This window comes from Juglans regia, chromosome 4 (genome assembly GCF_001411555.2).
Source record: "Juglans regia cultivar Chandler chromosome 4, Walnut 2.0, whole genome shotgun sequence".
Taxonomy (NCBI): domain Eukaryota; kingdom Viridiplantae; phylum Streptophyta; class Magnoliopsida; order Fagales; family Juglandaceae; genus Juglans; species Juglans regia.
The window spans coordinates 23,624,973-23,697,061 of NC_049904.1; the positions used below are offsets into that span (position 1 = coordinate 23,624,973).

Consider the following 72,089-nt stretch of genomic DNA (forward strand, 5'->3'; position numbering starts at 1 on the left):
GTTGTTTTAGTTACGAGTTTTATAAAAAAAAAAATTAGATAAAACAATGTCGTTTTCTCCTGAGATTAATAACCCTCGTTTCTTCTTTTTCTCCCATCTTCTTCTTCTCTCTAGTTTTCTCCTTTGCAGGTTTGCTTCTTTCCACCGATGGCACAGTCCATTGCTCCCTTTCCTCCTTCACAAAGACGTTGACGACAGACCGACAAACCGTATCGATTCATGCCAAGGTCGAAGCTATTGATTTTCTCTTTTCCAATCGGTTTGACCAGTTCTAAACCTCTCCAAAACTCTTCGATGTAATATCGGTTTTGCACCGAAATCGTACCCCATCACTAGGGGTGTAACCGATCCAGTCCAGTTTTGGATAAAATCTAGGACCGAACCGGTTTTGTATTTTTCAAAACCGATTACGTACTGGTTACCCTCCTAAACTGGTACTTCCGGTTTCTGGTTCGGTCCGGTCCGGTTTTCCGGTTTTTTTAAAATGTAAGTTTCACAATTTTTCATTAAAAACTTGTTTATAAAAAAAAAAAAAATTGATTTAAAAAAAATTGTTTTATACTTTTATTAATATATTAGACTATATAATAGTATTAATATTAGACTATTAGTATAGTTATAAGTTATATATTAGTATTAGTTATAAACTTTTAGTGATTTAGTATTAACATTTTATGTAATAATTTATAAATTATAATAAGAAATTATTTCATATATGAATATATATAATTATATATTATATATAAAAATTTCACATAAAAATTTATAATTATACATTATATATAAAACTTATATATATTAATATTTTATATATAAAAAATATTTTATATAAAACTTATATATAAAAATATTATTTTTTAATTATTTTTAATCAACTGATCCGGTTCAGTCTAAAAAATTTCAGAACTGGAACTGGACCGGAATCGATCGATTTTTACATTTTAAAAATCGATTCTGGACCGGACCGATTCAAAACTTATAAAATCAATTCGATCCGATCCGATACAATTCGAATTGATTTTTTGATTTGAATTTACATCCCTACCCATCACATCGAATTTCAGCCCTACACTCTTGACTTTTTGTTTTGAGGGTCAGTTTGTCATCTTTGATGCTGGTTCGAAGTTGCATGTTTTTTTTTTTAATTTTTAATTTTAAGAAAAGTAGCAACTAATCACTTTATGTGAGCGTGACATCTCTGTCACTGTCTTCTTCACTTTATGAACGCATCTTGTATGCCTTTTTTTTGTTTTCTTTTTCTTTTTTAATTGGTTGTTGGACAAAAACACGAAAATGGTGGTGTCATTATTTTGGTACCTTCTGTCCCATCAATGTTTTCACCATCGGCGGACCCAACTTCATGCTTGGTTGCTTCTCCCAAAATTTCAAAAAAATGATTGAAGATTTATTTTTTGGTTTTTTTGGTAAGTTACATTCTATGAAAATTAGAATTTTTTACCTTAAAAAAAGTTGTTTTATGGTTTTGCCCTTAATATTTCAAATTTTGTTGCACCTTCGTTCTTTAGTATTTCTTAGCCCAAAGGCCCTGTTGAATAAATTCGATGTTAGCTCTTATAATATATCTAATTTAGCTAATATGGAAAATTGTAGCATCGGACTAGGGATTTTCTCATTGAATTATTGGTGTACTTAACGGAAAACTTTTTGCTGATTAGTCGAGACGTTGTTTCGGGACATTATGGTTGTGTTTGGATGTTGAAATGATTTGAGTTAAGTTGAGTTGAGATGATAAAATATTGTTAGAATATTATTTTTTAATATTATTATTATTTTAAGATTTAAAAAAGTTGAATTGTTTATTATATTTTGTGTTAGAATTGAAAAAAATTGTAATGATGAGTTGAGATGAGTTGAGAGTATTTAACTAACCAAACGAAGCCATATGTGTCAATAAAAAAAATATAAAAAAATGTGAAAAAATTAGATTAAAATTAATATTTTTAAGATACGGACTAATGATTGAAATCTTATCAATTTTCAAATTCAAACTGAGGGAGAGACAGCCCATATAGGCAAAATATTAGATGATGTAAAACTTTATATGCACTTGGACAATCGTGGCTTTACTATCCTTGTCAACAAACACCAACATCCTCCATCGAATAATTTCTCAAAGATTCAATTTTGAAATCATCAAAAGGACTTTACCCGAAATGAAATCATTAAAGGGGAAGAGTTGCAGGATTATGATCCCCACCCTATTGATAAAAAAAAGTTTGATACATCTCCTTCGATGTTCTTTTCTTTTTAGTTTTGTTTTGATTTGTTTTTTCAAGGTGTTGGTGGTGGGTTTGCTGATCATAACAGTTTCAAGTTTTAACTTATAGTAATCATTTTGGCAGATAAACCATTGGTGTTAAGTCTATTTTAAACATAAAGCATGAATTAATAAGAATGGCCATACTCATTGCAACATATTGAAATGCAGTTATCATTTGTCCCTTGCCTCTGCAAATCATTATGGTTTTGAGTTTTGGGTGGAGGCGAATTGTCAGCTCTCTATTGCTGTCTTTGGATTTACTGCTTTTTTTTAGGATAAAAGATTGGCAGATTTTAAGACAAAAGATTGACAGATTTGGTAGTTGGCCAACAGCACAAGGGGTCTGAGATGGACAAAATAATGTGACAGGATGGATCAGTTTTAAAAATTGAACAATGCCAGGGATTTTTTTAGTTTTTTTTTTTTTTTTTTTTTTAACTTAGTGATTAAGAAAATATTGTTTAATAATATTGTGATTTTATTATTTTTAAAAAAAATATTTAAAAGTGATAAAAAATGATGTAAAAAAAAAACTAAACAAAAAGGGAGAGCAAGATGTCCCACAGGATCCCTATCATTTTCCATAAAAATTTTAATAACATAAAGGGTTAATAATCCTTAAAAAAAATGTCAAATGACTCATTTGTTTTCACATATGAGATAAGATAAATTAAAGTCAAAGTTAAAAATTGAATAAAATATTATTAGAATATATTTTTTTAATATTATTTTTATTTTAAGATTTGAAAAAATTAAATTATTTATTTTATTTTGTCCAGCCAACTATAAGCATCTTGAATCTCAAGCTTGGCCCATTACGCTATCCATGAGAAATATGGGCCAAGTCATCCGGTCCGGCCTACACAATGAATTATGATAACAAAAATTCTATATGCAGTGACTTTTACATACTCTTTATACATTCTACTAATATGTAATTAATGAGATGAAAGCGATTGCGAAAACAACCAGGGCATTTGAGATTCTTCTCCGGAAAAAGTTCCCGACCATAGACCTTCAATCTCCATCCTTCATTGGAAAATTTTAGATGATCATGATAAAATATTTTTAAGTGATCGTGATCCTCATTTACCTTACCATCAAATCAAACCAAAGGCGCACAAATCAACTTTGTAAAATCAAGAGCCATTTGACAAAATATAAGGGGGAAAAAAGCAGAGGCAATTGCTGCCCATAATCAGCCTTCCAAAATTTTTTACAACTGGAGAAAGAGAATCATCCCTCACTCGGCATTCTGTCACCATATACATACATGCCAAGAATGTCAAAAGCGTGGTAAACTGGCAAGCAGCCACCTTAGGATTGTCCTCCGATTGCCAATATGTAACGCCGCAGTCTATGTTAATCCCATCTCAATGCCAAACCAGTTTCCATTCATCAGAAATTCCAGCCTTCTTCCTGAAGCTGGCCGGAGAAGAGCAGTCATTATTTGCATTCAGAAAGACAACTATATAGGACTCCCTCTTGATGTCTGCACAGACCAAGTTTAAAGATAAGATGCGAAAACGTGTTTCAAGTTAATGAAAACAGCCAAGTCATCCATGGAAGAGAGCTCCTAATAGGCATCAAAGCGTACGAGATACGTACTGGACTGATGCAAAAGCATACAAAAGAAATACAAATATACTACAGAAAAAAAAGGACACGACTCTTTTCCATGAGAGAAATGTCATACTAAATTCTTCCATCAACTATCTAGTATTTTCTTGAAGAAATTATAATTGCAGTCGTGAGTGTGCAAGCGCCACGAGCGCCGCTCAATTACTTTGAAAAAAATGAATAAATACTAGATCCACATTAAAAATAATTAATTTTTTAATAGTAGACCCCACTCTTTTTCAAAGCGACTGGATGGCATTTGCGCATTCCACGATTGCATATAGCATTACTCATCTTCTTGATCTCAGAACTCTTTTCAGAGAATCTTCCACGTCATACTAAATTCTTCCATCATTAGACGTGTCAATATCAGATAATTAGTAGGTCCTAGATAGTCCGATCTCTTAATTCTCATCCCTGTTTAAATTATTAAGAAACACATAAAAGTTTCCTCCAATATTCCTATCTTACCGTCAGAAAAGCCAATCACACTTTATTTGGTTGCTTCTTTTGCCTCCACTTTATCATAAAAAGCTACATTTATCCTTTCTCCTTTCGACCTAAATTCACCTTATAATCCTGAAAAGTATGGTTGGCTTTCTTGAGTCTGTTTTGTTTTTTTTAAACTAATCCACTCCTCTGATCAAGATGCTATTTCATGTCACCATTGTTCCCTCTTCTAACTCAATAGTCAATATGTTCAATCTACAATATCTCTCCAGCAGAAAATATTATCTCTTGTTTTGAGTTCCACCATCATATACTGGTACCATTCTGCGAAATTCAAGTCATCATCAGGTAATACTAGCTAATTGGAAATCTTAAATAAATCATCATTAAACTTGTATTTGTGACTGCTGCAAATGTGATTTACTATCTCATCATTTTGAAATCCAAAATGATCCTTAACTGTTTATTTTAATAAAGTGTCCGGCAAGAGAATTATTTTGATGATGTGAAACCTCACCACCAGGGCCCTTTGGACCCACCCCTTGGAAGTAAACCCTGGATATACCATCCAACTAGTAAGTAAATTTTCTAGATCGGCAAACATTAATGCTAAAAAACCTGGTTTCTGCCATTTTAATGCTGTGTCATTTCCATCATTGAATAATAAAATTGAAAAGCACCTCCAAATCAAATAGACAAGGTTGAGAGTTCCAAATTAATAAGATAAAAACCTAGGTTCATGCATTCATGAATGAACCAGCAAAGAGGATGTCCAAACCTGATTCTGCATTGCAGCTGTCCAGCGCTGAGGATTTTGACCTACAGCTGAACTATCAGCGACGAAAGTTATCGTGCTTGCTTCTCGTGGTTTAGCTGAGACTGATGTGGGTAGTTCTCTCATGGTCCATAATATAAAGGCTGAGGGCATTGATGAACCTGCAACAACATGATCTTTGTAAGTGTTCATTATATCTTCATTAAGGTAGTACTGATTGATCCCTCATAAACAGGATCAATTTCACACTACGCCCTGCTTAAATGTTGTCGAGCATTACTTATAAAAAAAAATATTTTTGAACATAACTTCTATAAACTCTGACAATTGTAAACTAGACATGCCATAATGGTAACCTCAATAAAAGTTATCAATCATGAAGGAAAAGCAACTTTCACTCTACTTATTTAAAGGTGGGTGGTGTTGGAGCGACAACTGGCATGTAATCGGATAATATTAAAAAACACAAACACGTTTCATAACAGAATTATAGAAGGGCTGTCTTATTTTTTTTGCCTACCAAATCATAAGATGCGAGCTTTTTGAGATTACAACAATGGTGTGAGGTCCTTGAAAAAAAATTAAACTAAAATAATACAAAGATGTGATAAATTACACAAAAAAGAAAAAAGGGAAAAAAAAAAAACAATGGTGTGAGGTGCTCTTTGAATCTGCAAGTAACCCAAATTTTCTTCAACTGTCATGAAACTTCCAAGTTCCAATGTCTAGTCTTATGCAGAGTTGCCATGGTCTTCTTTTCTTACAAGTAAGAAAATTTTATTGAGGCAAGTAAATAGGCATAGCCCAAATACACGGGAAGTATACAAATGCGCAAACCTAGTTACAAGTTAGGAACTAGAAAAAGAAACAAGGAAACCAGGAACTGGAAAAGAAACAAGGAAATCATGAACAGTAGTTCCATTGAATACAATGGCCGAAGCCCAAAGAAATAAGGTGTTAAAAAAGAAACATCTGAGTTTGTCCATCGAGCGTTCTTTATATTCAAAGCACCGGCCATTCCTTTCGAAACAAATACACCACATAAGACATAAAGAGATCAAGTTCCAAACAGCAGCAATTTGAGAGTTACCCTCAAGACTTTCCAACAGGAAAAAATATCCACCACCCTCCTAGGCATCACCCATGCCACTCCAATCCTATTAAAGACCTCATACCATAACATCCTTGCCATCTCACGATGAAGTAACAAATGATCCACCGATTCGCCACATTTTTTATACATGTAGCACCAATCCATAACAATTAATCCCCGCGTCCTACGATTGTCCAAGGTCAGAATTTTCCCAAGGGAAGCAGTCAAACCAAAGAAAGCAACCTTGGATGGCACTTTACTCCTCCATGTACACTTCCAAGCAAAAGAGTGTACCACATTCTAACCAGACAACACCTTGTACATAGAGTGAAGTGTGAACTACTTATTTCCGCTATAAATCCAAACCATCTTGTCCGTCTCAGCCCTGCTAATACTTGTATCATAGAGCAAACTAAACAGATCAGAAATTGCATCCGTTTCCCAATCATTGCTGCACTTGTAAAATGTACATTCCATTGAGGGGAACCACTCAAGTTGTAACACCCCAACCCAATATGGTAAGGAATGGGTTATGGATAACTTTATTGGGCCTAAATTAGGTTTAATGGGCCATATTAGATAAGCCAACAAACGATTATAATTGAGGTTGGCTAGAGATTTTTTAATTAGGCTCATAGGCCCAAAAGTTTATTCTAAGGCCCATTAAGGTTTAGTGGATGATTTTGGGATGGTATTAAGGGGCCAACATTTTTAGAAGCCCAATTGAGTTTTATTGGATAATTTTGAATAGGCCACGGGCCCAAAATTTATTATAGTGGACTATGGAATTTTATCGGGCCTAATAATTGGATTTAAAGCCCTTTTAATAGTTATGGAGCAAGCAGGCCCATATTTATTGAGTACTAGCTAAAAAATTTATTTAAAAGCCCAAAGGTATTTATTGGACGAATTGGGCTCATTTTGGAATTTAAGATCAACTCATTAGGGTTGTTAACGACTTAGCCAATGAAATTATAGGCAAGCCCTGGAATTTAGTTGAACCCATTAAATGGGCCAACCCATTTGCTAGAGCCCAAATAGGGACCCAAGAGAAAATCCTAAAAACCTATGGGTCAGCCCAACCCAAATCCCATGAGACCTGCATATATAACCCATGTTACCGAGTACACCTTCATCTTCAACCAAGGCCTGGGGCTGCCACTCGATGTATTTCCCTCATGTCTCTTAGTTTTTCCCACCGCCGTGCACCACCAGAGAAGGTTAAGGAAGCCCCATCCTAATGATATAACAAGTTCCCTAAAAGGGCTTTATTGAAGGTCCTCAACTTCCGAACCCCCAACTCTCCACACTACAGTTGGGAACAAATCTTATCCCAACTAACCAGGTGAAACTTGGCTTCCTTCCTGATACCTCCCCACAAGAAATCACAAAACATCTTTTCAATCCAATTAGCCATGCCAACTGGTAGAGGAACTAATGAGAGAAAATATGGAGGAAGATTAGAAATAGTGCTTTTGATTAAGGTGATTCTTCCCCCTTTTGACAGGCGCAACCTCTTCCATCCCGCTAGCCTTCTCTCTATCTTCTCAATCACCCCATCCCAAACTGGTCTTGCCCTAAAATTTACAACAGCTTTGTTGATGCCCTATTCCTCTGAATTATAACATATTCACTTCAAACCTTCCTAAGTAACCACTCTCCACCTTACCTCCTAGGCAGACAAGTAAAGATTCACATTTTTTCCATAAGAAGTCCCAAATAACTGCCTCCAATCCATCTCCATCCAAATTATTTTTTTCCTCACTTGAAATGATAGAAACAATTAATCTGTTTTACAACCAAAATATGTAACTCTCCAAGGTAGGTTTTGCTCATTCACGCTCACAGTCTGCACCTTCAAAAAACTTCATCTTTCTCTTGAAGAACTCTAGTCACCCTTACGAACAGGTTTGTTCGAATCATGATTTTATTAAGGGGCATATTGTCAACTTTTATGAAGATCTCCTTAAGGAAAAATTTACTTGGAGACCCAAACTTGATAGCTTGTCCTTCGACATTATCGATCAATCAAGAGCTATTTGTTTGGAGAGACCTTTTGTGGAGAATGAAGTTTTTCAGGTGATTCTTGGGATGGCTAAGGATAAAGCTCATGATTGTTGGGATGTGGTTGGTGAGGATATTATGAAGGTCTTTTACGAATTTCATTCTTTTGGAAAATCAAGAGTCTTAATGCAACTTTTATTGCCCTTATTCCTAAGAAAGTGTTGGTAGTGGAGGTGAAGGATTTTTTACCCATCAACCTTGTTAATAGGGTGTATAAGATACTTGGCAAGGTACTTGCTAACGGAATGACTGCTATTATGGGTAGCATTATTTCAAAACCTCATAATGCTTTTGTGAAGGGAAGACAACTCTTGGATTCGGTTCTAATTGCCAATGAAGGTTTGGATAGTAGAATTAAGGCAGGAACACCAAGGATCCTTTGCAAATTAGACATGGAGAAGGCATATGATCATGTCAACTGAAACTTTTTGTGTTATTTGGGAGATGTGGCTTTGGAGAAAGATGGATTCGACATTGTATCTCTACTATTCGTTTTTCAGTTTTGGTGAATGGTGCACCGGAGGAGTTTTTTCACAGCTCTAGGGGATTAAGATAAGGGAACTCTCTTTCCCCTTTCTTGTTTGTCATTGTGATGGATGCACTTAGTCGCATGTTGAGTGCTGTTGTTGATGGAGGCCTTCTCGCTGGTTTTGCAGTGGGAGGTGTTAATATTTCTCATCTTCTTTTTGCTGATGATACTTTACTTTTTTGTGAGCCGGACCGTGGTCATATTCAATATTTGAGGGCTCTTTTGCTTTGTTTTAAAGCTGTTTCAGGCTTGAAGGCAAATCTTTCAAAGTCTGAAATGGTTAATGTGGGTACAGGTTTAATGTTCTGGGATTGGCAGACATCCTGGGCTGTAAGGTATCATCACTACCTATGAAATATCTTGGTCTTCCACTGGGGGCTGCTTTCAAGGCGAACTCTATATGGGAAGGTGTGTTAGAAAAGATTGATAGAAGGTTGTCTGTCAAGATAGAAAAGAATTTATTTGCAAAGGGGGGTAGATTAACTCTTATCAAAAGCACTTTATCCAACCTCCCTACATATTTTGTCTTTATTTCCATTACCTGCAGGTGTGGCAGCACGTATTGAGAAAACTTTTCGGAGTTTCCTTTGGGGAGGTATTGGGGAGGAAGCCAAATTTCATCTTGTTGGGTGGGGAAAAATATGCTCTTTTGTACATTGTGGTGGTTTGGGAAATGGTTGAGGACCTTCAATAAAGCACTTTTGGGGAAATGATCATAGTGTTTACTTTTCGCACAATGTTTGGTGGGGTGCAAGGGCTCTTAAGTATGTGTTTCCATCTCTCTACCAGATTTCTAGTGATAAAGAGGCTATGGTGGCTGATTTGTTGGTGTGTTCTAATCGTTCTTTCCATTGGAATATCAATTTTTTTAGAGCAGCTCATGAATGGGGGAAGTTTGCTGATTTTTTTAATTCCTTGTATGCTATGTCATTTGGTAGTGTGACGGAGGATAGGATGATTTGGATTCCTAGTGGGAGTAATAGGTTCTCGGTGCGATCCTATTACAAGGCTCTCTCAGGATTCTCTAATGATCATTGTTCCCTTGGAAGGCTATTTGGAAGTGTAAAAAATCCCTCCAAAGATTGCTTTCTTTGTATGGAGTCTATGGACTGCTTCTCTTGGGAGATTGCTCACTACTGATAATTTGAGGAAATGTGGTCTCATCATTATGGATTAATGTTTCTTGAGTAAGGAAAATGGGGGAATCTGTAGATCATCTTTTGTTACATCATGAGGTGGCTCGGTTCTTGTGGAATGATATCTTTAACCGGACTGGTGTGGCTTGGGTTATGCCTGGAAGAGTTAAGAATATTCTTAGGTGCTGGAAAGAAATTAGGGGAAATGCTCACGTTGTTGCTGTGTGGAAAATGATTCCCCTCTGCATTATGTGGTGTTTGTGGATGGAGAGAAATAAGAGGTGTTTTGAAGATCGGGAACGTTCCTTGGATGAACTGAAGAGATTCTTTTATAGTACTTTATTTTCTTGGGCTTTGGTCATTAGTTGTAATGAGGACAGTTTTCATGATCTGTTTGTATCCCTCAATAGTGCTTAATGGTACTTAGGCATTTTCTGTGTATACTTCCTATGTACTTGGGCTATGCCTATTTCTATCAATAATTTTTTTTTTAAATTTTAATTTTAAAATTTTACTTATAAAAAAAAAAAAAAAAAACTATAGTCACCCTTTCTTGGACAGAAAAACAGTCTAAAAACACCATCACATACATTATAGTTAGGTCTTTTTTATATCATATCAAGTACAATCAAATCTAAAAATTGATAAGTTGACTAATACGCCCATAATCATCCCTCAGCAGATATAAGAACACCTACGCAGATCTGCCAACAAATTAAATTTCAGAAAACACTCAATTGCCATATGGAGTAATAGTTAAGCATGGGAAAAGCGTAGTGAAAAACCATTTGATTAGCCAGAATAATTGCAGGTAGAATAATTAAGGGAGTCCCAGCAGGAAAAGAAATAAAGGAAGAAGCAGGATAAGATATGAAGAGATGGGCGGATTAGCAAAAATGTGAACAGAAGAAATAGTTGTAAAGTGAAAAATGCCCCCTCATCATTTGCAGCCAATCTGAGAAACTGACATGGAAAATAGTAACCACATACCTATAAAATAATACACAAGCAGTAAAAGGGATGCACAAATGACATTTGAGCGATGTTGAGGCCAGTGATATAACATCTGCAAGCATATTGAAATAATGAATTAAGAAAAAGCTATAATGTTGAGTTGGCAATTATTTAATACATAGATAATTTATGACCAACATTCAAGTCCATACCGGAATATCAGTCAAAAGAGCTACAAAAGAACTTGAAGTGAAACAGAGCACAGAGACAACAGCTAAACCTGCAAACTGCCAGGAGAAGAAACTAGATAAATAAAATAAAAAGGCAAATGAGCATACATATATAATACCGGGTAATTTTATAAGGGAGCCAACATATGAATTATATCCAATACGGGGTATGTCACGGCACAAAATTAGTAACAAAGAAGATAATAGATAACAATGGATTTGATACCTTCCACTTTTCAGATGAAGCTTGCTCGGATCTAACTTTGCTCATTTTTAAGCATAATAGAAGTCCTGAATGGAACTCATAGCACAAAACTTAACATTAGCAACAATGGAGGAAAAATAATAAGAATATAAAAAGAGATGACATTAAAAAGAGTTTTTCACTTTAACAGAACCTTTATCATCAAGATGTATAGCCGTATTGTCACTTATAACTAAGTCATGAACAACTAATCCACTAAATTCTTACATACTGCAAACTAGTTCTTTTATGTACACTGAAGTGAAAAATCATGGTTTATTTTATCTTGTTATAATCCAGTCAATTTATAAATTGCCATAATGATCTGAATTTATAGCGACAGACATCCTTTGGGATGATCTTTAGAGAAAGGGAAAAAATTACTATTTTGCATTTACCACTAATCCATCCACAATATATCATTTCAACCATTTGAATTGACCAAACTCCTCTGCTGAAAATATTCTCTCATAAAAAGCAATATCCTTCATGATTGATGACTGCATCATACCCCCAGGAAAAGTGGAAAATTAATGTTATAAAAGTAGTCTATAAGCATTATGCGGTCGCACTTATATTTTCATTACTAAGATCCTATTAGAAAACCAAAGAGCGTAACCCAAGTAGATGGGACTTATACAAGATAAATGAAGGGGAAAAGCGAAGAAATAAAATTACCTACTAAAAGAATTATGAAATATAAAAAGTATCCCATCATCGATCTGATGCCATTCTACTAACAGGATGGGAGCACTAAGGCATTACATCAAAGAAAGCAACAGGTAATATGTCAGATAAAGATATTGCAAGAGAAGCTGATTAATGAAATGTAATTGCTCACCATAATATGCCAATGCCCCTCCTAATAAAAGTATTGCTATGGCGAAGAAGTCTACATACACCTGCATGATGAGTAGAATCATTGCACCATGGCTTCACTAATTGTTACTTATAAGCAAAAGCCAGAATGCTTCAATACCATTTTGGAACACTTATGATATGCTTTTTACTATAACAAAATAATTCCATTGATATTTTTAAGTAATTAATAACACTAACGATATATGATTAAGATATAATATGGAACAACTATGGCTGCTCAACCATTTCCTTGAAGCACCAAAAACTAGTAAAGGGGAATCTATTGTTTTATTACCAGACAATTGTGCTTAACATTTTTTTAATCAATAAGCAAGTTTTATTGATAGAAATAGGCATAGCCCAAGAACACAGGACAATAGTGATTTACTATAGTTGAGAACATGTCTTTAATATAAAAAGTTACCTGATGTATTTTAACAGACAAGTTATTCAATATTCTAATAGCTATATCTTCAAAAAGTTAGTTATCCTTTAATAAACAAAGTGTGAGATTAGCCTTCCACTGTGCCCTACTTCAATATCTCCTCTTCACAAATTCCGATCACTCTAAAGCAATCAACAAAAGACTGTAACCCCAACTAATTTACTGCATATATACACAGGAGCTATGAGACCCAACTAGGTCACTAGAAATCTTTCCAGCAGCCTAGAAGAAACAAAATTTATATCTATGCAGAATATTGGATTTCAATTTAATATATAAAGCAATAAGATGCTTTGAAACGTGTTGCGATGGCAATGATAACAGAAATTCAATGTTCAATGGGAACTCTTTAAAAAAACATTAGAAAGCAATCTATAACGACATCATAGCGGAAAAGCAGAACTTTAATTACTGTGTCCATACCCGAGCCACAACTGCAGAGTCGATAGAATTTTTTCCCATCCCAATCCAGATTATCAGAGCACAAGCCATCATTACAACAAAAACTAGCACAATAACCTGGTAAATAAGGAGTTAATGACAGATTCAAATAAAGTCCTTCTTTCCAATGAGTACATAAGAATAAAATAGGGACAATACAGCAATAGTCTATCTTAAGAAGCATATGCAGATACTAAACAAGAGATTTTTCACTATTTGGCATACCGCTATCACAATCTTTTGGTGGCTTCCAACGTGGAGACAGCGAAGGGGAAAACACTTTCTATGACCATCCATTCGTGATGGGCTTGATTTGTTTAAGTTCTTATCCAATAAAGCCTCCTGAGAACTACTTTCTTCATATTCCTCGTCCTCATCATTTGCCTGATGGCAAAGGTCAACCCTATAAAAAAAATCCGCCGAAGAAACATAGAATATTGCTCATCGGAAGCACTAGTCTGAAAGAAAATTTTACATCTATCAAATGTAATGATAATGTTCGGATATAGCTAATTGAATAAAATACACCCACTAAAAAACAACTGCACTTCTGGATCTCTGTTTAAATTTACTCATTGAAAATACAGTCGATGGAAATTTTAAACTGACATCATTACCAAACTTGATCCAGAACAGCTTTACCCAAACGCCAGTCCATTACATATTTAAGGACAGACTTCGAGAGTTCTAAAATTAATCAAATAGCATATGATAGTGTAGAAAATAGATATCACTTGCTTATCAAAGCTATTTGGGATAGATAAACAACTACATAATTATTTAGCATTACTCTCATAGCATTTTAAGCAGAACTTTGTGCATTGTATAGAAAATGCAAATTAAGAAGTTTGAAAATAAACAGAACATTTGTGCAGAGGGCTCCAACCAGCAGAACCTCAACCACAATGTGAAGAAATTAAGAAAATGACTGCCCTGTAAAAGAGTTTTTCATTTCAGTATCCATTAAATATTAATACATCTGATAACCAACATTTAGGGATTCTGGCCACAGTATTAGACAATGTTTCCTCCCACAAACTTGCCTTTGAACGGTCCTTTTAAACTCTATGCCATTTTTTTATAGGTAGTCAAGAAGTTTTATTCATAATATAATAGGCATAGCCTAAGCACACAGGACGTATACATGAGTAATACATAACTAGGGTTTACGACCGAAACAAGAAATTCATGGACATTTAGACCATCAAAATCTATGCCAGTTTTTTTTACAAGTAAACTTGATGATAAAAAGTTTTGCCTGATTAAATAGGGTGTATACATGAGAAACACACATAAAGACAAAGAAATGGGTAAGGAAATCCTGAGAAAAAATTAGAGATAAAAAACCAAATGAGCAATCATCCAATGATACAAGGTTTTGAAAAAAAAAAATCCTTAAGGGCAGCCACCGTCTTCTCCTTATCCTCATGCTCAGTCAATTCTTCTTATAAGAGCTACCTCCCTTTCCTATGTGCCAAAAGATCCACCACACTACTAAGCATGATCCAATCTAAATTGAACAGACCAAGAATATCATTCCAAATAGCACTTGACAATGCAATAAGAAATGATCTATAGTTTCCCCACTCCTACCCATGCATCACCAAACCATCACAATAATTTCCTCTTCCTTTTTTGATAAGTATGTTCCTCTTTCTTAAATTATTCGTAATGACGTTCTTCCTAAAGCAGCTGTCCAAACCAAGAAAGCTATTCTTACATGTGCCTTATTCCACCATAAATGGATTCAAGGGGATTAGTAGCCCAGAGTTGCCACCCAAAATTTGAGCAACAAAATGCAACTGAAGTTGCCGATCCCCCTTCCTTTATGGAATCCTTTGGGACGAAAGGTTGTATTTTCTACATTCACATGATTGGCTATTGCATTCATGATTAAGAGAAATTAAACTAGGTGTTCCCCTTTGTATACCTCTAGTATACTGGGGTAGTGCCCCCAGTGCTTTTTCAATGAAGGTGGTATCCTTATAAAAAATAGTCATTTTTAACAAGAATTGCTCTTTCTGCAGGTGTGAGTAATCTTCCAACCCAAAAGAAAGACTAGGTCATATTATTCCTACATGTTAGTACTGTTCCCTTGAAAACTTTCAGGGGTGTATCTACGTATTTTGCTTGTGCTTAATGTTTATAGATTCTACAAGAAATCATATAAGAAACTACCATAATTGTGAGTTTATTGGATTGTGATTGTTTCCTCGACAATGTTGGGTTAGAATCCCCTTATACTCTTCACCAGGGATTCCACTATTATTAATGAAAAAAGATTCGAAGGAAAAGTAATGAAATCCATGCTAACATTCAAATAGAAGCACAGCAGATGAAATTGGAATAATATCACAGTGAAACAAAGAAACATACCAGAATGATAAAAGAAGAAGAAACACCGCAAAAAACAGGATTCTTGGCAAAGCTGCAAAGAAAAATTCACAAAATTCAAATACGTTAACCGATTTCTTAAAATGGATATCTAGTATGTAATTAAGACTAAAGGCCTACCCATGAGGATAAAACCACAAGAGTTAGACCAACATGGCCAATCCTTACAAGCAGCGACAAGAGCTAATACAAAATAAACAAAGTAACCTGCAACAGTAAAAATTTGAAGCTTCAGTTTGAATCAAAGATTTGTATCAAAAACTAATGCGAAGAGGCTACACACTATTACCACAAGCTATTACCAAATAATACCAGGCATATCTTTGAAGCAACAGACAAAAATAACAGAAACAATAAGAAAATAAGCATGCATGAAAGACTTTCATCTCTTAGTTATGGTAAAGTAAACCAAAAGCTATACAAAATTATACAAGGATCTAAACTGAAACTGATAAGATACACGAAGAAACAAGCTGAATTTGAAATTCAACTGAATCAAATGTGGCTACGTCCATAGACAGGAGTTTCTTGATTAACATTATCTCTTATCACCCTCAAAAATCAAATATATAGATACACATGCATAGAGGTTTTATAGCACAGAGGTGCTCAAACTCACAAGGAGTGTTCTTGGCACTGGTAGAGTACCGACGGGGTGGGCACCGAAATTGTATCTTCATCCCTAAAGACATAGATGGAATGGGATGGCGGAAAGTGGCGGAAGCGTTGAGGGAGGTTGGTCGAGAAGGTTGTTTTGTTGGGCCAGCACCATCAGCGGCAACGGTAGAGTAGCTACAGCTTTCTTCGCAGTCGTACATGGAGGTTCTCCAACAACCGAGATGTTTGGACCTATCTCGTCAACATGCCAGGCAGGATGTTAGTTCTGCTGGAGCCGCAACGCTGCAGCCTGAAAGTGTCGCCATTTCTGCAGGAACCCAGGGACGTGAGAGTGGTGACAGGGGAGTTGTTGGCCTACAAAAGGAAATAATCCTTCGGGCAATGACTGAGATGCAGAACCAGTTGGGGGACTTGCAGCTTAATTTAATTGGCTGAAACGATGCGTTGAGGAGGGTAGGGGGTGGGCGTGGGCTTGGGTCTCGAAGCTGGGCTTTTTAAAGGAGAAGTGGCCTCTTCATCTAGAGGCAAACAAAACAACTACGGGGTCCCTAAGGGGACAAGCACAGGGTCACAACCCATTGGGCTTAATGGGCGGGCTAGTAAAGGCAAAGAGCCCATGGTTTCAATGGGTACCCATTGGGTTCAAGAAAATAGACCACAACGGGGTATGTTTGGAGGAAACGTAACCCACTTGCATCTGGCACCGTCGACTGTGGTAGGTGGCAGCCACCTGCGCCGGCAAAGGCTGCGGAACCACTGATGGGTCTACGTAGTCGGAGGTTGCACTCGCACAGCCATGTGTTGCCTCTAATGTGTTGGGTCCAACACAGAACAATTCGAGGGAGGAAGTCAGTGCTTCAACTGCAACAACAACTCCGTTTCAATTGTCGGAGGTCGTTTTTCCAATAGAGGGGGTTCCGACATGTGGTCAGCCATTGGCAGGGGAGATCCCACTGGAAACAGATGTGTTTGGCCCCCAAGTTAATCCAATGATGGGAGATCTCACGGTGAACCTAACGGACCATCCAAGAAGTTTAGCGACGGCGAAGGAGGACTCGGGAGAAGGCGATAAAGAGGTTGTGGGGTCGCGAGGGTCTAAAAAGGCCGAGATACCGATGGTGGGGTTGCAAAGGTCTAAGGAACCATCGACGGTGGCCCAAAAGGAGCTCTCTGTGGTTCCGATGGTAGATCCAATGATGGGTCTCAGTGTTTTCACACCAGCAGCAGTAGTATCTCAACCACAACAAACATAGACCGGGCCGATAGGTTGTGGGAAAGGGTCTCAGGGTACTTCCTCGTTGACAGTGGTAGAATCCCATGGATCGAGGGGTTGTGGGGAAGATGTGCAGGTGTTTTCTACTCCAACAAAAGTTTCTGGGCAGCGACAGGGGGCAATGAAGCCCCTTAACTTCTCATCTAGGCCTGAGGAACTGAACCAGTTGGTAATAAGGAGGCAGAGGTGGACCTCGTACCATTGAGAATAGAGAGTGCACCATCGTGAAGGATATCTAGAAGTATGTGGGGATTTCATGTGATAGATTCGAGGAGCAATTCATGGCACTACTTATTGCTATCGAAGAGGGTTAGGCTCAATCTCCTAGATCCGCCTTTATGAAAAACAGGGAACTGAAGTGTCTCAAGTGTTCAATTAACTATGAAGGAAGGGAGAGGAGTATTAACAAGAGTAGAATCAAGGGAAATGTTGTGTCGATCCATGAGGCCTAGAATTCTCTCTTGGAACATTCGGGATCTTAATGACCCCAATAAGCAACTACAGGTGAAGAATCTTTTACGACATTAGAAATTGGACATTGTGCGTTTGCAGGAAACCAAAATGGAGTTCATGGATCATAGCATCATCACTAGTATTTGCGGCTGTCCATTTGAGAGATGGGTGTGCTTGTCATCCAAGGGAGCATCCGGGGGTATCCTTGTCATGTGGGATTCGAGGGTGATTGAATCCATTGAGTGTTGGGAATTATACGGTGGCGTGTTCGTTTAAAAATGTAGGGGATGGTTTTTGTTGGGCCTTTGCTGGTGTATACGGGCCAAATGTGGACACACTTAGGAAGACGTTATGGGAGGAATTAGTAGGATTGGGCAACTGGTGGAATTTACCGTGGTGTATTATGGATGATTTCAACATTACTCAATTCCCTAGTGAAAGATCAAGAGAAGTCTAGTATAGTCCGGCAATGGATGAGTTTGCTGATTTTATGTTCAATATGGACTTCGTGGACTTACCACTCGTAGGTGGCGTGCATACTTGGTCTAAAAACTGGGCTTGGTCTTGCTTGGACAGATTTTTGGTGTCCCCTTCTTGGGAGGCACATTATTCTACCTTGCTTCAAAAGAGATTGGATATAGAGTATGCTTGGATCACTTCCCCATTGTACTGGATTGTGGAGGCATTCACAAAGGAAAAATATATTTTAGGTTCGAAAATATGTGGTTGAAAACTGAGGGTTTTGTGGAGAAGGTGAGGTCGTGGTGGTCCTCGTATTCCTTTGAGGGATCACCAAGCTTCATATTGGCGGGTAAGCTGAAAGCATTAAAGAGGGACTTGAAAAAGTGGAATATTGAAGTCTTTGGACACATTAATAATAAAAAAGTGTCCCTTATGGAGGCACTAAGTAGTTTGGAGGAAAGGGAGATGATCATCCCTTCATTTGAGGACTCTTGTTGGAAATCAGCCATCACTTCGGACTTGGAGAAGGAGCTTCTTATGGAGGAAAACTCTTGGAGACAAAAGTCATGAGCCCTATGGTTGAAGGAATGAGACAAATGTACTAAATTTTTTCATCGGGTGGCTAATTCTCATCGTAGAAATAACGCTATCGAGGTGATTCAAGTTGAGGCCAGGTTTACTCGGATCATGATGCTGTTAAGAACCAAATTGTCAAATTTTATACAGATCTTCTTGCTGAAACAGCCTCTTGGAGACCCAAACTTGATGGTATGCCTTTTGAGACTATTGAACAGCTAAGCTCTACATGGTTGGAGAGACCATGAGTCAGAGGAGGTTTTTCAGGTGATTGGTGGGATGGCCAAGGATAAAGCCCCGGGTCCGGATGGGTTTTCGATGGCTTTTTATCATGATTGCTAGGAGGTAGTGGGTGGAGATATTATGCTGGTTTTTCAAGAACTATACACCTTTGGGAAATTTGAAAAAAGCATTAATGTGTCTTTTTCCCTAAGAAAGTTGGTGTTGTGGATGTGAAAGACTTTCGGCCTATTAGTCCTATAAATGGAGTATATAAGATCATCTCAAAGGTGCTCGCTAATCGCATGAACACAGTTATGAGTAGCATTATTTCAAAATCTCAAAATGCTTTTGTGAAGGGGCGACAAATTCTGGATTCGGTATTGATAGCCAATGAATGCATGGATTGTAGAATCAAGGAGGGCATACATGGGCTTTTGTGCAAGTTAGACATGGAAAAGGCTTACGACCATGTTAATTGAGACTTTTTGCATTATTTACTTGGGAGGTACGGATTTGGGGATAGATGGATATCATGGATTAGGCATTATATATCTACAGTTTGCTTCTCAGTTTTGGTGAATGGTGCACCAGAATGATTCTTTAACAGCTCTAGGGGCTTACGGCAAGGGGATCCACTCTCCCCTTTACTATTTGTTGTCGTTATGGAAGCACTAAGTCGAATGTTGCGAGCGGCGATGAATGGAGGTTTTCTTGCTGGATTTTCAATGGGTGGGGTTTCTATCTCACCTTTTTCTTGCTGATGACACACTTTTGTTTTGCAAGCCGCACAGTGATAATTTGCAGTATTTTAGGGCTGTACTACTTTGTTTCGAATCGGTGTCAGGCTTGAAGGTAAATCTCTCAAAGTCTGAAATGGTTCCCGTGGGTAGTGCATATAAGATCCAAGACTTGGCGAATATCTTGGGTTGCAAGGTTGCTTCGCTGCCTTTGAAATATCTTGGCCTCCCGTTGGGGGCTGCTTTCAAGACAAAAACCATTTGGTATGGTGTGTTAGAGAGAATTGAAAGACGATTGGCTGGGTGCAAACGGATATGTTTGTCCAACGGTGGTCGTTTGACTCTTATCAAGAGTACTCTTTCTAACCTCCCTACATATTTCTTATCCCTTTTCCCATTACCTACAAGTGTGGCTTCTTGTATGGAGAAAATTTTTCTCAACTTTCTTTGGGGAGGCATGGGGGAAGAAATTAAGTTCCATCTTGCAGGTTGGGATAAAGTTTGCTTACCAATTCAATGTGGTGGGTTGGGGGTGCGCAATGTGAGGATGTGAGGGTCTTCAATAAAGCACTTTTGGGGAAATGGTTGTGGAGACACCATGAGGGGAGGGTTTATGGCGAGAAGTCATAGATGCTATGTATGGGAGTATGATAGGGGGATGGTGTTCTAAGGAAGTTAGAGGGACACATGGTGTGGGCTTGTGGAAAAATATTAGAGCGGGATGGGGTAGATTCTCCAAAAAAAAAAAAAGGAATAACAAAAACAATCAGAATTGAAGTTTTTGCTCCAAAATGCAATATCAGAAGCGTAAGCATATGTCAAACCTTTTGAAAAGAAGTGGTGAGTGCCGGGGCATAAGAAAGAAGAAAAAGAGTGATAATATATGAACAGAAAACAATGTAGGGGAAAAATCGATAATCTGCATGCCTGTGTACTTGAAAAGGTAAGAGATTAATATTAAACCACCTACTAAGGAGTTGCTTCACGAAGTCAAGATGAAACATATTTTCATGTTCAAGATACCATTGATAATATGCATATCAGTTATTTGGTACAAGCAATTAGAAATACTTTCTGCAAAATCAGTATGAAGAGGCCCAAGGCATGCATAATATCAATATTTCACAGATAGAAAACGGTATCCAAAGTCCTTAGAATAGCAAAAAGAAGAACAGTATTTATGGAGTTGAAACCTATATTTAACTAATAATTTCAACTTCCAGAGCCAGAAACAAGAAGCTGGCTCTCACCTAGATCAAGCAAATTTATGTAGGTACAGAAGAAGATTGCCCTTCATGTTACATTTATACAAGACCCAGTATACAAGTGGTGCCTCTGGATTGTTTTCTAAATGATTGCCAGCAGTACCCTAGCTAAACTGAAGATTAGAAAAATCAGGTCATGGACTAGCCAAATTATTTAAAAACCATTTTATCGGTATTATTTATTAAAAACCATAAAACTAAAAGAGAATTGCTCAGTTAATAATGGTAGCCTTTTTAAGACATTTGAGTGTGAAACTGACCTTAGGTTCAGCTATTAGGAAAACTAATGTTAAGCCAACTCCAAAATTAGTTGTAAACAAGTGATCTTACTGATTACTGGAGGAATTCAACGTATCTTTACCAGCCCAAACTTGTCAAGCATTATATATATTATGCAACAGATAAAAAGAAGTTGTGAGATTATTTCATGTACAAAGCGACAATTAAAAAAACTTTAAAAACAAACAAGAAAATGGCTTAGAATAAGATTGCAAAAGACTCATCTCATGCATCAAATACAAAGGCAATCATGCATTATATAATCACCAAAATGGCCACAGTAAAACATTGCAAACATAACAAGAATATAATACACAGAGAAAAAGGGGATGGAATGATAAAAATACAATTGCTTACCCATACTAGATGACCCAATCATTAGGTGACACACCTGCAGTTTGACATTCATAAGTATCAGTATATGCCAATTTACTTAAAATTGGAATTCAATATACAACTAGTTATATTTGCAGGTATACTTTTTTTTTTATAAGTATATATTTGCAGGTATACATATTTTTACATATACACATGTAAATACACATGCGCTTTTTTGAGTCAAAGTGTGAAGTAACAACCCTACGAATGCATCATAAACCAGTGATTACACTCGAAATAAAGCAGCGTTCGTTGACAGCACCATTTGAATTTACCTTTCCATCATTTCATCTTCTGCACATCTATGCATCCATCCAATGAGAGATTTATGCACAACCGAAATGGATCGGTGATTCAATTATTAACCTATATCTTTTAATAAAAAATCATGCATTTGACAACTTTATTTAGTCCCAACCTAATCAGCACATATAAACTTCCCAAAACTCTTCCAATTCAGACAGAAAAGTAATCGAATTACTGGACCAGAAGGATCAAGGCTGCAGTCCCCTAACCACCAGTTCAACCAATTGATCCACAAGAATAAAACTTAGTTAACAGACATTACACTTGAAAATCACTTGTGCATGGGCTCATATCCTGTAGGGCTCATTGGGTGGCAGCCCACACCTTAAGTGTGCCCTTAAGAATGAATCCCTGATGTGCATTTATCACAACTCCTAGATTAATCTACCTAGCCTATTAATTATTGATTTATAGATGTACACATGTATTAATACAGAAAATTGGAGGTATGTGGTCTGATCGTACGCAGCATATCACTCACTTTTTGGCGAGTCCAGACAACTTGTGAATTCCTTGAATGAATCCTCATTAGCTGGAGCACAATGAGGCAAAAAATAATAGTCAGAAAACCACATTACATGTGGGATTAACATAACATCTTCATACTTCTCACATAATATTTCAAAATATTCAAATTTAACTACAAATATCGCTCACTTTGTAGACATCAGCAGTGTACAGACCAATGAATTATGATGCATAAATTTTTTTGATAAAAAAAAAGATATATTACTCAAAGAATAGGCCTAGCCCAGTATTTACAATAGAGGACCCTGATTAAGAGGGGGCCAAAGAGACAAGAAAATCATGAAGGGCCATGCCATTAAAATCAACTGCAATAGCCCAAATACAAAGAGTGCTATAAAATGATGCTAACAGTTCCTCTAGCGATCTCTCCCTGTCTTCAAACGTCCGCGCATTTCGTTCCTGCCATAGACACCACATGATACACATTGGGATCATCTTCCAAACCCTATTAATCTGATGTATACCACCAATGTTTGGCCAGCTAGCCAGCACTGCCACCACTTTCTCCGGCATGATCCACGCCAAGTCTACCCTACTAAGTACCTCATACCATAAAGCCCGTGCAATCACACAATGCAACAGAAGATGGTCTACCGACTCACCCCCACCCCTGCACATACAACACCAATCTACTAAAATAACCCTCCACTTCCTCAAATTATCAATCGTGAGTATTTTACCCAGCGATGCTGTCCACACGAAGAAAATAGCTTTAGGGGGCGCCTTATTCCTCCAAAGCCTTCTCCACGGAAATTGAGTACTGGGCTCTTGGGAGAGAGCTTTATAAAAAGAACGAACCGAGAATGCGCCTTTTCCATCGGGTAGCCATCATAACCCATCTTCTTGTTGATTGCTTGGCTTCACAGAATACAGAAGCCTATAAAAATCTGCCAAGTTGTCCATCTCCCAATCCTGTAATGCCCTACTAAAGCTAATATTCCATTGAAATTGCCCACCCAACATCTCCATAACCTCCGCCACTAGAGCTTCTTTAACACTAGCAATTTGAAATAAAGGAGGAAAACGATCTTGTAAAGCATTATCACCCAACATCTCCATCACCACACCATTATCACCACACTAGCAATGTGAAGAATCAAACAAGCAATCGGTGACATATGGGGGTAAACCTAAAACTAAAACTTCCAGCATTTTAAGATAGGCAACTGACATCATCATTGTACCTAAGCCTCACACCTAAGCTATAAATGATTATTTTTATAAGCAAGATAAAAAATTTATCGAGTCAAAAAAGGGACTCATCCCAGTATATAGAAGGTATACAAGAGATCTTCCTAACTAGGAAAAGGAAAAGTGTTAGCAAATCTTGAAAAGAAGAAACAGAAAAACTACACTGTATTGGACCACTGAATTTATTAAGGAAAGATGGCTTGAGCTCCATCACCTTCTTTTCACACACTTCAAAGCTCCATTCATTTCTTTCTAGCCAAATACCACACAATAAGCAAAAGGAAGATCATCCTCGACAATAAAGTACATTGATGGCTAGCAAATTGTTCTCTCCAACATGCCAGAAGATTTGACACTTGAGCAGGAAAAACCCAATCATTCCCAAATAGGCCAAAAGTCATATTTCATAAGACATCAGGGACTTCGCAATGCAATAGCAGGTGATCCCCAGAACTCCTCGTTCTTCTTGCACATACAGCACAGGTTAACCACAATGAATCAATGATACCCCCCTTACTCACATTTTCCTGAAGTCACAGTGCAAGTGAAGTTCACTCTAGGTGCCCTTATTCCTCCAAATAAGCTTTTAGGTCCCAAACACAGGCACACAACACATTGTGAAATGACATTACATTGAACACTGCTTTCCAGGATAGGCCCCAAACCATTTAATCATCACCGTTATATCCCACCCACTTCAAATACAACCAATCAAAGAACAACGAGAAGAGATCCACCTTCCAATCATTAACCTCTCTAACAAAATCAACACACCACCAAATGAGATTCAGATGATAGTTGGTAATTCTTGCCACATAAGCAATTACTGACGAAATCCCCAAAAGAGATTGGTCAAAGAGAGCTAGGTTTCTAACCCCTATTCCACCTGCTTTAACTTGGTCCAATTTACAAGATGAGGATTGGGCTCTCTCCCATTCCTCCCATGAGAAATCTCGCTGCAACTTCTCCAGTCAGTTGGCAACACCCATAAGTAGTGGGAAGAGAAACATATAATAGGTTGGTAAGTTGGATAGTGTGCACTTGATCAATATGTATCTACCAGCCTTAAAAAATACAATCACTTACATCCTGCCAATTAGCGCTCCAGCGGGAAGACCAAGGTAAGTCATGGATAAGGTAGAGATCCTACACCAAAAACTTCACCAAGCTAGCTACATTCTCAACCCTACCAATTGGAAACAATTCCGACTTAGCCATTTTAATCTTCGAACCGGAGACAACTTCAAAGCAAAGGGATAAGCAAAAAAAGTAACAGAGATGATCTCTGCTAGACTGACAGAATACCCAGGTATCGTCTACGAACAGTAAATAAGAGAGATTGAGCCTGATACCACTCCTGGCACCCATTAAGAATCCCCTCCATACCGTAATAGATATCATCCTGCTCAAGGAATCCATAATAATCACTAAAAGCAAAGGGGATATAGGGTCCCCTTGAAATAATCCTCACGTACTAGTCAAGAAACCCATGAGAGTGCCATTCACCAATACTGAAAAGCGCACAGAAGAGATGCAATCATACCATTTCCTCCCAACACTATAAACACATGATCATAGGCCTTTTCAATGTCCAATTTACGTACGAGTGAAGAAACCCCAATTCCTTTCACCACATACCATCCTTTAACACCATAAACCTTTCAAACCCACAATGCAAAACCAACACCATTAATCACAAATCCCACTCCTGAACACATTTCCAATCTACATTCTCATCTTACACAAGAAGCAAAGAACACACAAAGCAGTGAAAATCGTAAACGCAAGAACCAAACACAAAAACCCAAATAAATAAATATAAAAAAATATAACAAACCTGACAAAATGCAAGAACAGCAATAATGGCATCCACTAGAGCAAGAAACACATTCAAGCACACCAAGACCCGTGGAAAGCAAGACTCTTCTCTCAATTCAAACATCTCTCTTTCTATCTTGGTGACTTTCTCTGAATGGGAATGAAGGGAGCGTCTACTGGCAATGCTTTTCGATCTAAACGGTGAAGTGTACGGTCGGAAATCCAAGTTCTTTCCAAGGTAACTTTCATGGCAGACCAGTTCGGCTGATTTTTTTTGCTTCCGATTCTAGGATTTCCCAAAGTTCCAAAACACAAAATTAAGCAGAGAAGAAAATCTTGAAATTTGGATAAGTTTGGGGGTATAAAGGAACAGAAAATGTCAGAGGTCAGAGAAGTAATTTAGGGGGAATACGATTGGGGAAAAAAAAGATACGGTATATTGTCTAATACTGACACGCGGGTGGCCTTCCGTCGTGGAAAACTTGGGGAGATTCCTCGCTAACTCTCTTTTCGGACTTTATACTATAAAATACTTTCATTTTTATTTATTAAAAATTTTATTTATCATCCTCACAAATTACATATCACATATTTTTTTTATTTTTTTCTCTTAATAAATATATTATATATGAATAGTGAGAGCATTAGCAATGACCTAACTAAATGTCAATGCAAGTCTATAATTTGACTATATTTATCAAAAAATTTTCACATTAGATTAGCTAAAAATTTAAAATTTAACATTTGAGCTAAAATAAATCTGAGCTCTTCTCTAAACTTGGCGAATCACTGTTCACTCTTAAAATGTTTATTTTATTATTCCGTCTACCTCCCCTCTCTTTCCCTCATTCTTTCTCTTTCTTCGTTCGATTTTCCTCGTTTTCCTTTTCTTCATCCTGAAACGTCTGAAACTCAAGAGACAGAGACCTGCTACTACTTCAATCGTCCACGCCTTCTTCTCTCTGTCGATCGTCCACGCCCTCGTCTTCCAGCCCAAACGGTAATCTCTCTTTCCTGCTCCTCTCTCCCTCTTATCTGTGTAGGCTTTTCTCTCCCTCTTCTCTTTCTATTTTCTCCCATTTCCTTTTCACCGAATGATTAAATCACCATGCTTTTTACTTTGCAATGATCATTCATTTGTTGAACCCCCTTCCTTACCAGTGAATCGTCGTCCAGAAGGTTGCGCATTCCGTGCCAAATCCGTCACAAGAAAATCGTGATTTGGGTATTTTTTACAAACTGATTTGTGATTTTGAATTTGATGTGTGTTTTGCTTTACATGGATTTTGATGAACACTCTGTTTCGATGGCTTAGAACTTTTGATTTTGCCGTGTGTTTTGCGATTTGGGTATTGTTTGCATGAAGATTTTTTTATTCTAGTACTATCAGTTTCTTCTGATTTTGTTGTTTGTTTTGCTTTACATGGGTTTTGATGAACGTAATTTTCATTCTCAGGTGGCTTTCTCAGATCCCCTTCTTAAAGTTCCTAATCTCTGTGACCTGCTTTTGTTTATTCAATTATTGGGTTGAAGAATTTTTCATGTTAGAAAATCTAATTGTTTTATGTACTGTACTGTGCTTATATTGATTGGATAGAATGGCAAAAACAAATCATGTGGGTTGGCCCTCATTAGTTGGGGAGGATCTAGAGCCAATCCCAATTTAAATTAATCAAGGATATGCATAGCTTCATAATGCTTTCGTTGTAACCATCTTATGAATATTCAAACTACAAAATGCATACCTTTGCAAGTCAAATATGAGGTTTCTGGCAAGAGCCATTGAATATTAAATTTGTATTTGGGTTTCATCCATTTATTTTGTCCTCGGTTCTCTGTTATGAATTTACTTTAGAAAGAAAAATGTCGGGGGGTGGGGGGGAAAAGGCAGTGAAAATGGTAGGCTTTTCTAATCAATTCAGCCAAACTGCTCCAAAGGTTAACATGGTCATTTATTACTTTTCCCCCACTGAGAAATTATAGTCAACTTTTTGAAGTTTTTCACTTGTTTGATTTGTAGATCACCATCTTTTGCTCCTTGTTCTGATCCATTAAAGGCTTGAGGTAGAAGTGATGTTCCTTGAGAACAGGCTCATGAATCATAACAGTTTTGAAGTAACAAATTTTTTTTTTTGGTAATTCTCTAGGTTGCTGCTTTAATCATCAGTGTCCAGTTGCATATGTATGGACAAGAAGTTACAACAAAAGTTATTAGCCACAAAAGTCACTAAAGGCTGGAAGCCAAGAATTAGGTGTTTATGCTTGCACACTGTTGCACCTCTTTGATATATTGTGTATCAATGGCTGCCAAAGCAGACTTATTGAACATGGTTTCAAACAAGTTTTTGGTTCTTTCCTAGTATAGTTAAATGAATTATGGTTTTCTAATACTATTTCAAGCAGTCTACGTTTCCATTTCTGTATTTGTAATTTTTACATTCGATTTCTCTAAAATTCTATGATCAGATTTTATTGTGGAAATGACTTACTTGTATATTTAGCAATGTTGCATTTGTGGAGTTCTATAGTGTTGATATGGTGCCAATTTTGGCAAAAAAAGGAAGGCTTTTCAGAAGTTGGGTGGTTTGGCTTTTGAATGTTGAAACAACTAGGTCTTCCATTGCCACATCCTTTGTAAATCTTGCTTCATTACTTCCATGCTTCCAAAACTTATGCACGGCCTTTGAAACAATGAGCATATAAGGAACCTCAAACTGCTTCTTAGCTAGAACTTAAGGTTTGGAAGGTTTCCTTTTTTGTTCATTAATATGTTTTGCCTCTATTATATGCAGAAAGTAAAAGCTTTTCCCAGCTAAGAATACAAACAAAAAAGAAAAGGGCCCTTTAAAGCTTTAATCTTCCTTTCTCTTCAGATACATTTATATGCCAAAAGTAGTTCATAACCAAAGCCACCCCCCATTGTATCATAAGTTGCCATGAGGAAATATGTGCTACATTCTACAACTCATAATTGTTTCTTGCTTTTTGTACAGGAACATTATGAAATCTATCATCTTTACAGTTTGTGAGGTAAATTAACATTATATTCAAATGGTTAATATTATGAAATCCATGAGTTATGTTTTGCATTCTTTATTGTGCACTTATAACTATTGGAGCTGGAATTACATTTCTTTGATAATTGTTATTAAAAACCAAGGCAATTGAAGCCAGAATCTTGTGAATGTACTGGAATCTTGTGAATTTGGATTTATATTGGGTAACTTTTCTGATTCCTTGAAAATTTAAACTTTTTTAAGGATGGACACACATTTTGAGGATGACCTATTTTTCACCACTCTCTTACAAAGTGAGGGAGGAGGTTGTAATAGCATCCCAACGCAGCATTTTAATGTTGTGATCCAAGCAACCCCAGCTGACGATGAAAAGAGGCATCATTCAAAAAAGTTCAAAGATGTGCATCTTTCACAGTAGAGGATGATAATCTCCTCGTCTCAGCTTGGCTCAACATTAGCATCGATGCGATAAGGGGTACTGATCAAAAGTCTAGGAATGCTGTTCAGTTTTCTTGATTGGATTAGTGAGATATTTTTGTTGTTCTGCTATGATTTTGTTATGTTGATCAATTTTGTTGATTGGATTATTTTGATATTTTTGGTCTTCTGTTATGATTTAGGCATGTTGTTCAATTTTGTTGGTTGAATTAGTGAGGTATTTTTTGATATTCTACTGTGATTTTGGCATGATGTTCAGTTTTGTTGGTTGGATTATTTTAGTATTTTTGGTGTTATGCTTTGATTTAGGCATGCTATTCAGTTTTCTTGGTTGAATTAATTTCTTCTTTAGGTTCATTTTTCTTGTCTATAACCCTCGACTATAATGATGACAAAGTTGAGTGGGGACATAGAAAATTTGGCACATACTCCATGGCAGGATAACTTGACGGCCAATCACTACTACCAGCTGATTTTGAAACCACTGAGGATGTTGCCACTATCTATATGTTACTATTTATTTCCTAAGCCAGTTTACAAAACATTGTCTCTATTATTTTTTAGTTTCTAACATGTCTACCAATTATTGTATGTCTAGAATTTGTTAAAGATGAATTCTCAAGACCATAGACATGTGTGCTTCACAACCCTCCTCAGCAGGACCCTCACATTTACCACACTTACATTAGTCAAACTCAACAATCTCCAGTGACGGTTGAAGACTCTTTACCCCCCACCCACATAAAGATATTTTTTGTAAAAAAAAACCAGCTAGGGGTGCAAACTTCACTCAAGAAGAATACAAGTTACTTGACTCGACATGGCTGGTTACTAATGTAAATGCCATGCATGGAACAAACAAAAAATACGTCCAATTTTGGGATAAAATTAGTCAATACTTCAATGAATATAAATAAAATACAACTGAGCAGAGCTATTGGATCCTTAATACATCGGTAATCGGCCATTCAAAAGGTGACCAATCAATTTTGTGCAAAATTGACCCAAGTCGAAGGATTGAATCAAAGTGATATGACTGAGCAAGACAATGTGTAACCATCCACTACTTTAAACTTCTTGTAGATGCTATTTTTATATAATTTTGGCCAAAGTTTGGTAATTATTTTCTATTTGTCCCTATTTTGCAAGTTTGACAAAGCAATACCAATCACTGGAGAATAGTTCATTTATATTCGAACATTGTTGGCACCTGTTGAAAGACTAACTCAAATAGAATCAACGTTGCTCAAATGAAGGTCCAAAGCGAAGATCGATGATGTCTCCGACCCGTACCTTAGCTGCATTTGTAGATTTATAAATTATCTCGAGGTGGAGGATGTTCTGGATAATAATGTTGCTGAGTTTGAGAGTCAAATGGGAAGGAAGCCGAGAAAGCAAAACATAATGCCCTAGCCAGACCAACAGAGGACATTGTTTAGCTGAGAAAGATGAAATATACTCTTCTCGATAAGTCACTTCCTCAAGATAAAGAGTTTTTCCATCTAAAGGAGGAGAACATGCAATATGATTGAGAAATTGAGGGGAATAAAATATTGCAACAGGACGAGAGGCTGAGGTTGGAGGCCGAGAGAGTAGAATTTGCCCAGTTACAAGCAGAGGAGAGCGGAGAGTGAACAATTGGAGAGAGAGGAGTGGATCATGCTTATCGATGTCACCACCTTGCCTGGACTATAGCGGGCATATATCCAGCAATGTTAAAGGGAAATCGTGGCAAAACGCAATACTGAGAGTCAGTGATTTAATTTTTTTTCATATGATTTAATTGTTATTTTCACATTCTGGATTTGTATAATTTTGACAACATTCACAAATGTTTACATCATTAGTTATCTATTATTGTTTATACTTTGTTTGTTTCTTATACTTTGTAACAAATTATTATTTTAGATGGGAAGCTTAATATTTTGGACAATAATTTTGTGCATGGATAGAAGATGATAAACAAAACATTACAGATGCTTAAAATATTACAGATAAAGAAAATATTACAAATATTACACCCTTACTTGGCCAAAGTTGTTTTGCCAACATTTTTTAGGAAATGGGAATCAAATATGCAAGAATATTTAGTCACGACTGATAACAAAATAAATTATAGTGGATTGCAGCTATTCTAATTTTGGAAATATAATTTCTATTGATGCTCAATTAGGTCTGATTGGAGATGATGATGAGCCGAAGTGTCTCTAATTTCATGATGACGCTAAATGAACTCCATAAGTTCGTTTGTAGGATTACGCGATAGTTGAGGAAGATCATCATCAAGTTGACCATACTTCAACTCAGGACCCCCATTATCATCACGCTCATCTCCGATTATCATGATATGTAGAATAACACATGATTTTATTATATTTATTGGATCACTGATCATAAACATTCTAGCCGGCACATGAATGATTGCAAAGTGTTGTTGAATGACCTCAAATGCATGCTCGACATCCTTTATTGTTGATTCTTGTACTGCTGAAAAATATTTTTTCTTATTCTCTAATGGAGATAGAATAATCTTCACAAATGTTTACCATTTTGGATAAATTATAACGACAAGGTAGTACCAAATAATGTAGTAATTACCATTAATTGAGTAATTTACTGGAGGAACATACCCTTGGGCAAGTTCAGTGAAAATTAGAGATCTCTCTAGCTGATTGATATCATTATGAGAACCAAGTAATCTAAAAAATGCAAGCCATATCTAAATATCATATGAAGCAACCGCTTCTAATATAATAGTTGGTTCATGACTTTGGTTGGAGTACATACCTTTTTATGTAGACGAATAATTTTTTCACTTCCAATGCATACAATCAATGCTTTCTAGCATTCGTAGGAATTCACGTTGTTCACCAACAACAAGTAATCGAGCAATATCACTGGTATTTGGAGACCAAAAATATTATTAGAAAAAATATTTACGATTGTTGTTACAAATCTTTTTAAGCTCTCCATTGCGGTACTTTTTCCGATCCGTATGTATTCATCCATAAAATTAGCAATTACTCTATATGCAAGAATTATAAGTGCAACAGTTATCTTTTACATGGAAGGAAGATAGATCGAGTCTTCCAACATTATCTATTCTTTGGATGAAATATGGCTCGTAAGTCTCTACTTCACGTTGAATACGAAGAAACTGAGAATGACTCATACGAAATCTCATTTGAAATAGATTCGAGAGATATACTAGTGCTTCTGCAAAATAATCGTGAAATAACCGTTCGTGCCCTTGAATAAGATCACGCCGAATATACTTACAACGTTGGTAATCCCTACGATGAGTCGATGTTGATCCTCCATTGTCGTTAGGAATATTGGAGGTTTTTGAAAGATGAGTAAAATTTATGAGAAAATTTTAGAAATTGTGTTTTTTAGCCAAATTTTAGAAAAAATTATAAGGAGCCTAATGTGAATGCTCTAAGTAATTAACTTTCTTAGCTTATTGATTCTTGATTGAGGAAAGTAGAAAGATAGATTGATAACTAGTTATAGATTATTTGACTCGTAGATTGCGAATTATGCCCATTTGTGATCGATTAAACCGACACAATTTTTAATTTTTAATAAGATGGTTGCAAAGTAATAGGGAGTTCAAGGCAGATAATAATAGAGCAAGGGAGTATAGACATGGATAGGGATAAGGTCAATGAGAATGTTTCCTATTATGTTATAAGAAAGAATGATGTTATTCATCATCCCACACCAAACACTTTATAAAAACTAGACCTAACTGATGAGATTGTGCATAGTAAAATTGGCACTTCTATATATTTTTCGAGTTGACTAGGAGGAGAAATCATTGAGTATAATAATGACGTATTTTATGAGCAGTCGATTCTTCACTTAGTTGTGAGGTGGCTATGTTAAATTACCGCATTGGCATCTAATGAATCTTCCTCGAGGATAATGTTGTCTAATTTCAGAGCTTTTGCTTTGTTGACAACAAGAAAAGGTAGATGCTACTCTTGCTTCTTCTATCGAAGTTGCATCTACTTATTCAAATTTTGATATCCAAGCATAAAGGAGAGATCAATTAGGCTACGAGGAAGTTACTCCTGACAGGCTAACAACAAGATTTGGGCATTTGAGACTTGTCCCTAGCATTACATCTATATATATCACATCCATTTGGTGCATGTTAATAACAAAAGCACACGTGCATGTATGCACTTGAGCTAATTACTGAGTTTGATCATGTATATTACAAAATAGTAAAACCAAATATTTATTGCATGATTTATTTTAAAAAAATGGAAGTACTATCTTCAAGAAATGACGCACCTGATCTTTGTCAAACTTGTTATAATTGTGTTTATCTTTTTTTTATCAAATTAGCTGCGGCGCTAGGGTGATATTTTAACTACCTGACCCAAAATTTATTATGGATAAAATATTGATAAATTATTGGGCCTAAAATAGGTTTAGTGGGCCATATTGGATAACCCTGCAAGTTATTATGTATTGAAATTTAGTTAGGCTCATAGGCCTAAAATTTTATTTTAAAATCGCTAAGGTGTAGTTGACGATTTTGGAGAATATCAATGGGTCAATATTTATAGAAGCCCAAATTAGATTAGTCGGGTAATTTTAGAAAGACTCCAAGACCATAAATTATAATGATAAATTATAAGAGACAACAACTCATTTAATATCTAGTGATCAAGTGGGCCGCGTTTAAATTGAAATTATGCCAAGAGTTATTTTAAAATCCCAAATTTATTTACTGGGTGAGTTGCACTTATTTTGAACTTGAGACGAGGTCCATTGGTATTTCTTGAATACTTGGCCCATGAAAATTGTAGGCAGAATATAAATAAATCCATTAAATGATCCAATTCATTTACTAGAGTACAAATAAAGATACAATATGAAAACTCTAGAACCTATATGTGAGGCTCATGAAATGGGCCTAACCCAAGACCCATGAAAAAAAAACTGAGTAACTCGTGTAATCCTTCCCCAACCCAAGACCTACATGATAGCGCACGACAAAAAAAAAACCCCCATCCCTCTCTACCCCCTATCCCGTAACCCTTCCCTTTTTCCAGTACCTTGAAGCCCCCCCTCTCCTGTTGGCCCTCCCCTTCTCCCAGAACCAAAAACGTCAGCCACCTCCATCAACCCCAAGCTATGACCCTCCCCCTTCTCTATCTCTCTCCTAGAACCAGATTCCCTCGAGCCTGAGGGTGAGACCATATTCGTTATCCTCCTTTGCCTCTTCCATCACCATCTCTCCAAACCGTCAAAGTCGTGACACTTCGACAATGAGACTGGTGTCGTTAGCCTATCAGCCGACGATATCTGAAATCTTTGGTATGCCTTTTTACATGTTGAGTCAATCTTACAAGATGTTCTAGGCCTTTGGTTACGATGTTGCTTTTCATGTTATAGTCAATGCTACAAAATGGTAGAGTTTTTTTCATGTTATAGCCAATGAGATCTGAGATCTCATTGATTGGCAATGTGATTTGTGGTAGCTTCTCATTTGATGAGTTTAAAAGATCATCCTAGGAAGGGTGAGAAGCTGACCCTATCACCCTAAGTTTTTAATTTTGTTTTATACCAGCTAGTATGGCCGAAATATACCATACTAGAGAAAGGCCGAGTTTCGTACCGGTCAGAATTTCGACCATTTGGGCCTGTATCGGCCGATACTTCGAATTTCGGCCTTTACTTCTTCTTTTTTTTTCTTTTCTTCCTCATTCTTGAACCCTCAATTTAGACTTGACTATTTATAATTTATATATATATTTATATATAATTTATTCATATACAGACTATTATTTTAGGATATAATTTATTTATATATATTTATATATAATTTATTTATATATAGACTATTCCGAAATGATATCGGTACTGAAATATCCTTTTTCAATGCCTCGACTGAAACGGTATTCAAAACATTGTTATCACCTGCTAGTGGTACATTGGCTGCAATTACAAATTCACTTGGTCCCATATTACTCTTAGACACATAAGCACTTGTGGTGGTGCGGTTATGGAAGGTTCTCATTTGGCATTCATAACTTGTAATTTTATTTTTGGTGCAATCTGTTCTCCCAAACAGTGGATTTAAATTGATTTTCAGGAATATCAAGATGCTTGCTGCCTGTTCAAGGAGATGCTAGTCAATAGAGAAACTACAACATCAAGTTCAAGTTACTATGAATTTGTGGAGATAAAAAATTGTTCACCTTGAAAAGGAATTATTGAAGTACATTCATTTTCTTCTTTCCTCTTATGGAAGTGCACTTTTATTGTATTTGAGCTATTCATTATTGCTTATTGATGGAGGCATCTTTTAACTCTAGAGTGTGTGATGTACATTTTATCTTTTCATTTTATTTCTTATTGCATCAAAGAGGTTCTTATGTGTTTATGTTTCTCTATGCAATGAAGTTTAGCATCAAGTCCTTCAGGGTGCTAGAACTTTTTATTGATATCCCAAAAACTACCACAATTAGTTCATGGAATGTATAAAAAAGTTAGGACTTTCTTTTCTTCTGGAACTAATATTCTATTTAACCAAAAAAAAATAGAGAAGTATATTGTTGGGACTACACACTACAATGGCCACAATACTACACTTACTTTTTTTAAGACTCTCCTTCAATTTGAGTTATTCATTGTTGCTTATTGACTAAGGTATCTTTGCAATTCTAATTGGAAAAACTTGCCTATTAGTTAAGATAAGTCAAAGCATTTCAAAGGGAGCATGGGAATTTAGGTTTCAGTTTTATATTCATTCAATTCCTTGAAACGAAATTATTGTTTTTTCAGTAAACGAACAAAGATAATTTTCTTAAACAAAAAATAGATCTCTATGATTTTTTTTTTTTTTAATTTTTACCACTACCAATTAAGTTGTTTTAAAATAAGAAACATTTCAAATATGCACAATATTTTGACTTAAGAATTTTTCTAAACTTTGAGTTTGGCAATCCCATGCCTTGAAATATTATAGTTGTTAAGGATATAATATGTATTCATTCATGAAAACAAAGAAGATAGCTTGATGAGTCTTTTTTCTAGCTTTTGTAGCTATTTTGGCTTATAGATTTTTTCATAATTTAATATGAACTTAAATGCTACTTTCTTGAAACTGAAGATAGGTTTATCTTGACCAACTTAAAAATATTATGCATGCCACTGTCAAAATCCTCACAAGAAACAAGGGATAGGTGCTAGCTTCATTCCTGGGATTTTGGAAGTTGTTCAAGTACCGCCCACACTTATTTGATTAGTTAATATCTTCTATAGCCTAGAAAAATAGTTAATATTATTTGTAAGATATCACATTATATTAGCATTAGGGACTTCTATGTAGCCTGTGTGCTTGTGTGCCTTTTTTGTGATTATGTGAAAAGTATAAATTTATATCGTATGAATCATTAGTCTAGCACACTAGCTGAAATAGAGTCATTAAGCTGATGTTGTAACAACTTGTTTAGACCTCATATGTTCTACTCACAGATAATGTTAATTGTATCTAATATTGTATCTATTTTCTAGCAGATGACAAGTTCAGGTTCTCATTCTAGTTCAAGTTTGTGGACTGCAAGAGGGAAAGACAATGCTAGTTTGGAGAGACTACTTTGCTACCGTGGCATTCCATCGAAATTATGAATTTCTGAAAAGACTAATAGTTTTGGCAAAAGATTTTACAACTATCCAAACTATAAGTTCAATAACAATGTGAATTTTTTGAATGGATTGATCTTGAAAATGAACAAAATATTTGATGTAAGATGACGTTGGAGTTAGCTCAATGAAGGAATGAGATGTTACTTCTTGTACGTGTAATGATCAATTAAGACAAATTTAAAGCAATGGAGAATAAGTATAAGGGAACCTTGAAAGCGTTGTTTTTGTCATGATTTATTTATTTATTATTATTGTGATTTGTGTTGAAATTTTTTATGTATCCAGAAAACATTAATGTATTTTGGCCAGTAATGGGACTCATTTAACATGTTGTAATTTTTAGGGCACTTTTTGGACAGCTTAATGTAATGAACATGTGATGTAATGAGTCGTATTTGGTAAATGTAATGGACATGTTATGGACAGGTTTTCGAATGTAATGAACATGTAATGAATGTGCATGAACATGTGATGGACATGTTTTGGACAGATTTTGAAAATGTTTTGGACAGATTTTGGAAATGTTTTTGTCAGTTTTTAGACATGTTTTGGACACAACTTGAAATAAGTACACAAAGCTAAAAATCAATCAAGAAACATTCGAGATTCATGTTGCAGTATTACATAAAGAAATAACATCCGAACTTCAGAATTACATAAGTTCATCCTATTTACAGTTACATCCATAATTCAAAACACGTGAATACAATGACATAAAAGGTTCCAAAAGCTTCAATACACTCAAAGAAAGGTTCAATGCACTCTTCACAAGCTTTAATCCACTCCTCAAAAACTTCACAATCTAATACCTAATTCTCTGTCACATTAAAAATTTTTTTGTCACGTATTAAATTAAAAAATCCTGTCAATAATATAATAAAAAAATAAAGGCAAAATCACATATAATGTATAATCAAATTTTTAGTAAGAATCCAAGTTTTGAGAGATGTTTTCAGTTGTATGTTCAATATCCCTACATAAACCACAACAAAAAAAAATTGAAGTTCTTCGATTAAAAATCAATAAAAACACAAAAATTTTATAAGGTACAATACCTAACTGAATGACAGTTTTTCCTAGCAGGTCCCACATTTTTGGAAATGTTACAACTCATTTTCTTCGTTGTTTGCATCTCTTTTGGGTTATTTGTTCTCAAAGATATTGATCATCCTCTTGTTGGCACCTGTGGAAGATCTTGTACCATTTGAGAAAAATTTAATACAACTTCACTTCTTAACATATGTGAATCATTGGTTGACTCCCCTTTACGTGGATAATTTGTTTCTTGAATGTCTTCATGATTTTTCATAAAACACAACTCTTTGTGAGCCTTGTCTAAGGTAAGAGAGAGATGGTTGAGTTTTTATGTTAAATATGACTCAAGTTCTGCAATGTCGTAAAGTTGCATCATCAACTTAATTTTTCTTATCGCAGGATCATCCTGTGGCATTATATGCATTTTAGGACATGATATGTCAATAATAGCTCAACTCTTAGCATTGACTGTCCATTTTTTTAGAGCATAGTGCTGTGACAACCTATCTAATTTCGATTTATTGCCAAGGACACATAGGATATGCCTACAAAAAATTTCCATAAACTCAAACATATGGCATGTACATATTACTTTATCTTCTCCACTCTTAAAGGTCACATAATAAAGAGGAGTTTCTTTACCATGAGGTGCCACTTTATATGTTTTGCTCTCACCCATCTTGAAAAATTTAGTTGATTTGTACTGTTGACTATTGAAAAGCTCATATTGGAAGATCATAAAATACTTTCTTATGTAGATTATGGCTACCTCTTCTTCAATTTTGTGAAATGTTTTTAATATTGCCCTATGTAGATTTTGTGCGCACGTCCTTTTCTTTCTCTTTAAAATAATGTGCATATAAGATTTTCTCATATTGATGCACAAAGTCTTTAACAATATTGCTTGAATGAACATAATTCTTTAAAAACTTATTCATACTTTCACTCATTTGAGTTATTGACATACCGTCATAAAATATTGAACGCAAGTAAGTCGAAACCTACTTCTCTTGTCCGATATAAGATTTTGCAACCAAATATTATCTACTAGCCCATACTTCATTAATATTGAACTCTATTCCTGCTCGAGCTCATCAATTGTAATTTTCTCAGGGATACAATGATAAAAATATTTTAAAAGTCTAGAATTTTGCTATATACATATGACAAATGTTTGAGTTTTTTTTTTGTTAAATGTGTCACAAACACAACCTATGAGTCGTATTTGAAAGTATCTTTACAATGACATTCGTCATAGCCTTGTCATCATCAATAATTATAGTTGCGAGGGCACACCCAAACATTGTCTCTTTCCTTTTTCTCAATAACCATGTATATGATTCGGTTGTTTCATTAACTAACAAAGCACAACCAAACATTATGGTTTAGTGATGAAGGTTAACTCAAGAAAACGGCACAAAGGGCGTATTATAAATATTTGTCAGGTACGTGGCATCAAATGTGGTAACATCTCCAAAATATTGGTATGCAACCCTTGATCTTGCATTTGTCTAAAAATAACTTCTCATACACGCATTCTCATCAACTTGTATGGAGTACACAAATCCAGGTTATTTGCATTGTTGATCAAGAAAGTAGGCATATAACCTTTGTGCATCTCTCTCTTCAAATAATTTTCTCATTTTGTTTTCCAAGTAATTTTTCACATCCTTACCAATACAATTAATGTTAAAGTCACCTCTAATTCTTTAATCAACACCGGCATTATCTTCATTGTCAGTGCATCGGACTCATTCAAAGTCATAATAAGTTTTTTTTTACACATGTGACTCTCTAATGTCCATGGAGCAAACTAGTACTTCTCAGTGTAAGTAGCACATGGTTATGTTCAAGCACAAACTTGCATACTGTCCACTTTCACCATCTTTTTTTTTTTATTCCCATAATTGCTTTACATATAATCTTTGTCTCAACAGGTTCAAGAATTGTTTCTTCTTTTTGTTTGTGATTTTCCTGCCAAAATCCTTCCCTTATGCAAATATAGTCTACTGCAATTAATTTTCTTTCATATTTTGACAATTGAGTATAGTTGGTCCGAATGAGAAAATCTTTTCTTCTTCCATACGCCTTATAAAATGTGTGGGTGTTTTCTATGTCATCAAATACCATACCAACAAATGGCTCCAAATGACTACCACTCGAAGTGAAAATCGCATTCACTCTATCAGCCACATTGACCTCATCTTCCACATTCACTCAATCTTTCACATTCACATCACATTGATCTTCTATACTTTCAGCCTGAAGCCCTACATGTTCACCTTTTGGAAATGTGTGACTCATCATTATCTCAACTTCATCACTGTCAAAACTCGAAATTTGATCATTCATTACAAAATAATCACATTACAAAATCAATCAAGATATACAAAATATGATTCTTCAACAATCTGATTCAACTGATTTAAAAAAAATTAAATCTAAGCACACAATCTAAAAATTTTGCAGTCATTTTAGCTGGAAAGTTTTTAGATTTATACAAACATACTTGAGGACAGAGCGTATGATGCTCCATGTGCAGATACATAGCATTTACTAACTAATAAAATATATATGTGAATATATTGGATATATCGGCTCCATGTGCAAATGATGCTCCAAGAAATTATTTGCCATACTAACTAGCAAATTCCAATTTGCTAAGAAAATCTAATTTTTCAAGAAAACCAATTCCATATTATGTCATTTTAGTCGAAATTTTTTTCTCGAGGAAAGAGCATATGTGTGAATCAATCGACCCCATGTGCAAATGATACTCCAAAAAAATATTTGCTCATCTACTGACTACTAAATTCTAATTTTTCAAGAAAATCCATTTCATATTTTGTCATTTTAGCTAGGAAATTTTTCAGATTTATAATAAGTGCAATTAAAATGTATATTTAGAAATACCCACAAACAATTTTCAAGTTTCTTCCTAAATGATTGACTCATATGAGTGCAAAAATTATACATCAGTGTAAAAATCAAACCATGAAGTGGCAAAGGAGATGACGACAACCTTTATCGACAACGATGGCAACTCAAACTCGAATGTTGTAGTGGGTGAAGGTTGTGATGGGCAAATGTAAGTGGTAGCTTGGTGGGTGACGGCATTGTCCGGTGGTGGCGGCGATGGACCTAGTGTCGTGCAGTGGTCTGGGTTCTTCCCAATGTTCACGATAATTTAATGAAGTTCCAAAGAGGCATCAAGAAGAATAAAGCTTCAATTTCACATCCGTTGGTTTTATTAAATGAGACCAGATTCATTAGATGTAGTGTAGAATTTACTCATGGTAAGTTTTTATTGGGATTGTTAAAGGCCTAGGAACAGACAAACCGTCTTAAAGAGGAATTGTTATATAAAAAGAAACGGACTGAGGTTGATTTTATGAAAAACATGCATACTTTGTTATGAAAAGAAACCTGGAACAACCTCAGTTATTTGATTTGTATTACTAATGAAATCTGTATAAAAAAATAAAAATATTTTTTGCCATGACTGGTGTATACATGAGCAACTTTTGACATTTTGTTCTCCGTTATATAAAAATAGTGAATATGAAATCTACAATTTTGACATATGATTATAAATTATCTGTCTTTATTCTATACTTTGATTCTGATTTTAAACGTTGTATCTAAAAACCCTCTGGCATATCATTTTGATTTTGTTTCTGTTTTCGATCTTACATCTTTGATTCCGATTCTGTTATATTGCTGGTACAAATATTTATGTTTTTTAGTGCACCAACTTTGGAAACAAATGATTTTTCTATGTGGTCTTTCTTGTATGCACACTTGTCAAAAATGGTGCCCCGGATTTCAATCAACTTGCGGTTAATTCAACTTGGAATAATTTCTCTACCTTTCATCCTAGCTATGATATTCATGGAAACTTTCAATGATTTCTGTACAATGCATTATAATATTCTCCTAGGCCAAGGATAATTTAAAGAAAAGTATTGTTTTATAATTCCATTTTTTCCCATAATAGGCTATACATATATATATATATATATATATCTACTTATATATAAAGTGCGAATCGCGTCTAAACAGTGTTTTCGTCTAACATTTTTTTCCCATTTTGCCCCTGCTTTAATTTCTAACTTTCAGTTTTGCCCTGGACTTCTTCCCATTTTGCCCCTCATTCTATTCTCAATTTTCCGTTTTGCCCCTCTTCCTCCCTCCCCCGTCCGTTTCTTCGTTTCCTGCAGTGCGCCACCGCACGCCAGCGTGGCCAACACCACCCCGGTCATTATCTTCCCCTCCGGCAGTCGTCCCTCCCCATCCAATCTCAGCCCCTTTCGTGCCGTCGTTAACCGCCACAAGGAAATCCAAGGCGCGGCCCGTCCGTTTCTTCTTCCCCTCCAGTGCGCCGCCACGCGCCGTCGTGGCCAACACTACCCCCAGTCATTAACTTCTCCTCCGGCTGGCGTCCCTCCCCATCCAATCTCAGCCCCTGTAGTGCCGCCGTTAACTGCCACGAGGAAATCGAAAGCGCGGCCGTCCTTTTCTTGGTCCCCTCCAGTGCGTAGCCGCACACCGGCGTGGCCAACACCACCTGGCCCATTCTCTTCCCCTCCGTCCGGCGTCCCTCCCCTTCCAATCTCAGCCACTCTCGTCCCACCGTTAACCGCCGCGAGCGAATCAAAGGGTCGGTTCTGCGAATGGCATAAACAGGGTTTTCGTCGAACAAAATGTTTCCTATTTTGCCCCTGATTTTATCACGAATATGGCTTATGTTTTGACTTCTTTCTTGCTTCTACCGGCTTTTGGTTTATGTCTTTTTACAGTAATTTTCATTGAGCTTATCTTTTGTATTATATTTATTTCATCTCAACTTTTTACAAATATTTTCTTTGCTTTTTTATCATTTTCTCATTTACGTCACGTTTAAATATAAAAATATTATCATCCCATCTTATCTCATTTTTATAAAAAAATAATTTTAATAATATTATAAATTTTTTTTAATATTTAAGGATATAAAAAATTGAATAAAAAAATAAAAAAATAAATTTTTTTATCCTTATCGAAACCCATCTCGGAGGGTGTAGCATTGCTCTTAAACTTTAGATGTGAAAAATGAGTAATGTTACAAATCGGTTTGAACTCTACAATTGGACTATAGTATTTTTATTTTTTTTCCAAATTGATACCAACTCTTCATAAAATTTTAATAAAAAATCAAAATGTTGAAAATTAAACTTTAATGTTGTGTAGCATTTTATTTCCTTTAATTTTGAATTATATAAATATCAAATTGAATTGTTACATTTTTGTATAAATCTAATTTTTTCCTTTTATTAATGATTTTTGTTTAATGATTTATTAAGAAATAAACTTAAATTTTTTTTTTCATTTCTGGATAAATTGAATAGTTTATTAATTAACCTGAAATTAATTACACTATTTGAGGTAGATCTACAGTTTCTAATGTACTATAGTTTGTTTACTTTTTTTTTAAATGTAAAGGATGAGACTTTATAAAATATATGATTAAATTATTTAATACTTATCACTGTAGTTTTAAATTTTAAAATTAACACATTATATATTTATGTTGGAAATAACAAATATACAACATGCGCATCCAACTATAACTATTAAGAATAATAATAGTAGGTTGGTTAGTATAATTACAAATTTTCATAAGAAAGTAAATTATAACTTCTTAATAATTTAAAAATATAATATGTCATTATTACTATTTTATTTAGCCAAGTATGAAAATGTTAAATAAATTAATGCTTTTCATTGTTATTATTTCTTATAGTGCTTCTGTTTTAGTAATATTAAAAAGAGTTATGAAAACTTTTGAAGTAAATTAAGATGATATGGTTTACATTCTTAAATTAAGAGCTAAACTGCCTTTGAACTAACGCAATGATTTAACATTATTTGTAGTGCTGAATAATATGGTTTAGAATATATTAATATATATTAGAACATTTTTAATTTTCTCCTTCTCTGAAAATTTATATAATGTTGGAGAGAATTAGATGAGATAAAATTTTATAAAAAATAATTGAAAGAGAGAAATAGTTAAATAAAAAATATTATAAAATTAAAATATTATTAGACACTTAGATTATAATTTTATAATATTATTTTTGTTTTGAAATTTTAAAAAATAAATTATTTGAAATTTAAAATTTTGAGAAAGTTGTAATGATTATTTTAAAAATTTTGTATTTTAGTTATGTTTAAAAAGGAGATGGAATATGATATGAAAATTTTGGAATAAGATCTATTTTCAAATAGACATTTATTTGAAAATAAGTAATGGATGAACAGTGTTCTCTTCAATCTCTCTCTCTCTCTTTTTTCCTATTTTTCTTATCAAATCCGGCTCTCTTATGTTTTTGCTCTTTTATCGATTATGTGAGTTTGGATACTGAGGTTTTTATTTTTATAGGTTAGATCCTAATTGAGATGAGATTATTTCATCTGTTAGTTATAATATTTTTTCTAATGTTTTTTTTTTTTATTACAGATTAGCTGCTTTTGCTCTTACTTTATTGTTCGTCAATCCGGTTGTTATCAATTTCCTCTATTTGCACTGTTCTTTTGTTTGTCATCTACTTTCTGGTATGTTCTCTTCTATCTCATCTGAAAAATATTATTCAATTTTTTTATATTTATATAAATGCGCATGTAGTCAAGATAAATTGTTGATATTATATGTTTGTTATATGAATATTTCCTTTCCTCATGATGTTGATTTCTTTTAATAGATTTATTCTATTTTAAGATCTACTATTTCATTTGGTTCACTTAATATGATTTGTATAAAATTATTTCGAATTAATTATTTTCTTTTTTTTGCTTTTACTATAAATGCTTATAATATTTGTTATACATATATATTGTCATATATACATATTTACCTACATTTTTGATATGTTTTCAAATGTGTTTTAGATTACACTCTGAAATCAACACAGAATTACTAATCTTTCTTAACTTTATGCTGACTGGTAAGACGACATTATTAAATGCAAAAATATATTTAAACATTATTAACGCTAATTCTTTTCAATTTTATCTAACATCTTCTATGAATAAACTTTGAAGAGCGTGAAAAACATCTGGCAATAAGAAATTAGTATAGTGCTTAATCAGAAGAGAAAAAATAAAAGATCCACCGGAAAAAAGAGAGAGATATGCTGAGTTGAAAAAAATTTCAAATAATAAAATGCGAAGGCAAACAGAGTCTCAGCATGTTCTCTTTTTATTCAAATAACAATAAAGCTATTTATATAAGAGAGATTGAATCATATTCTAATATCAATTATTCTGAAACTAACGTCCATAACAATACATCTACTTCAATGTTAAGCGATCATGTTTATTCATAACCATTTATTATTAAAAAACATTTCCTTCAAGTTTTTTCTCATTCTATTCAATAAATATTAAAAAAAAAAAATTCTTTCATAGGTTAATTATCTGAATGTTTTAATAATCTCTTTTCAAACTTATCGCTCTTGTAATATATACTTTAAAAATATATGTATATAGTCGTGACTTGATTATTGTAAGTCGTTGTATTATAGTTATAAATATTCTACAAATTATGTGTATAATGTGTTGTAAATAGAATTTTTTTAAAAAAAATATAGATAAAATTATGTCTAATTTATAATTAAAAATTTGAAAAATAACAAAAATATCAACTGGGCACGCCCTTACTAGTATATATATATATATGGTTTGCTTGCATAATACTTTAATTAAAGAAGTAGCAAGATAGTTTTGTAAAATCATAATTATAAATTGATGTGTTTTGATGTCAGATGTAAGATCTATTTTAGATTAGAATGAACTAATTTACAATACAGAAAAGCTTCTTGCAAGCGCCTTATGCAGTCGGCGAGCAAACGCGGCTTACGTGGCATTAAAAAACAAAACGGTTCGTTTTGTTTTTTATCAACAATCACCCACATCATTTTACTCGCCTCAGTGTCCCGACTCCTCACGAACCTTCCTTCATTTTCCTCCCCAGTTTCCATCTCTTCTCTCGTTCGCAGAGAGAAAGAAAGTCTCAGTTTCCCTCAAATCCCTCCCGAGAATCTGTCTTTCTTCCGCACGAACCTTCCTTCCTCGACTCCGTCGGCGCGAAGCAGCAGCCTGGACTCAGCGTCCCTCCCCCTCTGGGACTCAGCGGCGGGTTAGGGTTCATCTCCCGCAGATTCCTTTCCACCACGGTCTCTCGTCGAAAGCATCTTCCGAAGATCTAAAGGAAGGTTCGTTATGGTCAGTTTCCCTATCTCAAACCCTAACCCGCCCCAAATCATTCTCATCCCCAAACCCTAACCCTAACCCTAACCCGACCCAATCATTCTCATCCCCAAACCCAAACCCTAACCCACCGAAGATGAAGCTCATCCCGAAACCCTAACCCACCGAAGATGAAGCTCATCCCGAAACCCTAGCCCTAGCCCGCCCCAATCCCGTTCATCCCGAAACCCTAATCCTAGCCCGCCCCTTCCTGTTCATCTCGAAACCTAACCCTTCCGATAATATTGTTAGGTCAGAGGTAATATTGAGATTGAATTTATTATTTGTTGTCGAATCTTTGATGGGGCAGATTGTGGATTTACTCTGTGAAGTTGTTCTTTAGTTTATTTGAACAAGTATGAGATTATGATATTCCTATGGTAATTGTTAGGTCAGAGGTAAAATTAGACACTTGAATTTATTATTTGTTGTCGAATTTTTGATGGGGCAGATTGTGGATTTACTCTGTGAAGTTGTTCTTTAGTTTATTGTTTTTGAACAAGTATGAGATTATGATAAGAATAATGGTAATTGTTAGGTCAGAGGTAAAATTTCTACACTTGAATTTATTATTTGTTGTTGAATTTTTGATGGGGCAGATTGTGGATTTACTCTGTGAAGTTGTTCTTTAGTTTATTGTTTTTGAACAAGTATGAGATAATATTGAGAGGTAAGGTGATTTATTGAGAGGTAATATTGAACAAGTATGAGATTACTTATAAAAAAAAAATATTGAACAAGTATGAGTTAATCACAGTTTATTGTTTTTGTTCCTATGGTATGGTAATTGCTAGGTCAGAAGTAATATAGGGAGATTGAATTTATTTATTTAGTTATTGTTCTCGAATTTCTCATGGCCTGGATTAATGTGGATTTATTGTTTGACCTAGTTTCCGAGTTTATTGTATTTGAACAAGTATGAGACTATTGTAATGAAGTTATTTTTTGTTTAAAGTGACTATTGTAAGTATGAGACTACTCTGCTAATGGGGCAGACTAAAGTACTTGTTCATTAGACTAAGGTAACAAGTATGTAGTTACCTTTTGTTGTCCTTCTAATGCTATGGTAGTCTAAGTATAAGCAGAGCAGGCAGGCTGGGACTGTGAAGTTTAATCAGAACTGAACTTTCTCATGTAAATCCAGTGACATTGGTGGTGGCTCAATAGTACTTAGGTTATGATGCTTTCAGAAATATGTATCTTTTGATATGTGTGCCTTTCCACTGTGCTTATGGTTTATGTTAGAATGTCCTCATCAACTATGTCTTCTTCATCCTCTGGTAATCGTACTTGTCAACCATTGTGCTTTTGCGATCTTCAAGCTACATTGAGATACTCAAATACTCCCAGAAATCCAAGACGACCATTCTTTGGGTGTCCAAATTACAACACGAAGGTAACATGTTTATATATGTTTAATAAATTGATTAATATTAAAAACATCTAACATTTTTTTATATATGTTTGCAAGGGATTACCTTATTGCAAGTTTTTCAAATGGGCAGATGGTGATCAATACATGCAGCTGGAATTACAAGAAAGAAAAAATGAACTATTAAGGAAGGAGAAAGAGGTCAATGAGAGACTTCGCGATATTAAGAAGAGGGAGATTGAGCTCCGTAAGAGGGAGGATGAGATTGAGAAGAGAGAGATGGTGCAAGATGGTCGAGATGAGGAATTTTTGAAGAAGGAGTTGATGCTCTTTGAGAAAGAAGCTGGACTAACACGTTCACGCACGCTTCTCCGGTTGTCTTGGGCTGTTGTAGTTGTTGTTTGTTGTTGCTTAGTGACTTGGTAGTGGTTGTTTGTTGTTGCTTAGTTTGAAGGTGTAATTTAAGTGTTAGATGTCATTTTGGTTGTTTAGTCCAAGTGCGATATCATAAAGCTATGTAAATTCAGATTCTGATTTGCCTCTGTTGGTTAAATTGTTGTAAAATACTTGCTGTAAAGTACTTGCTTAAATTGGAGTAAAATAGCAGTTTTCTGTTTTCTGTTTCTGTGTTATTGTTAGTCTATTTTCTGTTTCTCGTTTATACCATTATGTTCAAAACAGAAACTTATACCTGAACCAGACATCAAGAAACAGGAACTGTTTCGGGCTAAATTGGAGTAAAATAGCAGTTTTCTGTTTTCTGTTTCTGTGTTATTGTTAGTCTATTTTCTGTTTACTTTCTTCATCAACAATTGAGTTTGTACATGGCACTGCAGTTTCCCTACAATCGGGACTATTCTCTGAACAACCTCTTCCGCTCGTTGCGGAGCTTGTAGCGATGTGAGGAGTCAGAGTTCCCATTCCATATTGAAATGGATAACCAACATTCTGCTTACAAATAAATAAAAACAAGAGCAATTAAACTCTAAAAAACCCCCAACTTACATAACAAACAAAAAGACGTTGAAAACCACCTGAATGTTACTGGGATATTGGCTGCCATCTGGATATGGCAGAAAAACTGGTGACCAGTAACTGTGCATGTGATTTGGAAAGTTTATATGATTCGTTTGAGGGATGTCCTAGCATAAAGATGTCATTTCCAATAAGTAGACCATTAAGTAGACCATTTCCAATAAGTTTTTGAAATATTAAATAACATACTGAGGTAGGGGTGTTTGAGCTAGATGGTGTTAGCGGATTTGAGTGTTCTTCCCCTTTTCCAATGCCCTGTACACATTGTACAATAAAAACAAGGTCAGTCTCTGGGAAGAATACTCTAAGTGAACAAACAAGTGGAATGGTCTATTTCTCACCGCAATCTTAAAAGATTACTCCACAGCAAACTATGCACATGTTTATACTTCTTTTTGCAAAAAACAAAATGTGCATCTCATTTAATATTCTTGAGATATTTTTATTCTATTCATTGATATGTATAATCTCTGCTCTTGTTGATTATTACACCCAGGGAGACGCAGATTTTCTAAAGTATCATGGAATGCAAGAATTTGATCAGGCAATGCAGCATCTAGAAGAAACTTATGGTGTAAGTTTTGTCTTTGCTTAAGTACAAAGCTGTATTCAGTTGCAGGGGTCCTGATATGTACTTAATGGCTATCTATCTATTTGTGTTTATTCTTATATTAGGTAAGCTTGTGAAATACTATTAATATCTTGTGAGAATAAGAAGCTCGAGAAGATGTCTCATGTAATGTCATCTATTTATGCAAAGTCCCAAAAAATAACCCAACATACGCTATTAACTGAAACTGCACCTTCTCCCCACTAGAAGAATAGGGTGAAGGGCGAGGTTGTGATTTAATAGCCACTGTGTGCGTGTGCGCGCTTTAGATACAAGCTAATCTTAATAACATAACGCAACAGTCCTTAAAAAGAGTCCCTAAAACACTAATCTAAAAATAACTAAATTAGATACAAGCTTAAATTGAGCAACTTTATTCAAGCTTCTATCCATCCATGTCCAAAACAAACAGAACCAGGAACAACATAGCCACTCGTCTAGGTCCTGAAATCTAATGCAAGTTCATTTATCAGAAAAGTTCATGCAGATTCACCAACATCACCAACTACGAATAACTGCATCCATAAGTTAAAGATAGCAATTAATTAAAATTGTAATGCGGGCTCAGAAGATGCCGTGATTCATGGGAAACAAAAGTGAATGACCTTCAAATTTCAAATCACTACAAGTTCGAATATAATGTGTTTTTTTTATTTTTTTTATTTTTACACAGAAACATGAATTTCATTCATGTGAATCTGCTAACTTCTACGGCCTAAACACATGAACACGGAGCTGGGTTTCCAAGCACACAGAAAAAAGTTGCTTTACCATTGTATGCGTTCCAGATGATATCCACCGTGCTGGACCAGTTCACCTCACAGCTCAACTGGACCACGAAATCCCAGAGCTTTCTCGACAGTCGATTTGAAGCCGAAGACACTTATGTCCTTCCTTAACTCCTGCAAGCAAAAATGTAAGAGCAAACTCAAGAAGATGAAGCTCACCCAGGCCGAAGAAGCTCACCCAGGCCGAAGCTCACTCAGGCCGAAACTCACCCACGCCGAAGAAGGTCACCCAGGCCGAAGCTCACCCACGCCGAAGCTCACCCACGCCGAAGACAACGCAAGCTTACGATCTGAAGCAAAAGAACCAGTCGAAGATCTCTGTATCGGCTTCGAGCACCAAAGCAGCTTTCGAAAATGTCGGGCCGAAGACGAGAGAGGTCGAGCGGGAACGAAACCAGAGTTTTATTCTGTTTTCTCCCTTTTTTTATTTATTTATTTTATTTATTTAATGATTTATTTACTACCGACGTGGCATTAAAAAAATGCCGTTTACTCGCCGTTTGCATTCGGCGCTTGTGTGTAGAAGAAGTGTTTACAATATGAGGTGCCACGTCAAACCATGTAGATCAATTTTTAAATTTATTTTAATATAATTTTTTGTAGATAGGATATTTCTCTAGGGATTTGCTATACATCTGCCTACACCCGGCACACACTTCACATATTTTTTTTTTTTACACTCAATGCATTGAGTGTGTGCCGGTGTAGGCAGATGCAAAGATTTTTCCATTTCTCTAATTAAAATATGGTCTCAACAGTGGTTATATGCTGAAACAGACACTTTCTTAGACTCATGATGAAGAGTCCTTGGCAAGGCTTCACAGGCCACCTAAGCCCTAAAATGCATGATGCAATTAATGGCAATCCCATTATAGGAATCTTTATTTCCAGACAAGACCAGTGGCGAATTATTTATTGAAAGCATTCACAAGTAGAAAGGCCAAAACTCCCTCATAAAATTAGCAGCAACAATTTAAGAAGGTATGTAGGGAGCCACAAAATTAATTTAATTGGTGCCACTACCTTTTCTAATTGATGCCAAAACCAATATTATTAATGTAGAATTTGTATTATACATGCAAGTGAATGAATGATCATTTGGAATATATAGCAGTAGAATAACTCTATTGAAAGTTTTTACAACTCACACCATCTACGTGACATAATATAATTTAGAAGATAAATTTTAAAATTTGAATTAATCTTAGAGAATGATTAGTCAGACCACAACAATAACAGTTGAAAAAGGACGAAACAACCACATGACGATGGCCTATAACTTTTATATTATTGGGTAGTATTAAATACTTGATAAATATTATAGAAACTATGCATGCAGTCTATATATCCATGCAGTATGAAAGACTAATTAAGCCTTAGAATTTGAATTAAAATTTTAGAAGATTATAAGCCAAACATGTTTTTTGAAAGGGAATAATGAGATTAGTCTTTCTTCTTTTTTTTTTTTTTTGGGACTAGGGCCATTGGTTTTTTCAGACTTGACATTCCGCCTTACTTCTAGGGACACGCGCCACCATAGTCTCGAAGTTTGCATTTTTTATTTCTTCTAAAGTTGAAAATTGGGATCTACAACTTTTCAAGCTGTAATTCACTATTTTCTCATGTATCTTTTACATTTTATGTTATTTCATTTGTTTTAGGTTAAAAATAAAATACATAGTCTCTTGAATTTTTGTACATAGAGTGTGTCCTATACTCCGTCTTAGACGAAGTGTGGGGTTGTTTAATTCTTTCTTAGGACAAAATGTGGGGTTTGTTAGATCTGTCTTAGAACAAAGTGATGTCTCTCAAACGGTTTGTCTATAGAGAGTTATAGCAATGGATTAGACCATATCAGTCACAAAGAAATTTGTGTATTGGAGAGCCTTAAAAGCAGTAGTTGACTTGTATTTTGTATGTCATAGGTCAAAGTTGTAATATCCCGTTATGAATTAATGGAGTTTGTTCTACTAACTTAAAACAAAAAAAAAAAAAGAAAAAAGAAAAGAAAAGAGATTAGTCTGAAATTTAACTTCTTCCCAAAATATGTTGTGGTCAATTAGTAAGCCAACGAAGGGTGCTTAAAGTTTCATAACATGCAGGAGCAACCACAGTAAATATGAAAGACAGTACTCCTAGGCTTTCCATACAAAGCCATGGAGGAGCCTAGCAATGTCATCTAATATAGAAAGAATGGAGGACGAGAATCCAATATTAGAAACACAGAAACGGCCTCTCTGAACTCTCCATCCTCCTCTAACCTTCATATCAAGAACCAAGAAAAATCCATCCGGCCTGATCTTCCATCACAAAATGGGGAGGCGAAAGATAGAGATGGCTATGGTGAAGGACGGCAGCTCCAGGCAGGTAACCTTCTCCAAGCGCCGAAACGGCGTTTTTAAGAAAGCGAACGAGCTCGCTACTTTATGCGGTGCAGAAGTAGCCGTAGTTGCTTTCTCTCCGGGTGGAAAGCCATTCTCCTTCGGCCAACCTAGCGTTGGGGCTGTTTCAGACCGGTTCCTCCATCGGGACCAAAGAAAACCCAATCATGGTAAAACTGTTGTTGGTTCTTCCAAGGATGGTGCCAAGGTGAGCATCCTTACTCAGCAACTTAATGAGCTGCTTAAGCAGTTGTATGATGAGAAAAAAAGGGGAGAGATGCTTGAGAAAGCGAAGGAGAAAAGCGGATACAAAGCACCGATCATCAATGAGATGGGTTTGCAGGAACTTGGAGAATTGAAGGGATCGCTGGAGAGGCTTAGGGAAGATATAAAAGCACGAGTCAATGAGATGGAGGCATCATCTTCGTTGCTGCTCCTGGCAAAGAAACCTGTCCATGAATCTGAAAGGCCAGTTGCTAAAAAAGTTGCCAAGTCTTATATTTGATGCAGATAATTTAGATTATGGCTCTTTCATAGGACTTTCCAAATGTGTGCTCAAATAGTATTTATATTTTTTATTGCCTAAATTAATACCCAATGATCAATGGAAGAACGTTTGCTATGTCGTTACTGTACTCATGTTTTCCATTTAGCTTTTAATACATATATATATAGTTACTCTTCAGATTTGTATATAAAATTAATTAAATAGGTTCGTATGCCCGATCACATCACGGATACACACATGCATCTAAGAGCACTAGCATTGGCTTGGTCAAATGCATATTCAAAATTTAGTCAATATTACATTTTTTTACATTTGCCTATTCAATTTAAATTAAATCCTCATATTGGATTAACCATTTACTCTCTATAAAATAATAAAATATTATTAAATTAATAATTTATTTATTTAATTTATTTGTATCACATTTTATAATTCTACTAATTTAATATTAATAATAATTATATTCTAATTAAATTAATATTAAAAAAATTATATTTTCAATAGTCATTTAATACTAATAACCAAAAATTGAGATTAAACTTATTTAAATTTCTATCTAAATTTATTATTCACTAACCAAATATCTAATATTCTATCTAAATATTCACTAACCATATTTTCAATAGAGTGAGAAATTATTATTTTAACTTTTAGTGTATCAATTTGGTTCTTTATATTTTACTAATTACTATAGCATAAATTCAAATTATTTTAAAGATGCCCAATTTAATATAAGATCTTTTTAGTACAACTTATCTAAATTTTGATCAATTTTCAACTTTATCCAAATTAATGCTAGTGCTCTCACAGCTGACTCATATTTAGGCCTCGTTTGTTTTCAAGAAACATCTTATCTCATCTCATCTCATCTCACCTCATCATTACAACTTTCTCAAATTTCCACACAAAATAAAATAAACAATTCAACTTTTTCAAATCTCAAAACAAAAATAAAATAAACAATTCAACTTTTTCAAATCTCAAAACAAAAATAATATTAAAAAATATATTCTAACAATATTTTATTTAATTTTTTAACTTTAATCTCAACTCATCTCATCTCATATCTGAAAACAAACGAACCCTTCATTTTATTTCCGAGGAGTTCTATAATCAAAGTTGGTTTTTCTAATCAATAATGTTTGATGCAATGATCCCCTATGAGCTATGCATGTCCTTCTAGTGATTGTTGACTGTTTAAGTCATATCATTGACATGATATGACACGTCATACCACGTTAACATTGACAGATCAATGGTCAATATTTGATCATTAATCGAACTGACGTGACAGTACCACGCGATCCGGTGATGTCAACCCATGCAGAATCTGTGTTCTAAAATTTTTGCACAAAAGCACTGTTCTTTCTCACATTTGCTATCAACCGCGTCTCCCCACATATGCAACAATGAAAGTTTCCTCAGCCAACAGACTAAAGCTTTAGGCATGTACACCAAGCCAGTGTAGGTTGTATACGAAACAAATTTCTCAAGAATCTTCAAAACTTTGTCAAACATTTGCATACCAAACAGGCCCAGTTTTCAGTTTTCATTCAGATTGCAATTTAAACCCAAGAAACACTTTGCAGAAAGCACATCGGTACAAAATCAAAATGACAGTCAAATTTTGTAATCATAAAATACAAATGTAAGCATTAATATACACAAAAATTGATAGCTTTAATGACAACAACAAATCACAAAGCTATTCAGTGATCAAATATGCAATTGTTGTCCAAAGTACCATTTACCCTTATAGAAACATTACTTTTCCGACAACAAACCTACAGTCCTACTCATCCAACTCTGAATCTGAATCTGAATCCTCACTTTCTATATTCTCACCGCTTTCCTGCAAAAAGATAATGTTTCATGTAATCTGCTGCATACTCCTGTGAGACCACTGAGCATTCAAGACAAAAATCAGCCTACAAAAAACAAAGACTACGAAAAGAAAGTTTACCATTTTCTTTATGTAATCTGCCATGGCTTTATCAAACTCCGCTCGTTTAACAGTAGCTATGTCATAATACTGAACTTTTTCCTATCACATGACCCACAACAAACGCAAAGAGACGAAAGAAGAGTGAAAGAGAGGTTAGAATGACAGATCTCTTACGCGAAACCTTAAACTTCCTTCTAGAGGCGTTGCAAGAGGAAATTTGTAAAACTAGTCAAAAGGTACAGAGCCTTTTGATTCTCTATACCAAAATATAGGTAAAGAAATAACATATAAATTCAGCCATTGTACTTGATGGAAACAATGTCCATGACTTTCTTTCCTTAGTTAGAATGTAATTAGGTGGTTTCTCTTGTATACTCCATGTGTACACGGGCTATGCCTATTCCATTCATATGAATAAAATTTTTATTACTTATAAAAAAAGAAAAACATATAAAAGTGAAAATGGCAAGCTTCGATTTGGAAATAATTATTACTGCTTTATAATGTTTAGAACCTGAGACACCAAAACCCCAAAAAAAAAAAAAGGAAAATACAATTCTCTAAATGCTAAGGCACTCCTAAGCTTGAAAGAGACCATTAAAAAAAACTTGTGCGGCACTGCAAATCAAGTCAGACCTCAACATTTCTGCATGAGTTAAAAAAATTAGCAAAATATCAAGCAATCACAGACCCAGAACCAAAAGTCAAAAGGGAGAAAATCAGAAGTTTTATTATGAGAGAGAGAAAAAAAAGGAAATCACATAGATAGCAGCACCTGTTTATCATTACCACATTAGAATTTTGTTTCAAACAGAAACTTGTGCACTCGCTAGAAAAATCTAATGAGAATGAAGTATCAATTACATGCATAGAAATTACAATAAAATATCAGCTTGAAAGCAAAAATTGAAAAAAAAAAATATTAGTACTCAACAATAGGATAATAACTTGGGCTAAAAACTCAAATTTTGTTGGCTGCCTCTACACCTACTGTAGAAGAAAATGGAAGGATTCCAGTGAAAGCAACCCTGAAATAGACGGAGGCAAGAGGCCCTAACCAGCACTGCCTTTCAGATTGGCACCACTTTTACTGACAGTGCCCCAGCAATAATCAAGCAGAATAATCCTCGAGACAAATCTCTAACTTTGCCATCGATTCCAAACCGACCAGCCTATAGGAGTAATCCAGAGGAGACAAAGGAGCTTCAGAGGCAAGTTGAGGATTTGATAAGCAAGGGGTACGTGAGGGAGAGCATGAGCCCTTGTGCAGTACCAGTGCTACTAGTGCCAAAGAAGGATAGGACGTGGAGAATGTGCATTGATTGCAGGGCGGTCAACAATATCACGGTAAAGTATCGCCATCTCATTCCTAGATTGGATGATATGCTTGATGAATTGCATGGCTCATGTATTTTCAGTAAAATTGATCTTAAAAGTGGGTACCATCAAATTAGAATGAAAGAGGGTGATGAATGGAAAACTGCTTTTAAGACTAAGTATGGGCTTTATGAATGATTGGTTATGCCATTTGGACTTACAAATGCTCCCAGTACTTTCATGAGATTAATGAACCATGTCCTATGTGCATTCATAGGCAAGTTTGTGGTTGTGTACTTTGATGATATCTTAGTGTACAGCAAGAACTTAAATGAACATATTGAGCATTTGAGATATGTGTTTGATGTGTTGAGATGTGAAAAGTTGTTTGCTAATTTCAAGAAATGTGCCTTTTGCATGGAAAAAGTTGTTTTTCTTGGTTACGTTGTTAGTACAAAGGGTATTGAGGTGGATGAAGAGAAAAAAAATTGCAGTTCTTTTGTTTTTTCTTAAACCAAGTTCACATACTCCAAATCAAATAATAAAAGAGTATCCAAATAAGAACTATCTCCATTAATATGAAATATCTTGATTAGGAAATATTGCCAACTTAGTAGCTAACTCTACACTAGTGTGTAGGATCACATTCCTTCAAAATAACAGTTGTCTTAGTTTTCTCCTTCGGCCAGTGATTAGTGCATATAATTCAAACAATTTAATGGTCACCTTCAACTTCTATAAAAATGGCTGTAGGTTCCATAATTTAAGGTAAGTGCAAGAAAAACTCACTCAAGGGGACATGAGTGGTCACACGAGTCATATTGACTCAATTTGATACAACCAAGGTAAATTTTTGGCATGTTACAAGAGAGTAAATCCAGTCAGAAATGGTCTATGTTGCCCCAAGAGATCATAATAATCAGGGGTAACATTTTATCAAAATTTGTGTCTAATACAACTAACATTTTTTCAGTCCAAACCACTGTAGGAAAAATAAGGTCAAAAGCATTAAAGAACCAAAACAATCGGGACATAATCAACCTTAATTACTTGCACTAAACAACAAAACATGTCTTTGCTAGGGAACTACTCAACTCAACGAAGCAGATAATCCTTAATCCTAACACCAAAGACTTAAATTTTTTTTTTTTGATAATTAATAAGAATTTTATTATGAAGAATAGGCACAACTCAAGTACACAGGAAGTATACAAAGGAAATACCTACTACACACTAGAAAGCAGGAAACTACGACAGGAACAGATTCAGTACCAAAGACTTAAAAAAATAAATAGAAAAGAATGCTTAATATAGGTACAAACCTCATATGTCATTGTTTTCCACTTCTCTCCACATGCCTTGCCAATCTGAAAGATGGGAATAGAGCTTATTTCATGTATAAGGAAAGAAGAGAGCGTGCAAGCAAGAAAGAGAGGGCATTAAATGTAACAAACCAAGGAAAGTTCAACCAAATTTAAGCTTATATTCCAAAAGGAGTAGTCAAGGTTGTTGAAGTTCCTTGAATCATTATAAAGGCCAAGTTTCCATTCACCAGCCTTTAATAGGTGTGGGATGTTATAATTAATCTTCTTGCTCAAACCTCTGACTCGTCAAGCCATTCCATGGTAGCATAGCTCAAAATCCCCACACTTCTGATTTGACTCTAATAACAATTATAACAATCCAAAAGGACTAATCGATATTATAATTGGAGCTCCACAAAATCATTGTAAAGTAGTTCACAAATTTTTCCATCTCAGGCAATGTCAGATCCTATTTATCAAACTCTCTCATTTGCTACTCCCACATATATGAGGGCTGTTACGTTAAATTAATAAATTAATACAAAATTGAAAACTATGTCCCACTTACATCACGCATTGACTTGACATTTGGGTTCTGCTCTTGAAAATCCTTACGAAAATCTTCCCTTGAAAAACAAAGCAAAATTTATTTCAATACATTAAAAAGTTTTAAAGATAGGTTCTCATATACGAACAACTTGCCATACTAAGCTTACTAATATAATAGTAGAATTGAGGCGATGCTAATCATTTTCTAGTATCGACAATAATAATGAAGCAAATATATTTTAAAGCACGAATATAGGACTTAAGGTGAAGCTTAACAAATCGACTTCAAATTATGACAAGAAAGTGACACAAAACTCAAAGTTAGACCTAGCTGAAATATATAATTTTTTTATTTAATTAAGACCTAGCTGAAATATAATTTAAAACTTAAGATTATCGTAGATGAGCGTTATGTGTCACATTGGGTGGGTGGATTGCCAAAGAATTACATGAGAGTTAAATCCCATAATGGTTTTATGGTAGGCGAAACTGATATTTATAACTAAATTTAAAAAAATCTAAACTTAAGAGTGACCAGTACTTTTTTGGGTATAGCATAGATGCAACTACGCCTTTTCCTAGATTTTTGAGGTGAAAGTTATGGCTGATTGGTGAAAGTCATGGAATGTCTCTCTTTAAAACTCTGTTTGTATATAGACTACAGAAATTATTTTCTCCAACTCCAGAGAACATTAAAAAGTTATTCTTAGTACTTTTAGAGTCGTTGATTTGTGTTTTAAACAGCCTATGACAGCAAAATGAGCAACACAACTTTTAATATGGTGTGGCGACCAAAGGAAAATGTCCTAGTCACATCTATGCTACAATCACAAAAAGATTAGTCGATTTGAAACTTCCATAGAATCGCTTATAATTCCAATTTGACCTAATAAGTAGCCAATGTTAGACTTAGCACTGATGACTACCTTTATAACTTACTCTATGCGAGTTATTCATTTCCAATGTGGGACTGAGGTGTTACAAACTCCTCTTAAACTCTTGACGCCCTTGTCAAGACCATATCATATGATGCTTTAGTATCACATGACTTACCTTACAAGAAGGCTCTAATACCATATGTAACAACCAAAGGGAAAATGCTACTCACATATGCACAAAAACTTCAAAAAGATAAGTCAGTTTGAAGCTTTCCTAGAATCACTAATAAATCCCACTTTCATCTTGTAAGTAGCCAATGCAGAACTTAACACTCATGAATACCTTTATAATTTACTCTGTAAATCATTCCTTTTAGAATGCAAGAATGGAGTGTTACATTGACAGGATTGTTTTCCAATAGTAAAGTATACCGGTCCAGTATATCCACTCTGATCTTACTTTAGCCAAGCATTTTAGTATCTAGTCTTGCTTGGTAAATAATGCATTCAAGCGCTAAAAAATCCTAAACAAAAAATAAAATAAAATATGGCACATACAAGAAGTAGAAGAAAGCTGTTGGCGGTTTCTTTGGCTTATTAGTATCAGATTTATCATTTTTCTTCTTATGTTTTGTTTTGGTCTTTTTTGCAGACTTGGGTCTTCTCTCCACGCTAACTTTGCTCGGCCTTGCCGACCTCTTCATCCCCTCGCTCGATTTTGTCCTCAATGCCATCTGACTACAAATTATCAATCAAATTCTCTCTTTAATTGACATTAACGGAAGTAAAAGAAATCAGACCAAAAATGTTCAATTGTTCACTATGAAGAGCATAATAGAAATACGGTTGACAGAAAAATGAAAAAGGAAAATCCTCCCCTTTATTTCATTTGTATTTTCGTTTCTTGGTTTTCACAGGAGCCAAACAAAGCCTAAACGTATGTACAAATTATATCTGTAAAAGGGTCCAAAACCATAGATAATCCCATTGAAAGAAGAGAAATAAAACTACCGGTCTCCGATTCTCAACATCAAAATGAATAGAACAAGCCCCTCCCCAAACACGCACACACACTCAAGAAGCCAAATGCAACTGCTTTGGTCAGCTGAGGTTTGCTCTCCGCTTAATGAAATCCAGAACAAGACACTCAATAATTGAAAACTTCTTCCTTCTTTGCTTATTTTCTTTTATTCTCTCTTTCTGGCTATTGTCAGGAACCAAAAAGAAAGCCCTTAGCAGCTTAAAGAGTAAAGGAGACCCAAGACTTTGGGAAGAACATGCGAAATACGGAAGGAGTGAAAGGTTCTTACTCATCGGATGCTCTCTTGGGGACCGTAGCAGAGGCAGAAGCTCGAGACGAGGGAGAAACTTGGGACTTCTTAGCATTCTTCGCCATTTCTTTTGAGCTTCCTGTGGTGGCCGGGCGTGACTCGGTGTTAACAATAGCTTTCAGTTAAATCGTCAAATCGACACGGTCATTCAATTGTGAGGAATTAACATCGATCGACCAAGGAAGACAACTGTTTTAAAAATAAAAATAAAAAACCATGGAAGACAACTCAAGCCAAAAACAAAATTGGAGAATGAGTTGAGTAGGGCCTCGTTTTTTCACAACAATCTCAAATCACTTCATCTAATTATTATATATTTTTTAAAATTTTTACATAAAATGTAATAGTCCAAAAATAAATGAAAAGAACATAGATAATGATGAATACGGATAATTATATTTCTTCAGTGGGAATCTAATTGATAGATGAACAATAACATGCTTTCTTCGAGGGAATGCACCTCCAACAAAGTCTAACAGAATAATATTCTTTGATACCCCTCCCCACCACCCTGTACGGTTAATATACAAGAAATAGTGAATTACTAAGAAGTCCTTACTTTAAATGGGCTCATGGCCCTTACAATACTATATTAAACTCAAATATAATAAGGATAGATGTTGGGCTTCCAGACAGCCCATGATCCAGGTTGCCTCTTCATTTGATGGCCCAGCCCTTAACTCGCATGGCCCCATGCTTCAGACCAACCTTTTTTAGTCCACGACAGCTCTCACACTTAGGGTTCCCTCACCACAAAACACTTCACTTGAGTCCCGTATGTTCTTCTCCCAGCCGCCGTATCACAACTCTCCTCCACTTCAGAAAACCTTGCCCACAAGGTGGGGAAAGTCTTTGCACAAATGGTGATGCAGCTCCCACGAAGCCTCTTCTTCCTTCTGTCCTTGCTACCGGATTAACATTTCTACCCACGGTTTGTTTTTAATTTTCTTCAACCTTCTTTGCAGTACTTCCTCTGGTTCGGGCTTAATGATTCCACTGTTATCTACAAGAGGCAGCGTTGTAAGAGGTAAAACTCCATGGCTGAGTTTCAGCTTGAGCTGTGAAATGTGAAAAACGTTGTGGATCTGTGCCGTAGATGGAAGCTGCAGGCGATAAGCTACTTCGCCAATCCTTTGCTCTATCTGATAGGGCCCATAGTACCGAGGTGAAAGTTTGAGACTTGGCGACGGTTGATCGACGACTGATGGTAGGGTTGTAGCTTGAGGAAGACCCACTCTCCGGTCTGGTAACTTCTTTCCTTTCTCTTACTATTGGCATATTTTTTCATCCTTTCTTGAGCTTTGATGATATTCTGCTTCAACAAACCCCATAGTTGCTCACGGTTTCTCAATGTAATTTCTACTTCCTCCAACCGTGTTATGCCTGGAACGTAACTGGTTAATTTGGGTGGACTGTATCCATATAATGCTTCGAATGGAGTTATTTTTGTATATGCATGCAGGCTTGAATTATAACACCACTCTGCCAATTCGATCCACTGAGCCCAATCCCTTAGCCTGTCACCCACATAACACCTCAAGTAATTTTCCACCCACTTATTGACCACCTCTGTTTGTCCATCCGTTTGTGGATGGTAAGTAGTACTAAAAGCCAATTGGACCCCTTGTAATACAAATAATTCCTTCCAGAACTTACGGGTGAAAGTTGGGTCTTGGTCAGACACTATAGAAACTGGCATTCCATGCAGTTTAAATATATGCTTCATAAAAAGTTGTGCCACCACCTTAGTAGTGTAGGGATGACAAATAGGCACAAAATGACTATACTTGGTAAATCTGTCAACAACAACCCATAGAGCATTAAATTTCCCAGAACTAGGCAGCCCTTCAACAAAATCCATTGTGATATCTGTCCAAGGTTTTGAAGGGATAGGCAGGGGCTGTAAAAGACCACTGGGAAGAGAGTTGTCAACCTTCATCACTTGACATGTGTCACACTCTCTGAGAAAGGCCTTAACATGAGCCTTTTGACCAGGCCAATAGAAATCTCTTTTGAGCCTGTGTAATGTCTTGTCAAAACCCATATGCCCACTTGTAGGGCTACAATGAATTAACTCCAATATCTTCTGAATGAGACCCTGATTAGCTGGTATATATATCCTGCTCTTGTAGAGAAGCAATCCATTTCTTTATGTATAGAGGCTATTTAACTCACCATTTTGATGTTTTTTCCATAACTCTTGTACTGCTGGGTCCTCATCATACAAGGCCTTAATGTCATTAACCCAGTCCCAACTAGGTAGAGATATCACAGATAAGGTTGCTGTAATATCTTCTCTCTGCCTAGACAAGGCATCAGCTACAACATTCTCCCTACCCCTTTTAAACTCAACCACAAAATCATATCCCAATAATTTAGAAATCCACTTCTGCTGCATAGTGGTTCATATCCTTTGTTCCAACAGAAATTTAAGGCTTTGATGGTCAGTTTTGACTATAAAGGCCTGGCCCAACAAATATGGTCGCCACTTTTGCACCGCTGAGACAAGTGCAAAAAGTTCCTTCTCATACGTAGACATCCCTACAACCCTACCCTTCAAGGCCTTGCTGAAAAAGGCTAATGGCTTTCCGGCTTGCATCAGAACTGCACCAATGGCCTCGCTCGAGGCATCGCATTCGATAATAAATGGTGACTGAAAATCAGGTAGGCCAAGACAGGGGGCTGTGTCACGGCTTTCTTCAAACTATCAAAGGCAGCTTGGGCTTTATTTGTCCACTTAAAACCTTCTTTTTTTAATAATTTTGTCAATGCCCCTGCAACAGCTCTGTACCCCTTTATGAACCTTCGATAGTACCCTGTGAGGCCCAAGAAACCTCTCAGTTCCTTCACTGACCGTGGAATAGTACAGTCCAACATAGCTCGCAGCTTCTCAGGATCAGCCCGAACTCCTTTTCCCGAGATGAGGTGGCCCAAGTATGACACATCTTCGCACTCAAAACTACATTTGCTTAGTTTAGCATACAATTGGTGCTGCCTCAAAGTATCGAATGTGATCTTTTAATGATTCACATGAGTTGTTGCATCTTGGCTGTAAACTAAGATATCGTCAAAAAAAACTAAAATAAATTTTCTGAGATACGGTTTAAAAACCTGGTTCATCAAGCTTTGGCAAGTTAAGGGAGAGTTAGTTAGGCCAAACGACATAACTAAAAACTCGTAGTGCCCTTCATGAGTCCGGAATGCAGTCTTTGGGATGTCCTCAGGCTTCACCCTTATTTGGTGGTAGCCCGACCTCAAGTCCAACTTTGAAAATACCTTAGCCCCATGTAGTTCATCCAGCAACTCTTCCACCACAGGTATAGGATATCTATCCTTGATAGTTGCACTGTTTAGTGCCCTATAATCGACACATAAATGCCACGTGCCATCTGCCTTTCTCACCAACAAAACAGGTGAGGGCTTTGACTGGGTCTAATCACCCTAGAATCCAGCAACTCCCTGATAATTTTTTCGATTTCATCTTTTTGGAAGTAAGGGTAGCGATATGGTCGGACTGAGATAGGGTTGGTTCCAGGTTGTAAAGTAATGGCATGGTCATGAGAACGGGTTGGAGGTAAGCCTTTTGGGTTGGCAAAAATGTCAGGATAATAGGTAAGGAGTTTCTAGATAGATTCTGGAATCTGGTTGTGTTGGTGTTTGGCTGTATTTTCGATGAATTGTAAGAGTATTCCTTTATTCTCCAATTGGATGCATTCATGAATGGACCCTTCTTCAATTCAAGTGTTGCTATTAAGACCTTTCAGCTGCACAGTAGCTTGTTTGGAAGTAAATTGCATTGTTGGGTCTTTAAAATTCCACAATATTGGTCCTAATGCTTGCAACCATTGAACCCCAAGGACCATATCACAACCTGCCAAAACTAGCACATACATGTCCACCAAAAAACTGGCCTCTTGGATACAAACATTCACTCTTGTCACCTTGCCTTCACTATCTACCAACTCACCATTTGCCACCTTAACTCTAATTTTTTCTTCTGGCATTAAGGGTATGTGAATCATTGAAAGTACTGCTGGATCCAAAAAATTATGAGTGCTTCCTGAATCAATGAGGATAACAACCTATTGGCTACCAATTTTTCCTTTGACACGCATGGTCTTAGGGTTCCTAGAACCCGTGATGGCATGTAGAGAAATTTCAGGGGTACCTTCCACAAGAAAAAGAGGTTCCTCAACAACCTGACCAGCGAACTAGTCCTTCCCTTCCTGAGGTTGCTCTATCTCATCCTCTACTTCCTCAATTAAATACAACTTAGGACTGGTACATCGATGTCCTAGGTGCACTTGGAGTCACAATGGTAACATAATCCTTTTTCTTTTCGTGTTTTCATATGGTTTTGGCTTATTTTCTGGACAGATACAACAACTTTTTGGTAGGTGTGATTGGATGATGTGGTTGATGTTTGGCTGTGTTTGGTATTTGGTTGCTGCAGGTTTTGTGTGTGGATAGAAGGAAGGTTGTGTTTGGGGTTTTTTGTGGAGTGAGGATTTCTCCTCCTGTATTTTGCCTAAGCCATAGGCCTATTAAGTTGTGGGGGTTAAACATTCGAACTGTCAACCGAATGTCATCTCTAAGACCACTGAGAAAACAACTCAGTTTGTATGGCTCAAATAAGCCTCTCAAGTGGTTAGAGAGTGTCTCAAAGGCTGACTTATACTCCTCGACAGAGCCAACATGCCTTAGCCTAGTGAGTTACTCCATAGGATCATCATAACTATTAGGACCAAATCTGATTAATAAGGCTTTCACAAACTCCTCCCAACCACACAACAAGCCAGATTCATCTATATCCCGAAACCAAACCAATGCTCTTCTAGCCACATGAAATGAGACTAATCTCAAACAGTGTTGTGGTAGTGTGTTATGAAACGTAAAAAACTGGTTTACCTTGCAAAGCTAGCCGTGTGGATCCTCTCCATCAAATACTGGAAAATCAAGTCTCTCCGATCTTGGTTGTAGCTCACCACCATGAGGTATGAGATGTTGTTGGTCCTCTTCATGATTTGTTTGTCTTGAATTGGTTTCTTTTTTCTTGTGCAGGATTGAAGTGATTTTAGAAAACTGCTGCATCAAGGCCTCCATCTGCCGCCTCATAGCACTCAACTCACCTCCCATAGAGCTAAATTGGGACTCCGTGTGCCGAATGTGAGCTTCAGTGGTTTGTTTGAAGGAAGTGAGTCCTTCCTGGAGGTCTTTCAAACGAGTTCCCTCAGCCATTGCAGGACCTTGAGCTCTAAGATACCACTTGTAATAGTCTAGAAATAAATGGAAAGGAGATAGATAGTGATGAATATGGATAACTGTATTTCTTGAATGGGGATGAAATTGATAGATGAACAATAACACGCTTTCTTCAAGGGAAAGCACCTCCAACAAAGTCTAACAGAATAATATTCTTTGATATCCCTCCCCACCACCCCGTACAAGTTAATATACTAGAAATAGTAAATTACTAAGAAGTCCTTACTTTAAATGGGCTCATGGCCCTTATAATACTAGATTAAACTCAAATATAATAAGGATAGATGTTGGGCTTCCAGACAGCCCATGATCCAGGTTGCCTCTTCATTTGATGGCCCAGCCCTTAATTCGCACAGCCCTATGCTTCAGACCAACCTTCTTGAGTCCACGACAGCTCTCACACTTAAGGTTCCCTCACCACACAACACTTCACTTGAGTCCCGTATGTTCTTCTCCCAGCCGCGGCATCACATAAAATAAAATAAATAATTTTATTTTTCTAAATCTAAAAAAAATAATATTAAAAACTATATTATAGTAATATTGTATTCAATTTTCAATTTTAATCTTAACTCATCTACAAAAACAAACGAGGCATTTAAACTGTTATGTCATCAAAAAAATACAAAATAATAATAATAATAATAATGAAATCATCAAATAGCTGATATTTTATATTAAATTAATACTCTCTATCTAGTTGAAATTTGAGAGAAAGTGAAAATAATACTTATCCAATTTTATCAATGAGAAATACTTTCGCTACAAATGATGTATTTCGCTACATACTTTTGCTATAAATGATATATGCAGTTATGGAGTGTGTAAGCGCCATACAATTCATTTGAAAAATTACATAACAGTAAACTCACAAACTGACATAATTTTATGTGATACGTTAAATTGTAAAATTATTTATATTGTAAAATAAACATATCACAGGTGGAGAGGCCCTTTTACCTCCACTAGAAGGGCCCAACGAAGTTAAGTAAGGGACCAACGAGTTAGAAAGTTGCAGGTGCACCATACACTCCCTACCATGGGATTATATCATACCAACAGGATTAACGTAATAATTATCATTGATCCAAGATATTTATCCCTAAGAAAACAGCAAGATACTCGAGATTATGCTAGCAGATGGCTAGGAAGATGGGAGGATCATCCTCAATCGATCAGTTGCTTAACCACACAAACTTACCCTATAGCTTGGAGGTGATGGTCATGCCGCTCCCACCAAAGTTTAAAGTATTCCAAATAGAGTTGTATGACGGGTCGCAAGATCTAGTAGACCACCTAGAAAACTTTAAAGCACACATGAGTTCCTCGAGGGGTGCTATGGCTGGGATCGATCGATAGTTTTGAAGAATTGGTCAAACAATTCCTAATGCAATTCATGGCCATCAAGAGGCAAAGGTGACCCGCAACATACCTCTTCACCATTAAGCAAAAAGAATGAGAAAGTTTGAAGGCATATCTCACTCAGTTCATTAAAGAGCGATTAACTACCGACGACCAAGATGAGAAAATTACACTGGTAGCCCTCCTGGGGGTGTGTGGCCCCGAAATCTATCCATGGCGGAGCTAGCACGGAGGACTCCATCAACACTAAGAGAATTTATGGATAAGGCCGAAAACTTTGTCAATGCTAAAGCCTAAAGACACACTGCAAGCCCTAATTGTTCCACGAATAAAGAAGAAGAAGATAGAGATCCTCAAAGGTCGAGCGAATAAAGAGCCTTACAGAAGACCGGATGAAGCTGTCATGACAAAAGGTGAGAAAGACGAGCACCCCCACAAGAACATGGCCCGAGATTTGTTCACAACAACCTAAATGTACAGTCATAGGGTAGGTTGCTAGATCGAACAGAAGGCAGTTGGGCGAAGATAGGACGACATTTTTGCTCCTACCGCCAAAATGACACCAACTGGATAGAGGACTGCTATACAATGAAAAGACAAGTCAAGAAGTTACGGGGAAGTGGTGAGTTGGAGCGCCTAGTCAAGGAACATTTGAAGACTGGGAAACAAACACTTGGGCAGAGAGCAGAGTGAGATCGAGATGTTCGATGAAGCAGAAGCCTAAAAAGGTGGCGATCAGCCAAAGGGGATGATCGAGATGCTCCCTGCTAGAACTCGAACTGCGGCAAGACACCCTTGGGTGAAATTCGTACTATAGTAGGAGGATTTGTCGAGGGAGGAGCCTCTGTGTCTAGCAAAAAAGTACACGCCCGTAGGGCAAGATACGAGGAAGTATACACAACATACAAACCACCCAAGTAGCCGAGGCAAAAGAACACAGAGAACATCTCTTTTAGGGAAGAATATTGCGAATGGGTCTTGCACCCACATGACGATGCATTAGTGGTAACGCTGTTAGTCACCAACTACACCACCAGGTGGATTTTGATCGACAAAGGAAGCTTAGCTGACATTCTCTTTTGGGACGTGTTCACCAAGATGGGCATTGATCCTAGAAAACTATGGCCATCACCCATTCCATTGAAGAGATTCTCCAGAGATGTAGTACAACCCTTGGGCGCAATAACCCTACTGGTTATAGCTGAGAAGGGATTACAAATTGCTACCGTAATGACTAACTTCCTAGTAGTCAAGGCCCTCTATCCTATATTGCCATATTGGGGCATCCATTCTTGAACAACCTTAGAGCAGTCACCTATACCTACAATTTGAAGACGAAATTCTCGACGGAGGCGGGAGGAGGAAAAGTCTGATGTGAGTAGGCCCTAGCATGAGAGTGTTATGTGCAAGAGCTTAGGATGGGAGGGGCATATGTTTGTATCACGAAAAATCAGCATCAAGGCAAAGTCCCCCCTAGATACCAGTCCTTCTTAACCATGGCATAGAAATGCAAGATGAATAAAACTTGCAGCAAGTAGAAGCCAATGAGCTGCTAGAGCTAGTGACACTACACCCTGAACGACCAAAGACTATAACACGGGCCGAGACTAGACTTCAACCCGAGATCCGAGAGGCGTTAAAGCAACTTCTGGTCTAACATAGAGATGTGTTTGCAAGGAGCCATGAAGACATGTCGGTGATAGACAATGCGATCATCGAGCATCGCCTTTGTGTTGACCCCACTAGCAAGAAAGTTTGCCAGATGAAGAGATTGTTCAACATAGAGAAGTACGCATCCATAGCCAAAGATTCATTAGGGAAACCCATTACCTTGATTGGTTGTCCAATGTTGTAGTAGTGAAAAAGTTCAACGACAAATGAAAAATGTGTGTAGACTTCACTGACCTCAACAAGGCGTGCCCAAAAGATAGTTTTCCACTACCACAAGCTAAGTAAGGCGGGACATAGAATTTTGAACTTCATGGATGCCAACTCAGAATACAATCAGATCAGGATGAACCAGTCAGATGAAGAAAAGACTTTGTTTATAACAGATCGAGGACTATACTGCTATCAAGTCATGCCATTCGGGTTGAAAAATGCTTGGGCATCATACCAAAGACCTGTAAATCAAATGTTCAAGAAATAGATTGGATGAAATATGGAAGTTTATGTCGACGACTTACTAGCTAAAAGCAAAGAACCATCCCAACACTTGGAAGATTTGAAGGAAGCCTTCACAGTGTTATGCCAATACAAAATGAAACTGAACTTGGCTAAGTGCAATTTTGGTGTCGACTCAAGAGAATTTCTAGGCTTTATAGTGTCTGAAAGAGGAATATAAGCCAACACAGAGAAAATCAAGGCAAACATGGATATGAAGCCCCCACATAACATCAATGAGACATAGAGACTAACAGGCAAGGCGATTGAATTAAATAGATTCGTGTCCAGATCCACAGATAAATGCTTACCATTTTTTAGGGTCATACGCAAAGTACACTCTTGGAACGATGACTACGACAAGGCATTCCAATCACTAAAGCATCACTAAAGCAATGCCTATCCAGTCCGCCATTGCTAAGCAAACCCGAGCAAGGGGACGCACTCTACGTATACCTGGAGGTTTCTCCCCATGTTGTGTCGCCGACTTTGGTCAAAGAAGGAGTGCTTCAGAAGCCATTGTACTACACAAGGCGTGCCCTATGGGGGCAGAGTCGCCACGAATGGAGATGCTAGCCTTCGTGCTGGTAACAGCAGCTAGGCTATTGCGTCCATATCTCTAAGCTCACCCCATCAAGGTCCTAACAGAAGCACTTCTAAAGAAGATACTCCAAAAATCAGATGCCTCTGGACTCCTAGTGGGCTGGTCGATTGAGTTGAGCAAGTTCGACATTGATTACCTCCTCCAACATGCAACAAAGGGGCAAGCCCTAGCAGACTTTATCGTCGAGTTTACTGACTTCCCTGAAGAAGTGGCGATCACACTAGTTGGGAAGCTCTGGCAAGTCTTCGTCGATGGCTCATCCTACCATGCTAGCAGGAAACTAGGGGTCCATTAATAAGCGACTCTGGGTTTGAACATTACTACATGGTGAAACTCACCTTCGAAACCACCAACAATGAAGTATTGGTGATGAAGGACTTTCGATAGCTAAGACACTGGGAGCTATTGAGGTCAAGGTAAAGGTGGACTCCCAAGTAGTCGTTAATCAGGTATTGACAGCGTATGCGGCAAAAGACAAAAAATTAAGTACATGCAGTTGATATGGGAGAAGAGTGACTGGTTTTGCCACTTCGGTATCAAACAAATACTGAAGAAAAGTAACAACATAGTAGATAAACTAGCACGAGCAACCTCTAGAATGGAGGAACCTGCCTTACCATGGGAAGTTGAAAGCAGAGTGGTAAAAATCCCCACCGTCGGGACCGAGGTTGCCTAGATGGGACCAGGAGAGACAAAGTGGGCTCAAGAAATGGCGAAATACCTAGATACGGGAAAACTCCTAGTAGAAAAGGAAGTGGCAAGGAAGATCAAAAGAAGAGCCACGTGGTTCACTTGGATCGGCAAAATTCTCTAAAAGTGGGGTTTCTTGACCCCCTTATTGAGGTGTCTCCCAATAGGAATCCCAATACGTCTTAGCAGAGATACATGAAGGAGTGTGCAAGAATCACTTTGAAGGAAGAGCTTTGGCGATGAAGGTCATGAGGGAGGGCTACTATTGGCCACATGCCCTTAGAGACGCAAAGGAGTTTGTCAAGAAGTGCGTGAAGTGCCAAATGTTCGCCCCAATATCACACTACTCGCTAGAGGAGCTAACCTCCATAATGTCACCATTTCATTCGCGCAATGGGGGTGGACCTAGTAGGGCCCCTCCCACCAGGGAAAGGAAGAGTAAGGTTTGTGGTCTTCGCTATAGACTACTTGGCCATTGTATGCAGGTTCAGGATCCCCAGAGCATAATCTTGGACAATGAACATAAATTCGACTTAGAATATTATCGGGAATGGTGTATAGAGCTAGGAATTCAATTCAAGTACTCCTCCCCAGGACACACAAGGTCAACGGGCAAGTGGAAGTGACCAACAAATCCCTGCTCAGGATCCTAAAGGAGAAGCTTAGGGACAAGAAAGGAGATTGGGCGGAAGAACTCCTAGGCATCCTATGGCCGTATAGAATCACGGTCAAAACTTCGACAGGGGAAACCCTGTTTGCCTTGACATATGGAAACGAGGCTATAGCCCCTGTAGAGTTAAACCAGAACCTTCAAGGTAGGCAACCTAGTCTTAAGGGAAACCAAAATAACCATGCAAGAAGAAGGAAAACTTGGTCGCCCTTGGAAAGGACCATACATCATGATCGCCAGTAGACGACCTGACTTATACCACCTAAAAGACGCCTAAGGAAAGGAACTGCCAAACCAATGGAACGCTAAGCATCTAAAAAAGTACTATCAATGACTGTGTAAGCAATGAAGAATAATGAATAAAGTTGATTATTTCCCTCTCATACGTCTCCTCACTTGAAGCATAGTGCTCACCAATGTTGAGTCCTTAGACTCGTGGTGAAAAATAAGGTGCATAAGTTCTCAGATTGTGTGACCCTCACTCGCTAATATTGAGTCCTAAGACTCGTGGTTAGGAATAGGGCATGTAAGTCTTTAGACTGCGCGACCCTCGCCCACCATGGTCAAGTCCTTAGACTCGAGGTGAGGAATAAGGCGCGCAAGTCCTCAGACTACTCGACCCTTACCCAGATGTCGAGTCCTTAGACTCGCATTGAGGAATGTGAAGAAAGGGGCGTGCAAGTCCTCAAATTGCATGACCCTCATTGTAGCAATGTCCAGAAATGTGTTAAGAGTGTCGAACATTTGAAATGCATAATGTACAAAAAAAAACACCCAAAGGCAGTAATTGCAATCAATTAACACAAGAAAAAAATGTCAATTTACTCAAAATATCGGTCTAATACAAAAATAGCTAGCACAACCAAGAAAGAAAAAATATCCATTTACTCAAAACAAAAAAGATTTTAGCCAAAAGAGAAGGCACCTTATTTAGGCAGGAGGAGCTAGAGGAGCTAGATACGTCGGGGTTGGGAATGCATCAGGTATCGTGTCCCTTCTAAAGGAATCGACATATAGACGAGAGACATGCTTAGACTTGAAAGACTCAAGGTTCAGTGTTCTCAAGTCTCACCAGCAAGAAGGTCCTCAACCTCTCCAAACCTATGCCATAACCATAGTCAAAGGCACTGTTGCGAACAAACTTTGCCACTAAGGGGAAATGCAAACGACCTCCTCGCCAGAAGCGGCCAGCTCAGACTCCAACTCCTTAATACACTTATCACGAGCTTTAACCCTCTTGTCAGGTCGGC

At 36.4% G+C, this 72,089-nt stretch overlaps 3 protein-coding genes across 6 annotated transcripts; 1 reads left to right on the forward strand and 2 right to left on the reverse strand.

Annotated features, from left to right (window-relative positions):
• Positions 1-3,304: 3,304 nt before the first annotated feature.
• LOC108990264 (tobamovirus multiplication protein 1-like) lies at positions 3,305-26,050 on the reverse strand. 2 transcript variants are annotated; one of them, XM_035689780.1, is made up of 13 exons: positions 25,643-26,050; positions 22,568-22,618; positions 21,760-21,793; positions 15,638-15,724; positions 15,500-15,551; positions 13,349-13,526; positions 13,106-13,201; positions 12,218-12,278; positions 11,359-11,423; positions 11,115-11,189; positions 10,939-11,014; positions 5,130-5,287; positions 3,305-3,706 (listed from the first exon to the last, which is right to left on the reverse strand). In XM_035689780.1, the coding sequence occupies exons 1-13, from the start codon at positions 25,745-25,747 to the stop codon at positions 3,680-3,682; spliced, it is 1,065 nt and encodes a 354-aa protein (XP_035545673.1). In that variant the 5' UTR covers positions 25,748-26,050; the 3' UTR covers positions 3,305-3,679. The 2 variants fall into 2 exon arrangements, with proteins under 2 accessions (XP_035545673.1, XP_018819715.1); XM_018964170.2 differs by having other exon boundaries at positions 3,412-3,773; positions 25,643-26,043.
• A 26,138-nt stretch (positions 26,051-52,188) lies between these two features.
• On the forward strand, positions 52,189-52,761 carry LOC108990212 (agamous-like MADS-box protein AGL29). Its single transcript, XM_018964099.1, has one exon. The coding sequence runs from the start codon at positions 52,189-52,191 to the stop codon at positions 52,759-52,761; it is 573 nt and encodes a 190-aa protein (XP_018819644.1).
• Positions 52,762-54,365: 1,604 nt separating this feature from the next.
• On the reverse strand, positions 54,366-60,477 carry LOC108990274 (high mobility group B protein 14-like). Of its 3 annotated transcripts, none has more exons than XM_018964189.2 (6): positions 60,068-60,384; positions 59,316-59,495; positions 57,899-57,956; positions 57,349-57,393; positions 54,728-54,808; positions 54,366-54,616 (listed from the first exon to the last, which is right to left on the reverse strand). In XM_018964189.2, the coding sequence occupies exons 1-6, from the start codon at positions 60,151-60,153 to the stop codon at positions 54,557-54,559; spliced, it is 510 nt and encodes a 169-aa protein (XP_018819734.1). In that variant the 5' UTR covers positions 60,154-60,384; the 3' UTR covers positions 54,366-54,556. The 3 variants fall into 3 exon arrangements, with proteins under 3 accessions (XP_018819734.1, XP_018819736.1, XP_018819735.1); XM_018964191.2 differs by having other exon boundaries at positions 59,316-59,491; positions 60,068-60,184; XM_018964190.2 differs by lacking the exons at positions 54,366-54,616; positions 54,728-54,808 and adding an exon at positions 55,261-55,881 and having other exon boundaries at positions 60,068-60,477.
• Between the last annotated feature and the right edge of the window lie 11,612 nt (positions 60,478-72,089).

Coding starts and splice junctions, on each gene's coding strand:
- LOC108990212 (XM_018964099.1), top strand. CDS start 52,189: ATGGGGAGGCGAAAGATAGAGATGGCTATGGTGAAGGACGGCAGCTCC.
- LOC108990264 (XM_035689780.1), bottom strand. CDS start 25,747: ATGTTTGAATTGAGAGAAGAGTCTTGCTTTCCACGGGTCTTGGTGTGC. Junction 21,794..22,567: donor TTGTCTGGACTCGCCAAAAA/GTGAGTGATATG, acceptor GTCAAACTGCAG/GTGTGTCACCTAATGATTGG. Junction 11,015..11,114: donor CTCTTTTGACTGATATTCCG/GTATGGACTTGA, acceptor ATATGCTTGCAG/ATGTTATATCACTGGCCTCA.
- LOC108990274 (XM_018964189.2), bottom strand. CDS start 60,153: ATGGCGAAGAATGCTAAGAAGTCCCAAGTTTCTCCCTCGTCTCGAGCT. Junction 57,957..59,315: donor ACAGCTTTCTTCTACTTCTT/GTATGTGCCATA, acceptor TTGTTTTTCAAG/GGAAGATTTTCGTAAGGATT. Junction 57,394..57,898: donor ATGTCAAGTCAATGCGTGAT/GTAAGTGGGACA, acceptor CCCATCTTTCAG/ATTGGCAAGGCATGTGGAGA.